This window comes from Lissotriton vulgaris, chromosome 1_1 (assembly GCF_964263255.1).
Source record: "Lissotriton vulgaris chromosome 1_1, aLisVul1.2, whole genome shotgun sequence".
NCBI classification, from domain to species: domain Eukaryota; kingdom Metazoa; phylum Chordata; class Amphibia; order Caudata; family Salamandridae; genus Lissotriton; species Lissotriton vulgaris.
This window is the reverse complement of record NC_141685.1, coordinates 1670269960-1670342048: the sequence shown is the minus strand read 5'-3', so window position 1 is coordinate 1670342048 and position 72089 is coordinate 1670269960. Positions and strand designations below refer to the sequence as shown.

General features: G+C 45.0%; 1 pseudogene; it reads left to right on the top strand.

Moving 5' to 3' along the window:
- Positions 1–33577: 33577 nt before the first annotated feature.
- On the top strand, positions 33578–68578 carry LOC147751037 (uncharacterized; annotated as a pseudogene).
- The last annotated feature ends 3511 nt before the right edge of the window (positions 68579–72089 follow it).

The window sequence follows — 72089 nt, the reverse complement described above, 5'->3', positions numbered from 1 at the left end:
AGAGAGAGATCCAAGAAATGCAGTCACAGTCAGAGAAAAAGACAAAGGATACTGTATCTGTATGTTGTTGTAGTTGTCCTGTTGAATTTGGTAAGTAAGTTGCCTGCAGAAAAAAAATCCTCTTATTAGCGGCACTCCTCCATTGCAGCTGACGCTTCGTCCATCAATGTTGGTGACCAGAAGACACCCTGTCCACTGCCTGCCTGATGCTGAATTGTGGCTCGCTAATGTGAAGCCTGACTCCATCCTTTTTTCCCCATTGCACAGACTGAAACCCGGCCTGTAATTATTCAACGAAAAACAGGAAGTGATATAATATTACAACACCACTGATATATAAATATTAGGTATGTAGGTTGTGGAGTGCAAAAAGTCACACTTTGATTTTCCTAGTAGACAGTACAATATTTTTGAAAGTGCGTACTCTGTCTGAGTCACCTTTTGAAGGATAAATAAGTATGGGCAAATTAATGTAGCGGATCTTTCCCCTCAAGCTAGGTGTCCTGTAAACTGTGTTTTAGAACAAAATTAGATCTTCCCAGCAGTGCTCCCACCCAGACCCTTACTAAAGCCAGTCGCAAAAATGTAGAAGACCCCCAATCAAATCTCAAAAAACGAGGCCTAGCAGAAAACTGGTGACAAAACGTACTTTGAAAGTAAAAGTAGACCCAAGTACCCCCTTACCCACCGTGGATTGCATTCAAACCACTTGCAAGCAACCAAGCAAAAGTATCCATAGCCAGCATCGCTCCAAGACTCGAAAACCCCCCCACCCAAACACATGCAATAGAAATACTGCTAACCCTAACGAATCCTAAGTTAAGAATAGTGGCAAAGGCTTTCTTTAACTATGCCAAATCCCCCCTTTCCCACCATGGATTTTCTTCAAATGACTTGCAACCAAAATTACACATTGTCACGAGTGCTCTAAGACCCCAGAACTCAGTTGCAAAAATCTAGAACACCCCGAAACACATGCAATCCTGCTGCTAGGGCTAACCCTAACGAACCCTAAGTTACAAAAAGTGCCAAAAGGCTTTTCCGCGAGGATTTTGTCCCAACCACTTCTACCCGGTATTAGACCTTCCCAGGAATGCCCCAAGACCCGCCAACCCACCCGCCAAGAAGAATAACACCCCCAAACAGCCCAAAAGCAAAATCTCATACTTGCAATATTTCTCGGCTTTCGGTCCAAACGCGCTGCGTAGCTAGGCCATAGGTCCGGTTTGCCACCACGGATTTCCTGAAAAGCAAATGCAATCAAGATTAGAGTGTCCCAGCAGTGCTCCCAGACCCCGAAACTCACCCACAAACACCAGGAAGCCCCCCAAACAGGCCCCCGAAAACGCTACATTGAGCAAAATGTCAGAAATAGCAAAAAAAAAAATCGCCGTGGATTTTGTCCCAACCACTTTTATCCAGTATTAGAGCTTCCCAGCAATGGCCCCAGAGCCGTCAACCCAGGAGAAAACGAGTAGAAGACCCCCAAACAGCCAAAGAGCAAAAGTACAAAAATGGGGACTTTGTCTTTTTTTTTCCAAATTTCCCAAATCACTCCGCGCGCGCTCTGCAGCTAGGCCCTAACTCCCCTCTGCCACCATGGATTTGCTTCAAACCTCTTTCAAAGTAAAGTATATATAGCCAGCAGTGCGCCCAGACCCCGAAACCCACCCACAAACACCAGGAAGCCCCCCAAACAGGCCCCCGAAAACGCTACATTGAGCAAAATGTCAGAAATAGCAACAACAAAAAATCGGCCTGGATTTTATCCCAACCACTTCTACCCGGTATTAGACCTTCCCAGGAATGCCCCAAGACCCGCCAACCCACCCGCCAAGAAGCATAACACCCCCAAACAGCCCAAAAGCAAAATCTCATACTTGCAATATTTCTCGGCCTTCGGTCCAAACGCGCTGCGTAGCTAGGCCATAGGTCCGGTTGCCACCACGGATTTCCTGAAAAGCAAATGCAATCAAGATTAGAGTGTCCCAGCAGTGCTCCCAGACCCCAAAACTCACCCACAAACACCAGGAAGCCCCCCAAACAGGCCCCCGAAAACGCTACATTGAGCAAAATGTCAGAAATAGCAACAAAAAAAATCGGCGTGGATTTTGTCCCAACCACTTCTACCCGGTATTAGACCTTCCCAGGAATGCCCCAAGACCCGCCAACCCACCCGCCAAAAAGCATAACACCCCCAAACAGGCCAAAACCAACATCTCCTACTTACAATATTTCTCGGCCTTCGGTCCAAACGCGCTGCGTAGCTAGGCCATAAGTCGGGGTTGCCACCACGGATTTCCTGAAAAGCAAATGCAATCAAGATTAGAGTGTCCCAGCAGTGCTGACAGACCCCGAAACTCACCCACAAACAGACGGAACCCCCCCTAAGAGCACCTCAAAGGCAAGCAAGTCAGCAAAAACACTAAAAAATTTGCGCCTCGGATTTGGTCCAAACCACTTTTATCCGGTATTAGAGCTTCCCAACAATGGTCCCAGAGCCGTCAACTCACCTGCAAAGAGGTAGAACAACACCCCCACAAGTGCTGAGTCTTTCTTCATTGGACGTAAACCAGCCCTCTGCTTTGATGGAAATAGGAGTCTGGAGGAGGAGGATAGAGGAGCATGTTCTTCTGAACTTGTGAACCTGAGGAATGCAGACTGCGGCACCTTCAAATCAATTAGCAAACCAGTGAAGACAGTTCTGCTGATGGGCTTGTTTTTGTGATTATCTGATTAAAGTTTGAAATATATTAACTGTGCACAACAAAGAAAGACAGACACACAGGAATAAAAGTGAATAAGGACGAAAAAGAAAGTTATTGATTCGTTGTCTCATTTTCAGGGCTCGGTATCACGGTCCAGGAATAAGAATAAGGCTTCGTCATCATACTCTGCGAATTCAGGCAGGGTGAGCTCAGTGTCACCTGACAGAGTAGAAATTCCCTCATCTATGTTGCTGGCCACCTCGTCTTCATCCGGCGCGCTTTCTCGTACTCTGAAATCTGGTGGTATGAGGTGCTGACTTAGGAAAGTAAGGGGCCCCTGCCTAATCGAATGAACCCTGGCAAGGAAACAGCATAAGGGGGTAAAGTTAGAACAAAAGTGCACCGGGTTATGTGCCTGGTAGAAAAAGGGGAGGAAAACTAAATAACTAATGACTGAAGACACTCTAGTGTTGATTTATTATGATATTTTATTTTTGTAACATCTTTTTTTCTTAGCAATTGTTTTTCTTAATTCATTGTACGTGCAAATTGTTATAGGTAAAAAAGACAAAACATGTGCAAATGGTGTAAGACTGGACAACTTGATTGATTATTAAAAAATACAGAAGTGCATTCCTTTTCAACGCGTTTCGGCGTGAGACTTCTTCAGGAAGTCTGTATTTATGCACCAATATCTGCTGGCGAATAAAGCACAAGCGGATGTAAGTGTACTGTCGATTGATAAAAGAAACAGTCCACCTGCTGGTATGTAGTTGTCTTGAAAGTATTCTATCTGACGGTGGTCTATGGATGCGTGAACGAACGGAGCTTCTATGTTCACTGATTTTATCGGTCGATTTGCTTGGTGTTTGCTCCAATATGTTAACTATATGAAGGTATATGGTACCATTGATCAGAAGACCCTAGTTTAATGCAGGTAACGTGTGCACACTCATGGATCCAGGGAGGACTCCATCTCAAATTATAAGGGTCCGTCCGTATCCCGATCGTCCGTCAGCCAGGTCCGCCTCTCACCTGCATTAAACTAGGATAGAATAGAATATTCTATCCTAGTCAGATAGAATACTTTCAAGACAACTACATACCAGCAGGTGGACTGTTTCTTTTATCAATCGACAGTACACTTACATCCGCTTGTGCTTTATTCGCCAGCAGATATTGGTGCATAAATACAGACTTCCTGAAGAAGGCTCACGCCGAAACGCGTTGAAAAGGAATGCACTTCTGTATTTTTTAATAATCAATCAAGTTGTCCAGTCTTACACCATTTGCACATGTTTTGTCTTTTTTACCTATAACAATTTGCACATACAATGAATTAAGAAAAACAATTGCTAAGAAAAAAAGATGTTACAAAAATAAAATATCATAATAAATCAACACTAGAGTGTCTTCAGTCATTAGTTATTTAGTTTTCCTCCCCTTTTTCTACCAGGCACATAACCCGGTGCACTTTTGTTCTAACTTTACCCCCTTATTTTGGTATGAGGTGCTGATTCATCTTGATCATTGTTAACCTCTCCACATTTTTGGGCGAGAGGCGGCTCCGTTTGGAAGTTACAATGCCACCAGCAGCACTGAAAACACGTTCAGAAGACACGCTTGTGAGTGGGCAAGACAAGTAGTTTAAAGCCAGGTTGGTGAGCTCTGGCCACAATTCTTTTTTCCCATGCCAATACGCCAATGGGTCAGCATTAACATAGACCTCTGTTGAGTCATTCAGATAGTCCTTCACCATCGACTCAAGGTCCTCATCCAAGGTTCCTCCACTTTGCTTATCTGTTGCTGTGCCTCTGCCCTTTTGAGAACCATACCCAAGCCGAGCTAGCCAATCCTCTTCAGCCTCCAATGTTTCTGTTGTGTCTGGTGCAGATGATCCGGTTGCCGGTGTCTTTAACGGCTGAGAGGTCACTTGTGCCACAGCCACAGGTGCAGAAGTGGATTGTTTTGACTGGGGATGGCCTGCTGATGTACTGCCATTTCCTTCAATTTTCTGCCGTTCTCTTTCAAACCTCTTGGCTGACAAGGCTAGCCAACGTTTGTACTTTGGAACATGTTCATCATCAAAAGGAAAGAATGCTTGGCCTGCCAGCGCCTTTTTGTAGCGTGGATCCAGAATAGTAGCACAAATGTAATGCTCTTCTGAGTGGATCATTTTAAGACGTTCATCACCTTGTAGGAGCTCTAATAATTTCTCAGCCAGAACAAAAGAGTCTTGGTTTTTTACATCTTTTTCAAACACAGAACACACCTCCTTCAGTTGGTGCTCCAGCATGTACAACAATGGGATAGCTTTTCCCAAATTACAGTCCTCCTTGCTGACTGCACGCGTGAAGAACTCAAAAGGACGAAGCATGCGTGTCAGGCTTTGAACTATGTTCCATTGCGCCGCACCCATCCTCAGGTCCTCCTGAGCTGTACCCTCTGTAAAGAAATATTGATCGAGTACCGTATACTGCTCATACAGACGCTCAAGCATGTAGAAGGTTGAGTTCCAACGTGTTACCACCTCCTGGATGAGTGCTTTCACTGGCATTTGACGTTGATATAGCAGGCTCCTCAGCTGCTTCCGGGCCTTAAAGGAATGGCTGAAATGGTTGCACATTTTTCGGCAGGTGTCCAATACTCTGTACGCTGCACTGCCTTTATTACCCAAGAATTTTTGGACAACCAGGTTTATACAGTGCGCCAAACACGGCACTCTGAAATAGTAATCCAGCTTCATGGCCTTAACTATATTGGCGCCATTGTCCGTGGAAACATAACCAACCTGGCGTTTTTTTGGGGACAGCCAGTTAAGGACCTTTGTGTTAAAGACATCCAAAATGTTTTCTGCTGTGTGACGTTTCTCCAAACCAAACATGGCTAGTGTTGCATGTTTCCGAGCAGCTTTAAAAACAATGTCCGCGTCAACACCTGCGTTTAGCTTTGCTTTAGCCCCTGAAAAAGAGACCCAGTGTGCAGTGATGCACATGTAATCAGCGCCTGCGCCACTGGTCCACATGTCTGTTGTCAGATGTATAGTGTGAACAGCACTCTTCTGCAAAGCTGCCCCAATCACCTCCAGAACATCTTCATGTAGTGCTGGAACCGCAACTCGGGCAAAATAGAACCGGCTAGGAACCTTCCATTTAGGGCAGAGCGCTGCCACTAATTCTAGAAAACCAACCCCTTCTACAAAATAAAAAGGGAGAAGGTCCAGAGCTAGCATTTTAGCCAGCTTAGTGTTATACAGACGCGTCAGTGGGTGGTTGCGTTCATATTGCGCTTCTGTAAACAACATCTTTTTAATGTTGCCCTGGACCAAGGATTTACGGGATGATGATGATATCTTCGACCCAGTTACACTCGCTGATGAACTTTTCCGCCTTAATGTCTCACTCTCTCCCACACTCTTAGTGTGGCTCACATGGGGTGTGCTGCTGACAGGGGTACTGGGTGTAAGTGAAGTGTTTGAATCGTCTTCTTCCTCCTCGTCATCATCAGATGAAAAATCAACGTTTTCATTACGTTCAATTCGGGCTTCCTTGACCGCCTCTAGGTGCGCAAACCATTGGACAGGGTGCGCTCTCCTAAGATGACCTCTCTGGCCTCCGGTACCATAGTTGGTACCAAACTTACCACGACTAACTCGAAACCTACACATGCTACAAATGGCTACGTTTTCCATTCTTGGGCAAACACTAAAGAAGTCCCAAACTGGAGACTTGAAATGTCTTTGGGGGCCGGAGGAGGCGGCGATACTGGTGGTGGTGGTCCTGCTGCTAATGCCAGATGAAGTGGAGGATGTGGATTGCCGAACTTCAGTACGTTTTGCACTTTCACCACCACTAATTGAGGTCGAGGTGGATGGAAGTCCCTTCTTGCGAGGAAGAAATATGGAAGCTGTAGGTGTTGGTGTACTAGTTAACTCCAAATCCAATGATTGTTGTGTTTCCATTGACTCCTCGTCGACATCATCATCACGCTCAGCAGCTTCTCGGGATAGGGTCAAAATGTCTCTTTGCTGCATGCCCGCTGGGGCTGCAGTGACCATTATGATGACTGGATCGTCGTCGTGAAGGGCTTCATCAGCAGCAGTATGCGTCACTTCTTGTTGAGCCTCATCACACTCCATAGCTATGAGTTTTTCGACGACCTTCCTTTTACGCTTAGGTATCTTTGTCAGATCATGGTGTGCCTCACTCTCAGGCTGCTGTGGTGGTACCCATTCGTCATCCAGATCATCAGTAGGAGGTGAGCTTGAAGAAGATGTAGACACCCCCCTTGATCTTTTCCTTGCTAGTTATGTGGAAGACAATGAATGATCATCAGGAGGAGTGGCTTCCTCAAATGATACCTCGGTCTGATTGTCAATTTCCGGATGTGCCCCTACTTCGGGAGGAACAACTATTGTGGGCACTTGTGACCCTCCATGCACCTCTGCTTGCGCATCTCCTTGCGCTGCCTCTCCTTCCACATGTACTTGGGCTTGTACTACTTGCACATGTTGTTGTTGCGGCTGTGGTTGTTCAACACTTGTCAGATGAGTTACAACAACCTGTGTTGATTCAGGGACATTGCTGCTACTTTCTTGCGATGAGCCAACATCACTGGTCGATGGTGATTGGAGAAGTACACTGACTGCCTCTGAAGCACTCAAGGGCTTTGACTTAAGTTGGCGTGGTGGTGGAGGCACTGAACCCAATGGAGCGGGGGTGCTGCTCCCAGCTTGGTCCCCAGCAGATCCTGCTGCTACAGGCGTACTTTTTTTTTTGCTCCCAAAAAACGTGGCGGTTGGCACACCAGCCTCCTTGGTAACTTGCTTCTTCTGCTCCTTACTAGCAACTTTCTTGCTAGAGGAGCTACGGAGACCTTTTTTTGGGGCCATCTTCTTCAGAGCAGGTCAGACAGCAGGCCGCAGTTGCACGAATTGCAGAGTTGTCTGAGGCCAGACGTGACGTCGCGTGACGTTATGCTGCATACACACACCGCTGCAGGACTTCTTCCTGGCACTGGTGGTTCTCTTGAGTCTTGTGCACCTAAAAACAATGGAAGACAGAGGAACATCAGTTCAGTTATACACCCCAAACAAAATCGAAAAAAAACCCAGAAAAATCAGCACAATCCCATTCCATCCATGCCCTCCATGATGTTTAAGTTCAAGACACCCCACAGAAAGACTAGGCCCATGCAAGACTCAATACCCCTGGTGAAAAGGCCACAAGTACAGCCCCAAAAAACGAAAATCACTGAAAAATCAGCACAATCCCATTCCATCCATGCCCTCCATGATGTTTAAATTCAAGACAACCCACAGAAAGACTAGGCCCATGCAAGACTCACTTACCCTGGGCATAAAGGTTGAGAAGTAGGCAAAATGGTTGCAGGCCTAACAACAATGCCTACATTCAAAATGGCCACTTGCCTCCCAGCACATGGCCAGGGCCTGTAGCAGCACTCAAAATGGCCCCCAGCCACATGGCCTGTCCCTCCCCATGAACACCCCCAAAAATCGAAAAACACTGCAAAATCAGCACAATCCCATTCCATCCATGCCCTCCATGATGTTTAAGTTCAAGACACCCCACAGAAAGACTAGGCTCATGCTAGACTCAATACCCCTGGTGAAAAGGCCACAAGTACAGCCCCAAAAAACGAAAATCACTGAAAAATCTGCACAATCCCATTCCATCCATGCCCTCCATGATGTTTAAATTCAAGACACCCCACAGAAAGACTAGGCCCATGCAAGACTCACTACCCCTGGGCATAAAGGTTGAAAAGTAGGCAAAATGGTTGCAGGCCTAACAACAATGCCTGCATTCAAAATGGCCACTTGCCTCCCAGCACATGGCCAGGGCCTGTAGCAGCACTCAAAATGGCCCCCAGCCACATGGCCTGTCCCTCCCCATGAACACCCCCAAAAATCGAAAAACACTGAAAAATCAGCACAATCCCATTCCATCCATGCCATCCATGATGTTTGAGTTCAAGACACCCCACAAAAAGACTAGGCCCATGCTAGACTCAATTCCCCTGGTGAAAAGGCCACAAGTACAGCCCCAAAAACGAAAATAACTGAAAAATCAGCACAATCCCATTCCATCCATGCCCTCCATGATGTTTAAATGCAAGACACCCCACAGAAAGACTAGGCCCATGCAAGACTCACTACCCCTGGGCATAAAGGTTGAAAAGTAGGCAAAATGGTTGCAGGCCTAACAACAATGCCTGCATTCAAAATGGCCACTTGCCTCCCAGCACATGGCCAGGGCCTGTAGCAGCACTCAAAATGGCCCCCAGCCACATGGCCTGTCCCTCCCCATGAACACCCCCAAAAATCGAAAAACACTGAAAAATCAGCACAATCCCATTCCATCCATGCCCTCCATGATGTTTAAGTTCAAGACACCCCACAAAAAGACTAGGCCCATGCTAGACTCAATACCCCTGGTGAAAAGGCCACAAAGTACAGCCCCAAAAAACGAAAATAACTGAAAAATCAGCACAATCCCATTCCATCCATGCCCTCCATGATGTTTAAGTTCAAGACACCCCACAGAAAGACTAGGCCCATGCAAGACTCAATACCCCTGGTGAAAAGGCCACAAGTACAGCCCCAAAAAACGAAAATCACTGAAAAATCAGCACAATCCCATTCCATCCATGCCCTCCATGATGTTTATATTCAAGACAACCCACAGAAAGACTAGGCCCATGCAAGACTCACTACCCCTGGGCATAAAGGTTGAAAAGTAGGCAAAATGGTTGCAGGCCTAACAACAATGCCTGCATTCAAAATGGCCACTTGCCTCCCAGCACATGGCCAGGGCCTGTAGCAGCACTCAAAATGGCCCCCAGCCACATGGCCTGTCCCTCCCCATGAACACCCCCAAAAATCGAAAAACACTGAAAAATCAGCACAATCCCATTCCATCCATGCCCTCCATGATGTTTAAGTTCAAGACACCCCACAGAAAGACTAGGCCCATGCAAGACTCAATACCCCTGGTGAAAAGGCCACAAGTACAGCCCCAAAAAACTAAAATCACTGAAAAATCAGCACAATCCCATTCCATCCATGCCCTCCATGATGTTTAAGTTCAAGACACCCCACAGAAAGACTAGGCCCATGCAAGACTCAATACCCCTGGTGAAAAGGCCACAAGTACAGCCCCAAAAAACGAAAATCACTGAAAAATCAGCACAATCCCATTCCATCCATGCCCTCCATGATGTTTAAATTCAAGACAACCCACAGAAAGACTAGGCCCATGCAAGACTCACTACCCCTGGGCATAAAGGTTGAAAAGTAGGCAAAATGGTTGCAGGCCTAACAACAATGCCTACATTCAAAATGGCCACTTGCCTCCCAGCACATGGCCAGGGCCTGTAGCAGCACCCAAAATGGACCCCAGACACATGGCCTGTCCCTCCCCATGAACACCCCCAAAAATCGAAAAACACTGCAAAATCAGCACAATCCCATTCCATCCATGCCCTCCATGATGTTTAAGTTCAAGACACCCCACAGAAAGACTAGGCCCATGCAAGACTCAATACCCCTGGTGAAAAGGCCACAAGTACAGCCCCAAAAAACGTAAATCACTGAAAAATCGGCACAATCCCATTCCATCCATGTCCTCCATGATGTTTAAATTCAAGACAACCCACAGAAAGACTAGGCCCATGCAAGACTCACTACCCCTGGGCATGAAGGTTGAAAAGTAGGCAAAATGGTTGCAGGCCTAACAACAATGCCTACATTCAAAATGGCCACTTGCCTCCCAGCACATGGCCAGGGCCTGTAGCAGCACTCAAAATGGCCCCCAGCCACATGGCCTGTCCCTCCCCATGAACACCCCCAAAAATCGAAAAACACTGAAAAATCAGCACAATCCCATTCCATACATGCCCTCCATGATGTTTAAGTTCAAGACACCCCACAAAAAGACTAGGCCCATGCTAGACTCAATACCCCTGGTGAAAAGGCCACAAGTACAGCCCCAAACAACGAAAATAACTGAAAAATCAGCACAATCCCATTCCATCCATGCCCTCCATGATGTTTAAATTCAAGACACCCCACAGAAAGACTAGGCCCATGCAAGACTCACTACCCCTGGGCATAAAGGTTGAAAAGTAGGCAAAATGGTTGCAGGCCTAACAACAATGCCTGCATTCAAAATGGCCACTTGCCTCCCAGCACATGGCCAGGGCCTGTAGCAGCACTCAAAATGGCCCCCAGCCACATGGCCTGTCCCTCCCCATGAACACCCCCAAAAATCGAAAAACACTGAAAAATCAGCACAATCCCATTCCATCCATGCCCTCCATGATGTTTAAGTTCAAGACAACCCACAAAAAGACTAGGCCCATGCAAGACTCAATAACCCTGGTGAAAAGGCCACAAGTACAGCCCCAAAAAACGAAAATAACTGAAAAATCAGCACAATCCCATTCCATCCATGCCCTCCATGATGTTTAAGTTCAAGACACCCCACAGAAAGACTAGGCCCATGCAAGACTCAATACCCCTGGTGAAAAGGCCACAAGTACAGCCCCAAAAAACGTAAATCACTGAAAAATCTGCACAATCCCATTCCATCCACGCCCTCCATGATGTTTAAATTCAAGACAACCCACAGAAAGACTAGGCCCATGCAAGACTCACTACCCCTGGGCATAAAGGTTGAAAAGTAGGCAAAATGGTTGCAGGCCTAAAAACAATGCCTACATTCAAAATGGCCACTTGCCTACCAGCACATGGCCAGGGCCTGTAGCAGCACTCAAAATGGCCCCCAGCCACATGGCCTGTCCCTCCCCATGAACACCCCCAAAAATCAAAAAACACTGCAAAATCAGCACAATCCCATTCCATCCATGCCCTCCATGATGTTTAAGTTCAAGACACCCCACAGAAAGACTAGGCCCATGCAAGACTCAATACCCCTGGTGAAAAGGCCACAAGTACAGCCCCAAAAAACGTAAATCACTGAAAAATCTGCACAATCCCATTCCATCCATGCCCTCCATGATGTTTAAATTCAAGACAACCCACAGAAAGACTAGGCCCATGCAAGACTCACTACCCCTGGGCATAAAGGTTGAAAAGTAGGCAAAATGGTTGCAGGCCTAACAACAATGCCTGCATTCAAAATGGCCACTTGCCTCCCAGCACATGGCCAGGGCCTGTAGCAGCACTCAAAATGGCCCCCAGCCACATTGCCTGTCCCTCCCCATGAACACCCCCAAAAATCGAAAAACACTGAAAAATCAGCACAATCCCATTCCATCCATACCCTCCATGATGTTTAAGTTCAAGACACCCCACAGAAAGACTAGGCCCATGCAAGACTCAATACCCCTGGTGAAAAGGCCACAAGTACAGCCCCAAAAAACGAAAATCACTGAAAAATCAGCACAATCCCATTCCATCCATGGCCTCCATGATGTTTAAGTTCAAGACACCCCACAGAAAGACTCAGTCCACCCACCACTGAGTACCCCTGGGCAAAAGGCCCCAAAAATCGAAAACTCCAAAATTGTAGTTGCAGCAACTGTAATGCCCCAAACAAACTTACTTGTAAAATTTCTAATCCAACAGTGATCCAAAGAAAGTCAAAAAGGCCTCAAATCCAAATATCAAGCAGCATCCACAAAAAGTAATCCTTCCAGCTCCAGATCCAAATGAAAAGTGACCAGGAGATGGACAAAGCACTGGGAGGAGCCTGCTGGACAGGAACAGGAAGTTGAAGACTGTGGGGCACTTCCTTCCTCCCACCCCCCTCCCCCCTCCCCAAAATGGACTCCTCGCTAAAAAAGTGCAGGAAAATGTCAACCTAAGGAGTTATTCAGATAAAAATCATCATTTCAAGAAGGTTTATGCTGCTTGCTGGTGGATTTCTTGTGCGGAATTGCAAATTTTATATTTTCGCTTGTGCGAGATTGTTGCTGCTCGCCGCATCTCAAATCTCGCAATTGCGAAGTACCGCGAGACGTGATCTCGCCGTACTCGCGTTGACAAACTCTCGCTGTGCAAGTTGGCAAGCCGCGATGACGTAATCGCGCTCGCCAAATTCCCGCGGGATCCCGCAGCAAGATCCAAAATGGCGCAGCACTCGCAAAATATAGAGAAAAACAACTCGGCAAACGATGATAAACGCCGCGCGCCGCAAAATTGTATCACCAAGAAAAAAAAAATTGGTGCGTGCGAATTTGCGGATTTTGCGGGAAATTCGCAAATCTCGCGGATTGCGAATTTACCGAAAATCCGCAAAATCCGCGAGCGTAACGGATTTTCCGCCCATACTTACTCCTGACGAACAACTCTGTGGGTTAGACTGCACTCCTAAATGCCATCCAGGGGCATGGCATCCAGATGACAAAGATGATGGCCTTCCTGAAAGGCATTCACTGTGCAATGTCTGGCCTACAAAGGTATTTGCAGGCACTGGCCTCTCCCCTCAAGGCAGCCTTCCACCCATACCAACCTTCCACCCCACCTCCTGCTCCTTCCTCATCCAAATTCCCTATTCTCATGCCTGTCCCAAACAAACTCACACATCCACACGCACACACTTCAGCAGACCCAGGCACTAGACAAAAAACATAATCAGCATAAAAGACACAGGAATGCAGCCACTCACCAGAAACTCCCCTGTTACCACCACCTCCACCCCTAACATACCCCCAGACACTACACCCAAAGATGCATCCTCAACCACCCTCAGATTCCATACCAACACATTCAGACCCATCCCCAACCACCAGCATTCCTGTAGACAGCACACCAACACCCACAGACCCATCCCCAACCACCAGCATTCCTGCAGATACCACACCATCACCCACAGACCCATCCCCAACCAACAGCATTCCTGCAGGCACCACACCAACATCCACAGACCCATCCCCAACCACCAGCATTTCCACAAATACCACATCAACACCCTCAGACCCATCTACAACACCCAGCATACCCAGCACGTCCGCATCACACACACCCAAAAAACGCAAATGCTTGCATTCACCCAAACAACAAACACCTAGAAAACACACAGCAGCTACAGCACACACACCTCTCACTTCCACTCCCTCTACCTCCCAAATCCAACTCCCTCCTGAACACCCTGCCAATTTTACCCATTAAAGTGTATCATTTGCCCTTGACCGTAACCATGTAATATCCAGCCCCACCTCCGAAAGTCAAAAAAAGTCTCCCAAACCCCAACCCATCCCTTCCACATTCAAATCCACCCCTGAAAAACCTGAAATTCACCTCACTAAACCCAGCCATACCCTTAAGAAGTCCAAGAAAACCCCTCCTAAAACCAAACCCACCTCCCAAGTACCATCTCCGAGGTGCCTGCCATGCCTGATGGATGCCCCTTTGTGCGGAGGTTCCCTGGCAGTGTCAGTAAGGACAAGTTTATTGGCATAGCAGTGTGCTGTGGCATAGATTGTACTAAAGGACTGGCCATTTGCCTTTGTTTTACTTGATGTTTTGTTATCTAATCATTAAACGTTTTCTTAGTTTGGAAGACATTAGTCCTGCCATTATGTTTCTAAATATTTAATGTTATTGAATAGTTAGTGATTTGTGAGCACAGTTGTGTTTGTTTCATCTCTGATTCCTGATCCAGTTGAAATGGTTAGTATGATATGACCTTGGTACGAGTGCTGGAGTTACAAAGGACAAAGGGAAATGTTGATTGGATGGATAATTGGGTTTTATATTATCTGGTAAGTATTTCAGCTCAGACTGGCCAATCTCAACATCATTTAGGTTGCACTACTCCCTATGATGTAGGTTGGATGTGTTTCAAGTGTTCAGGTTAGATATTTGTTTATCCACACATGGAGGGTGTTAAATCGTCATACCTTTGTAGACATTTGTATGGACATGCAGCTGTTTTCCTCTGTGTCCCTTACACCTACTTTATTTAAATGTGTGACAAATGCTGTGAGTGCTGTGTTTGCCTTCACAACTTGCACTTACACATTTCCTACACATGCAAAGTGCTTTGTTATACTATTGGTTGTCCCAGATATACTTCAATCCACAGGTCCTGTGTGCTTAGACGTTTTAAGGCACGTGCATAGTGAACAGTGGCCCAGGGCCCCAGCATTTCAGGGTTACCCCTGGTAGAGGCATACCCATTCTGCAGGAAGTGTTTACATTGTGCCCTTTGAATTTGTCTCACACAGATTATTTATAATCCCATTTACTGAAATTACCTTTTGATGTGGGTGATGTGTGAGAGTCCAATACTGAGTTGTGGCAGAGAAGGTGTTTTTGAGTTGTTTCATGACACATCCATACATATATATCTTTGGTATCAAAACAGGACTTTGGATGTGGACAATGTGAGGGTGTCACAGAGATTTATAGGTGTGATATTGATGAGGAGGTGCTGTTGTGTCACATAATTTAATGCACACATCACTCTAACTGATTATGAGATGTAAACAAATGTCTATTTGTGTAGCGTGTGCCTGTGCAGTGTCAGTGACCTGGCCAAATAGGGCATCATAGAGCTGTATTTGGGTCATATGTTGAAAACAATTCCAAACATGGTCCCATAAAATATGTTTCGCCCAGGGACCCTGACCCCCTTTCCAGGTTCATGGTGGGGCATCTATTTGTTGAGGAGCAGATGAAAACAGGTAAGAATATAACTTGCAGTTACATGCGTCCGCAACAGTGTTGGTTTTGGACTTCATCAAGTAGGTACATTAGCAGTAGTATGTAAACGATCAGCTCCATTGTGGCACAGGTGAGTTTAGGGGAGTTTTGGCCTTTTATACCTCCATTTCCGCAGGCTCAGATGTGGTGGTTGCAACTCCAGATTCATGTTGGGTGTAAGGCTCTGGCCTATCTTGTCACCGACGTGGTTGGGATTTCCTGGCGCTGGCAGCAGGACTCCGGTGGCCTTTTATCCATGAACCACATGCGTCCTAATACTATGGCCAGACCGCCATCGGTATGGCGGTAAATATGATGACGCGGCAGTCCCAAATTCGTAATCAGGCCCTGAGTTCTTATTATGTCAATATTAGTTGTCTGTAATTTTTTTGTAGATGTTTTATAGTTTTGGAAATATTTTTAAAGTTTTGTTTTTGAGATTTGTTTTATTTATTATTTGTGGGTTGTTCAGTTTTGTAAATCTGAGGCTAAAATGTGTTATATTTTAAATAAAATATATATGTATATTACATTGGTTATTTAGAGTATTAGTTATGTAACTGTTTTAGTTCATTAATTATTTAAGGTTTGTTTTGCAAATTGGTAATTTTTTTTCTTTTACTTAGATAATTAGGGTATTAATTGCATACATTATTATTGATTAAATGGATTTGTTTTGTTGTAATGTGTTTTGCTTTAGTTTTTATGATATACTATTTTTTACATGTTTCTTATGATTTGTTTGATTTATTTAGTATTATTTTTGCATTCTTTTACTGTACCTTTTATAAGGTTTTGGGTAAATAATGTTTAAAGTGGTAATTTTTTTAATATGTTTATTTTTTAAATACATTTTTAGAGTTTCTGTTTGGCTGTTTATAGAATTTTTTTACATTTAATATTTTAGAGAGTATTTTATTTAATATCATTTTATATACATTTTAATTTTTGTTTAAAAAAAAATACCAATTTATTTTTTTACAACATTTTTTCTACTGTTGCTTAGATTGGTGTGGAAATAGCATATCTGACCCCTCCAAAGACTTACACTTTCCCTACTGTTGCATACATTTGAGTGGGATTAGTAAATCAGACCTCCTTCAAAGTCCAACACTTTACCTACTGTTGTTTAGGTTGTTTTGGCAATAGTAATTCAGATCAATCCAAAGTCTAACACCATACCAATGTTGCTTAGGTTAGTGTTTGAGTTGTGAATATAATCCCTCAAAAATGTCCTGCACTTTCCCTACTGTTGCTTAGGTTGGAGTGGGCATGGTAAATATGACCTCTCCAAAGTCCAACACTTTTCCAACCGTTGCATAGATTGGGGTCTGTTTAGTACTTTTTATGCTTCTAAAGTGAATTTTACTACTGTTGTTTGAGGTAATGTGGGAGTGGAACATTTTATTCCTTCATATATAACTTGTTGACATTATTTTGGTTGTAACCGGAATGTTAATTTTGTATATTTTGTTTTTTTGTTTACTTTATATTTGAATGAAGTTGATATTTATTTCAAATTGTATATGATTATTAATAATGTTTTAAAATATTTTCCTAATTTGTTGGAAATATATCAAATTTTATTAACTGTTGTTTGTACAGTAGTATTTTTGAATTTTTGTTACATTTGTTGTTTATTTTTGTTGTATTGTCATTTTTGATTTTTTATATTTTTATGTGATTTTATTTTAGACCATATATTTACTGTAATTTTACTTTTTTTTATTGTGTGCGCTTCTTGAACAGTGAGGTCTAATAATGTGTTTTATAATGCTGTTTTAATTATTAGTTAATATATTATATATTTAATTCTTTATATTTTTATGACAGCTGTATATCAGATGCACTTTAAACTGTTTAGTTATTCATATTTGTTTTCATTAAAAAACATTTTAATTATATATTGTTTACTATATATATGTTATGGTTTAAAGTAATTTGAAAATATTTTTTAAGTACCTTTATTTTTGATTATATATAGTTATATATGTTAATTAGTTATGTAGTGTTTTAATTTTATATACTTTTAAATATATATACTTTTAAATAAATATACTTGCCTACGCAATCTTGATGTACTACCACAGTATTTTGAAGGCAATATTTTTGTAGTTTACATTGTAAGAATATAACCTCGATATATTGAATCACAATATTTGTGCTGTGCTAATTGTGTATTGCTATATTTTTCACATTGATATTGAGTCATAGAAGCAAAAAAGTCACTCTTGCTAAATGAAGTGGACATCTCTCCTGCGAAATCCAAATGGCTTACACATCATTAAAACTTAATTTTTCTTTTTTTAGCAAATTTGTTTTAGTGCACTTAAAGGACTTAAGATGGCTCAATTATTTTAACTTGAAAACTGTTGCTCATGTATTATCTATATATACAAAAACGAAAGTATGTCTGTCTGTCTGTTTGTCCTTTAGCATTACTACATCATTCATCCGATTGCCATGAAACTTTGGGAAGTTGTTGAGTACACTCCCGCGAAGGTAGCTGTCAAAAATTTTGTTTAAAAATCGCCCCCCCCCCCAGGGCCCTCATAATCTTTCGAATACTGAAATAGACAGTAAATTAGCGAGCATCGTCGACAGTTATGACCCCCAAGCGGAATTCGATTGATCAATCTACATCAGAAGCACAAAAGAAAAAGGCATTACGAGCTTCAGAAACAGACAAGCAAGGGGAAGCAAGATTAGAAGCTGTTCGAATACAAACTGCTCAAGCCCGTAATGGTGTTCGAATACAAACTGCTCAAGCCCGTAATTCTCAAACGAACGAGCAAAGAGAATCAAGATTGGAAGCCGATCGAGTACGCACTGCTCAAACCCGTTCTTCTCAAACGAACAAGCAACGAGAATCAAGATTGGAAACAGATCGATTACGCACTGCTCAAGCCCGCTCGAATGAAACAGGAGAGCAACGAGAATCAAGATTGGAAAACGATCAATTAAGCACTGCTCAAGCCCACTCGAATGAAACAGGAGAGCAACCAGAATCAAGATTGGAAGCCAATTGAGGATGCACTGCTCAAGCCACACTTAGAAATGTTTTCAAAAATAAAATGAATAAGTTTCAATAACAATGACTCAATGTAAATTTAATGTTATCATAACGAGTTTCCTTGAATTTCCTTTCTTTTGAGATTGCAGCAACGCGCGACGGGTAAGCTAGTGTTTTATATTTTTGCCACACATTTTTCCTGAACATAAGGTTGATGTATGTATATATCTACCTATCTATCTATGAGTGGTATTTGTAGAGAACAGGAAGTGTGGGTGTCCTGGGTTACAACTGAGGTTTTCTTCACTGAAGCAAGCTGTATGGTTGGGGCGAATCCTAACAATTGGAAATGAGAGTCTTTCGCTCCTTTGTGAATTGCAGAAGGGCTAGGTTGTCCCAGATCACCAGAGCATAGATGGCGAAGTTTCTCTTCTCTTTATTTTTGCTTTGTGGCAGTTTTTTGTTTCTAGCTCAGAAATGCCCTTGCTTCTGGACTGTCCACTTGAGGTAGTTAATTTCTCTTGCAGGTGCTTAGGGGTGCCATTCCTGGTGGCCTTATATGTTATGAAGCTTATGTTGAAGATGATACTGGCAAAGAGAGGGAACCAGTGTATTATTGTCATGGTCGTAGTGATAAGGCATGGGTGTGGAATTCCTGTAGCAGAATGCCCAGGACATATTGTGTGTGGTCAAGGAGAACAAGTTTTCAAGTTTCTTTGTCCATGGGACAAGTAGGCCCAACCCCCAGCAGTAAAAACCCTCACAGTGCAAATTTCTAGTACCACATTATGGATCAGGGCAGGGAATTGTCTGCAGCTAAGGTAAAATGTGTGCCCATATGTTATTGCTGTTTGAACCTTTATGTATGGTTAAATAATGCCAACCCTTTATTATTACGGTCAGTGCTCAAAGGAAATGTTGTAAGTTCAGACTGTGCTACTGGCACTGGTTCCAGTATAAACAGGTGTAGACATGTTTGCAAAGTTTAACAATGTAAGGCTACATATAATGTTCCCAGAATGCTCTCTAATTAGATGCAAATATTTTCAGAAGCTGGAAAGCAAGATTGATGATTCTTTGATTTCAAAATAAAATGTTCACAAAAAAACGCAACTAGAAAACCTAGAAAAAAAATGTTTTGCTAAACTACTGTGAAATATTAGGTACCATTTCTTTGAAGCATAAGTCAATAAAATGTGTGTTATGAATGCTAGTATTTCTGAAAAATATTAATACTGGAAATCAGTGTACTCAGTTTCAATTAGATTAGAGGAAACATGAAAATAAACAAGCATTGACAAAGCCAATAGGTCTGTCATTGGTGGTCAACCTTTTGGTTTTGTCAATGTGTGTCTTGTTTAGACACAGTTTTTGTAAAACTTTGTTGTTGTGGGAGCTGCCAGGCCCTGACAATTAGAAGCAAGCATTGTTATAAAGCAAAAATGTTTTTGGCATCAAAAAGCTCATAATGCGACGTTAATTCCTGGCACTAAACAAAACTATTTGTATGCTGATATGCTCATTGTGAAAGTGCAGAAAGCGGTCACTCACAGTGAAGCCAGAGAGATAGAATTTTAATTTTGAAAAAGGTCGTGGTTAACGCCAGACCTAATTAGGGTCCCAATTCCTAAAGATATTCTCAAAAGTGCACCCATGGTATATGTCCTTGCATTCGTGCAGATTCACTGCTTTCATGGATTCACAAGTACAGAAGTAGGCCAGAAAATTGTACTCAAACAAAAGATTTGTGAACTGCATTTTAGCACGAGCAAATATGCATGTGTAAATTTGCTCATGCAAAAATCTGTTGAGTGTTTGTTTACACGTTCTCTTTCCCTCCAGCCACTGTTTTCCCAACCCTGGAAATAGTTTTACTTCTTGTCAAGAATACATTTCCAACCTTTTTCAGTATGGGAAAAGATTAGAGCAAATGTGGTGAAAAGTATGTGATCTGTCATCTGAGAGGCTATTATCAGAGCTCTTATATAATGAGGTTGCTGCCATAATGTGTTGCAGCACTACATGCACTAATGGGACAAGGGGATTTTTTACAGGACATGTAGATTTATGAAGCAACCTGTCCCAAGGTCAAGTACACTGTAGGGGGGCTGGGTGGATATAACGACATAGGGCTCAGGGAGCTTCTAAGTGTTGATATTTATTTGTGATACAAAATAAAGAATAAGGCTGATATGAATCTTGGCAGAGATTGATGTTGTCTGTCGGTATGGTATAACTGATGTTTGGTTGTCTTTCTTTTTCTTTAGGTGTCCAACTTCAGGATGGCGCCGTCAGGAGCCGTGAGAAAAAAAACAACAGTAAGTATGCAGGTGGTATGTTGAGGTTAATCTTTCTTACAACATCACCACACCCTTTTTAGTGATCAAATGACGGGAAAAGTAAACCTAGGTTGTATAAAATAACATGGACCTAGATTGTTCTTGAGGAACTCATCCCTTAATGCACTGCTGCCAGGCGAACCAGAAATTCATTTCCTTTCCTTACACAAAGCTTTATTTAATTAGTGCTCCCGTCCTTTCTTCTATGACTCTCATACGCGTGTTTTTCCAAATCCGGTTAGCCCCTCAGTAAACAGGTGCACTCCCACCCTGTTATTGTCACCTAGTTTGAGTATTCAGTCCTGTCTAAAAAGGACCCTTCACTTACTGCCTGGTAATTAAGGCTCTTTGGTGGTTTAAGTAAAAAGTGTAGGTTTCAAACTCCGTCATACTATGTGGCACTGACGCCTTTGAAAGCCCAGTGTGCAACACAAAGAGAATGCCTTCACCGTGCCCTCCCTTTGTTACAAACCCGCTCTGGTGGCAGATCCACCACTCCTTGCTCCAGGTCTCCAGGGTCCCATCAAGGTTGGTGGTGTCGTTAGCTGGCTTCTCTACATCGGATGGTTCACCTGTGAGTCAGCTGTGTATTCTTCCTTCTTGAGGCTTTTCGGCTTCCCACGCAATGCCTCCTTGACATTCTGCAGCGTCGTTTCTCCTCCTTTCAGCCATCGGATTGGTTCTTGCCTTTTTGGGCCCTGCCCACCTGTCCAGAAACATAGTAGTCCCTTGTTTGTGTTATTTGTGGCTGGTGTCTACTCTGCTTAACTCATTCCTTCATTTTTCCATAGGTGTTCCTGGCTTCACGGCGGCCGTCCATGCGAACCAAGGGTTTTTCTTTTGGTAAGTAGGGGGGCTCTGGAATCTCCTCCTTACATCAACATGTTATTAAATTCCACACCCCTGTACACTCAATTGACTTTAGGTTCTCCAGTATTGGGGTGTTTTTCATAGATTCACTTGCCTGAATCATTCCCCGTCGTCGGAGTGGGAGTCCCACAGTACATAAAAAATGCAAAAATGTGCATAAAATAACCAGAAAACCTTGGTAATAACAAACCAGGAAGTAAAGTAGCCCTAAACTACAGGAGCAAAAACTCTCACACTCATGACTATCCTAGTCATTTTGTATAGACCAAATTGCAGCCAAACAGGAGTCAGCACCCACCAGAATGCTCTCCCCAGAGATTCAGGCTCTCAGATTTTCTACCGCACGTCGTGTGAAGGGAGTCTCCCTGAGCTCTGCTCAGTTCTTCACAACTTTATTGTTTTTTTCCTTCTTGAAGATGTCATCTTCTAAATCCCTATTTAGACCTTGTGAATCTTGTGGAAAGCTTAGGCTATTTAAGGAAGATCCCCACAAGAAATGTATTTATTGTCAATATCCAGATCATGAGGTAAAGGAGTGTAAGATCTGCAGAACCTTTCCACAGAAGACCCTCGGAGACAGAGAAGGTTGTCTTCTCCTGTGGCTGCAGAAGATCAAGGACCAGGATAACCATCTTTCTGAGGTAGGGAGTATAGCTTCGGGATCTTCTATGTCCTCTAGAAAGAGGGAAGCTGAGGTTGAGATTACTTCTCCTGGGGCAAAGGTGTTGAGAACAGCCCAATCCTCCAAGGGTTGTGGTGTGCCTTCGGGTTCTTCTTCAAAAAAGGCTTTTCCACCTGCTAAATCTGGTCCTGGAACGCCCCCGAGAAAGTCTGGAAAATCTTCATCTTCCAAAAAACGATCTCAAAAAGATTTACCTCAGAAAATGACTCCGTCGATGGCAGCGTCGACGACGGCTTCTCCATCGACGAGTATCATCGGCGACGCTTATTCTAGTTCGACGATTACCTACTCATCGCCGAAGCCACAGATGGTAATGTCTTCAACCTCTTCTCCGCCGACGCTCTTCTATGTAGCAGTTTGACCCATCTCGTCGACAAAGGTAATGCCAGCGAATGCCGACGCTCCATCATCGGCGAAGATCCTTAAGGTCCCATCGACGAGCGCATCATCGTCAAAGCATATCTCGTCAACGCACATCTCATCAACGAAGGTCAGCCCGTCGATGGAATACTCGTCGACGAAGACCACCCTACCGTCAACGGTCCCATCGTCGATGAAGAGTACATAGTCGTCGACAGCCACATCGTCGACGAAGCCAACATCGTCATTCACGGGCGCATCGTCGACTAAGTCCACCTCTTTGTCGACAAAGACCGCCTCGTCGTCGACGGCCACATCGTCGACGAAGACTACCTTGTCGTCAAGAACATCGTCAACGAAGATTGCTTCGTTGACGAAGACTGCCTCGTTGACGAAGACATCGACAAAAACATCGTCGACAATGAATCTACCTTCAATGAAGGTTACTGTACAATCGACGGCCATTACTGTTCCACCTTCTCCGTCAATGGCACCGCCGACGGTTGTTCCATCGACTCCTCCACTTTCATCATGTAAGGAGTTGCAAGTCTGGTCTGCTGCGTCGTCTGCAGTTACTTTGCCATCACCATCTACGACTGCTTACTTATTAGAAAGACGGGGTTCTTCTTTAACGGTTCTTTCCCCGCTAAAGTGGCCGGAGCAATTGTTAGACTCTGAGGAGGATGAGGAGTCTGAGGAGGATGAGAGATTTCATGCAGCCAGGAGTCCATCTGAGCTGCTTATAAAGTGCAAAGATGAGGACCAAGAAGAGGAAGAAGAACAACAATTCCTTGAACCTCAGGGTAGGGCTCCTAACTCTGGACATACGGCACAGATGCCCTTAGATCTCCTCAACAATTTACAATACATGCTAAATGACTACTATCGCCAATTCCCACCATCTGAATCGGGCGAATCACACCTTTCTACACATATGCCTCAAACTTCTACATCAAGTTTTAGACCTTCAAGACAATCTTCTCCGATACCAACTTCAGAGAAACGACCTACAGTTCCTCCTTCTCCTATACCATCTCAACACACACAAGGGGATGTAACTTCTGATGACGACAGAGAGGAAGGAGAGGTTGATGATAAATCACTATCATCGGAGTGGGACGATTATCTAACACAAACACCTCCTCCAACAGACCCACCTGCTGCGAACTCTCCGCCTGTTGATATCGAAGACTACCTTGTCGTCAAGAACATCGTCGACGAAGATTGCCTCGTTGACAAAGACATCGTCGAAAACATTGTCGACAATGAATGTACCTTCAATGAAGGTTACTGTACCGTCGATGGACATTACTGTTCCACCTTCTCCATCAATGGCAACGCCGACGGTTGTTCCGTCGACTCCTCTACTTTCATCATGTAAGGAGTTGCAAGTCTGGTCTGCTGCGTCGTCGACAGTTTCTTTACCATCACCATCTACGACAGCTTACTTATTAGAAAGACAGGGTTCTTCTTTAACGGTTCTTTCCCCGCTAAAGTGGCTGGAGCAATTGTTAGACTCTGAGGAGGATGAGAGATTTCATGCAGCCAGAAGTCCATCTGAGCTGCTTATAAAGTGCAAAGATGAGGACCAAGAAGAGGAAGAAGAACAACACTTCCTTGAACCTCAGGGTAGGGCTCCTACCTCTGGACATACAGCACAGATGCCCTTAGATCTCCTCAACAATTTACAATACATGCTAAATGACTACTATTGCCGATTCCCACCATCTGAATCGGGTGAATCACACCTTTCTACACCTATGCCTCAAGCTTCTACATCAAGTTTTAGACCTTCAAGGCAATCTTCTCCGATACCAACTTCAGAGAAACGACCTACAGTTCCTCCTTCTCCTATATCATCTCAACACACACAAGGGGATGTCACTTCTGATGACAGAGAGGAAGGAGAGGTTGATGATAAATCAGTATCGTCGGAGTGGGACGATTATCTAACACAAACACCTCCTCCAAAAGACCCACCAGCTGCAGACTCTCCGCCTGTTGATATCGGAGGGTTCCATCTTATAATGGAAAGAGCGACAAAAAGATTCTTAATCACTATGGAAACTAAACAGGATGACTGTTTACTGTATGATTTTAAAGATCAACCACAGAAACAGGTTAAGACACTTCCAATAATTTACTTTATTTGGAAAGAGGGCCTAAAGATAATGTATGCACCGAATTCTCTTCCGGCTGTGCTGCCTCGGGTAGATAAAAAGTATAAGGCACCTCTCACTTCCCCAGCGTGCCTTATAGGACAGTCTAAGTTTGAGTCAGTTGTCGCCCAGGCGGCTCAGAGACGCGCAAGAAATCCATCTTCGCAAATATCTGCTCCACCGGACAGGGATGACAGACGGCTGGATTCCATCGGCAAGAAGGTTTCGACTATAGTAGCAACTACAGTGCATGCTGCCAATTCCCTAGCGTTTTTAGGGAGATACGGCAGGCAGATGTGGTCAGACAGATCGCCATACATCGACAAGCTTCCGGAACCCGAAAGATCTGAGGCAAGGAAGATAATGCACGAAGGAGAATGTACCTCCGCAGAGATCATTGATGCTGCAGTTGATGTAGCAGCTACTGCTTTCAGGCAACTGGCAGGGGCTGCAGTGCTGAGAAGGCAAGGTTGGCTGAAATCGACATCTTTCCGTCAAGAAGTTCAGTCAAAGATCATAGACATGCCTTATGATGGGGAGTTTCTCTTTGGTCAACATGTGGATGAAGCATTACAGACCATAACGAAAGACACGGAGACAGCAAGATCGCTAGGAAGTCTTTAATTTCGTAAGCCGTCCTTTCGTGGCGCAAGAGGACATGGACATTTTACCAACAGAGGGCGTTACTCTCAACAACGTACATATCAAACCTCTCAAAATAATCAAAGATACCAGCCATACAAGCAACAAACGTACGGTCAACGAGGAAACAATTATTCACAGGCGAGAAGGAAGTCTTCTTATCGAGGAAGAGACTCCTCCAAGAATAAATGAGACGGACAGCCTGCCACCATCTCTACCCTTCCTAAAATCGAAAATTGGAGGAAAAATATCCTGTTTCTTATTGAATTGGTCAAAAATTACTACATACAAGTGGGCCCTGGATGTAGTGGCCAGGGGCCAAGCAGGGGAATTTGGCAAATCCGCTCCAAATTCACCTCCAAAGGGTCCACCACCAGCTCATCTAAAGGAGCTGTTCTCCCAAATACATGTAATGATTCGGGAAAGAAGCGATCAAAAAAGTTCCCCAACTTCAAAGAGGAAGAGGGTTTTATTCAAGATTTTTCCTCATATGCAAGAAGTCAGCAGAATGGTGCCCTATCCTCGACCTGCGTGCCCTCAACAAATACCTCAAAAAATTGTCCTTTCAGATGTTAACGCTTCAATAAATCCTCCAGTTTCTCTCAGAAGGAGATCACATGGCAACCCTCGATCTTCAGGATGCATATTTCCATGTGCCCATCCTTCCCAGGCACAGGAAGTTCCTAAGGTTCAGAGTGGCTGGCAGGGACTTTCAATTCAAGGTCCACCCTTTTGGACTTCGCTCAGCTCCCCGAGTTTTCACAAAGGTATTAGCTCCAGTGGCAGCACACCTTCTTTTGGAAGGCATTCACATTTTTCCATATTTGGACGACTGCCTTATAAAGGCCAGTTCTCTGGTAACAGCAAAGGTGCACGTTCAAAGGTGCCTGTCGCTTTTTCAGTCTCTGGGTCTTTCAGTCAACTTCGAGAAATCACGTCTGATTCCGACTCAAAGAAAATCTTTCCTGGGAGCCACTTTAGACACTCAGCTGACTCAGGCTTTCGTTTCAAAAGAAAGGTAACTCAAAATCTACAAGATGGCTTCACTTCTACTGCAAAAAGAGTATGTTTCCGTTCGGCTGTTCAAGTCTTTCCTAGGGATGATCTCCTCGTGCATCCCTCTAATTCCCAACTGCCGTCTCAGAATGAGACCCTTACAGGATGAACTCAGTCTCCAATGGATACAAATTTCAGGGTCATTCGAGGAGAAGACATGATCAGCATAACTCCGCGAACAAAAGAGACTTTCCAATGGTGGATAAACAGAGACAATCTAAGAAAGGGATGTTCATTCCTGACAGATGTACCAAGATTTACCATCACCACAGATGCATCCCTGGAAGGATGGGGCGCACACCTTCAGGGGTTGACGGTCAACTGAAGATGGAGTGTGCAACAGAAGAAGTGGCACATAAATCTGTTAGCACTACGAGACATTTTTCCTTCCTTAAAGTCCTTTCGAGCAGTCATCGAAGAATCCAGAGTTCTGATTCGAACAGACAATACAACAAGTATGCATTACTTAAACAAACAGGGAGGGACAAGACCGGCCCTAATATCTCAGCAGGCGCAGGAGATTTGGGATTGGGCTCTGGATCACAACATCAATCTGTCAGCAGTTCACGTTCCAGGGGTTCCCAACGTGTTAGCAGACTCCCTCAGTCGGTCTGCAATATCCTATCATGAGTGGGAGTTACACCAACCAATCTGGATTGGGTATTTCGGGAGTGGGGTCACCCCGACCTGTTGATATCGAAGACTACCTTGTCGTCAAGAACATTGTCGACGAAGATTGCCTCGTTGACAAAGACATCGTCGAATACATTGTCGACAATGAATGTACCTTCAACGAAATTTACTGTACCGTCGATGGCCATTACTGTTCCACCTTCTCCATCAATGGCACCGCCGACGGTTGTTCCGTCGACTCCTCCACTTTCATCATGTAAGGAGTTGCAAGTCTGGTCTGCTGCGTCGTCGGCAGTTTCTTTGCCATCACCATCTACGACAGCTTACTTATTAGAAAGACGGGGTGCTTCTTTAACGGTTCTTTCCCCGCTAAAGTGGCTGGAGCAATTGTTAGACTCTGAGGAGGATGAGAGATTTCATGCAGCCAGAAGTCCATCTGAGCTGCTTATAAAGTGCAAAGATGAGGACCAAGAAGAGGAAGAACAACACTTCCTTGAACCTCAGGGTAGGGCTCCTACCTCTGGACATACAGCACAGATGCCCTTAGATCTCCTCAACAATTTACAATACATGCTAAATGACTACTATTGCCGATTCCCACCATCTGAATCGGGTGAATCACACCTTTCTACACCTATGCCTCAAGCTTCTACATCAAGTTTTAGACCTTCAAGGCAATCTTCTCCGATACCAACTTTAGAGAAACGACCTACAGTTCCTCCTTCTCCTATATCATCTCAACACACACAAGGGGATGTCACTTCTGATGACAGAGAGGAAGGAGAGGTTGATGATAAATCAGTATCGTCGGAGTGGGACGATTATCTAACACAAACACCTCCTCCAACAGACCCACCTGCTGCAGACTCTCCGCCTGTTGATATCGGAGGGTTCCATCTTATAATGGAAGGAGCGACAAAAAGATTCTTAATCACTATGGAAACTAAACAGGATGACTGTTTACTGTATGATTTTAAAGATCAACCACAGAAACAGGTTAAGACACTTCCAATAATTTACTTTATTTGGAAAGAGGGCCTAAAGATAATGTCTGCACCGAATTCTCTTCCGGCTGTGCTGCCTCGGATAGATAAAAAGTATAAGGCACCTCTCACTTCCCCAGCGTGCCTTATAGGACAGTCGAAGTTTGAGTCAGTTGTCACCCAGGCGGCTCAGAGACGCGCAAGAAATCCATCTTCGCAAATATCTGCTCCACCGGACAGAGATGACAGACGGCTGGATTCCATCGGCAAGAAGGTTTCGACTATAGTAGCAACTACAGTGCGTGCTGCCAATTCCCTAGCGATTTTAGGGAGATACGACAGGCAGATGTGGTCAGACAGATCGCCATACATCGACAAGCTTCGGGAACCCGAAAGATCTGAGGCAAGGAAGATATTGCACGAAGGACAATGTACCTCCGTAGAGATCATTGATGCTGCAGTTGATGTAGCAGCTACTGCTTTCAGGCAACTGGCAGGGGCTGCAGTGCTGAGAAGGCAAGGTTGGCTGAAATCGACATCTTTCCGTCAAGAAGTTCAGTCAAAGATCATAGACATGCCTTATGATGGGGAGTTTCTCTTTGGTCAACATGTGGATGAAGCATTACAGACCATAACGAAAGACACGGAGACAGCAAGATCGCTAGGAAGTTTTCAATTTCGTAAGCCGTCCTTTCGTGGTGCAAGAGGACGTGGACATTTTACCAACAGAGGGCGTTACTCTCAACAACGTACATATCAAACCTCTCAAAATAATCAAAGATACCAGCCATACAAGCAACAAACGTACGGTCAACGAGGAAACAATTATTCACAGGCGAGAAGGAAGTCTTCTTATCGAGGAAGAGACTCCTCCAAGAATAAATGAGACGGACAGCCTGCCACCATCTCTACCCTTCCTAAAATCGAAAATTGGAGGAAAAATATCATGTTTCTTATTGAATTGGTCAAAAATTACTACAGACAAGTGGGACCTGGATGTAGTGGCCAGGGGCCAAGCATTGGAATTTGGCAAATCCGCTCCAAATTCACCTCCAAAGGGTCCACCACCAGCTCATCTAAAGGAGCTGTTCTCCCAAATACATGCAATGATTTGGGAAAGAAGCGATCAAAAAAGTTACCCAACTTCAAAGAGGAAGAGGGTTTTATTCAAGATTTTTCCTCATATGCAAGAAGTCAGCAGAACGGTGCCCTATCCTCGACCTGCGTGCCCTCAACAAATACCTCAAAAAATTGTCCTTTCAGATGTTAACGCTTCAATAAATCCTCCAGTTTCTCTCAGAAGGGGATCACATGGCAACCCTCAATCTTCAGGATGCATATTTCCATGTGCCCATCCTTCCCAAGCACAGGAAGTTCCTAAGGTTCAGTGTGGCTGGCAGGGACTTTCAATTCAAGGTCCACCCTTTTGGACTTCGCTCAGCTCCCCGAGTTTTCACAAAGGTATTAGCTCCAGTGGCAGCACACCTTCTTTTGGAAGGCATTCACATTTTTCCATATTTGGACGACTGCCTTATAAAGGCCAGTTCTCTGGTAACAGCAAAGGTGCACGTTCAAAGGTGCCTGTCGCTTTTTCAGTCTCTGGGTCTTTCAGTCAACTTCGAGAAATCACCTCTGATTCCGACTCAAAGAAAATCTTTCCTGGGAGCCACTTTAGACACTCAGCTGACTCAGGCTTTCGTTTCAAAAGAAAGGTAACTCAAAATCTACAAGATGGCTTCACTTCTACTGCAAAAAGAGTATGTTTCCGTTCGGCTGTTCAAGTCTTTCCTAGGGATGATCTCCTCGTGCATCCCTCTAATTCCCAACTGCCGTCTCAGAATGAGACCCTTACAGGAGGAACTCAGTCTCCAATGGATACAAATTTCAGGGTCATTCGAAGAGAAGACATGATCAGCATAACTCCGCGAACGAAAGAGACTTTCCAATGGTGGATAAACAGAGACAATCTAAGAAAGGGATGTTCATTCCTGACAGATGTACCAAGATTTACCATCACCACAGATGCATCCCTGGAAGGATGGGGCGCACACCTTCAGGGGTTGACGGTCAACTGAAGATGGAGTGTGCAACAGAAGAAGTGGCACATAAATCTGTTAGCACTACAAGACATTTTTCCTTCCTTAAAGTCCTTTCGAGCAGTCATCGAAGAATCCAGAGTTCTGATTCGAACAGACAATACAACAAGTATGCATTACTTAAACAAACAGGGAGGGACAAGACCGGCCCTAATATCTCAGCAGGCGCAGGAGATTTGGGATTGGGCTCTGGATCACAACATCAATCTGTCAGCAGTTCACGTTCCAGGGGTTTCCAACGTGTTAGCAGACTCCCTCAGTCGGTCTGCAATATCCTATCACGAGTGGGAGTTACACCAACCAATCTGGATTGGGTATTTCGGGAGTGGGGTCACCCCGACCTGTTGATATCGAAGACTACCTTGTCGTCAAGAACATCGTCGACGAAGATTGCCTCGTTGACAAAGACATCGTCGAAAACATTGTCGACAATGAATGTACCTTCAACGAAATTTACTGTACCGTCGATGGCCATTACTGTTCCACCTTCTCCATCAATGGCACCGCCGACGGTTGTTCCGTCGACTCCTCCACTTTCATCATGTAAGGAGTTGCAAGTCTGGTCTGCTGCGTCGTCGGCAGTTTCTTTGCCATCACCATCTACGACAGCTTACTTATTAGAAAGACGGGGTTCTTCTTTAACGGTTCTTTCCCCGCTAAAGTGGCTGGAGCAATTGTTAGACTCTGAGGAGGATGAGAGATTTCATGCAGCCAGGAGTCCATCTGAGCTGCTTATAAAGTGCAAAGATGAGGACCAAGAAGAGGAAGAAGAACAACACTTCCTTGAACCTCAGGGTAGGGCTCCTACCTCTGGACATACAGCACAGATGCCCTTAGATCTCCTCAACAATTTTCAATACATGCTAAATGACTACTATTGCCGATTCCCACCATCTGAATCGGGTGAATCACACCTTTCTACACCTATGCCTCAAGCTTCTACATCAAGTTTTAGACCTTCAAGGCAATCTTCTCCGATACCAACTTCAGAGAAACGACCTACAGTTCCTCCTTCTCCTATATCATCTCAACACACACAAGGGGATGTCACTTCTGATGACAGAGAGGAAGGAGAGGTTGATGATAAATCAGTATCGTCGGAGTGGGACGATTATCTAACACAAACACCTCCTCCAACAGACCCACCTGCTGCAGACTCTCCACCTGTTGATATCGGAGGGTTCCATCTTATAATGGAAGGAGCGACAAAAAGATTCTTAATCACTATGGAAACTAAACAGTATGACTGTTTACTGTATGATTTTAAAGATCAACCACAGAAACAGGTTAAGACACTTCCAATAATTTACTTTATTTGGAAAGAGGGCCTAAAGATAATGTCTGCACCGAATTCTCTTCCGGCTGTGCTGCCTCGGATAGATAAAAAGTATAAGGCACCTCTCACTTCCCCAGCGTGCCTTATAGGACAGTCGAAGTTTGAGTCAGTTGTCACCCAGGCGGCTCAGAGACGCGCAAGAAATCCATCTTCGCAAATATCTGCTCCACCGGACAGAGATGACAGACGGCTGGATTCCATCGGCAAGAAGGTTTTGACTATAGTAGCAACTACAGTGCGTGCTGCCAATTCCCTAGCGATTTTAGGGAGATACGACAGGCAGATGTGGTCAGACAGATCGCCATACATCGACAAGCTTCCGGAACCCGAAAGATCTGAGGCAAGGAAGATATTGCACGAAGGACAATGTACCTCCGTAGAGATCATTGATGCTGCAGTTGATGTAGCAGCTACTGCTTTCAGGCAACTGGCAGGGGCTGCAGTGCTGAGAAGGCAAGGTTGGCTGAAATCGACATCTTTCCGTCAAGAAGTTCAGTCAAAGATCATAGACATGCCTTATGATGGGGAGTTTCTCTTTGGTCAACATGTGGATGAAGCATTACAGACCATAACGAAAGACACGGAGACAGCAAGATCGCTAGGAAGTTTTCAATTTCGTAAGCCGTCCTTTCGTGGCGCAAGAGGACGTGGACATTTTACCAACAGAGGGCGTTACTCTCAACAACGTACATATCAAACCTCTCAAAATAATCAAAGATACCAGCCATACAAGCAACAAACGTACGGTCAACGAGGAAACAATTATTCACAGGCGAGAAGGAAGTCTTCTTATCGAGGAAGAGACTCCTCCAAGAATAAATGAGACGGACAGCCTGCCACCATCTCTACCCTTCCTAAAATCGAAAATTGGAGGAAAAATATCATGTTTCTTATTGAATTGGTCAAAAATTACTACAGACAAGTGGGACCTGGATGTAGTGGCCAGGGGCCAAGCATTGGAATTTGGCAAATCCGCTCCAAATTCAACTCCAAAGGGTCCACCACCAGCTCATCTAAAGGAGCTGTTCTCCCAAATACATGCAATGATTTGGGAAAGAAGCGATCAAAAAAGTTCCCCAACTTCAAAGAGGAAGAGGGTTTTATTCAAGATTTTTCCTCATATGCAAGAAGTCAGCAGAATGGCGCCCTATCCTCGACCTGCGTGCCCTCAACAAATACCTCAAAAAATTGTCCTTTCGTATGTTAACGCTTTGATAAATCCTCCAGTTTCTCTCAGAAGGGGATCACATGGCAACCCTCGACCTTCAGGATGCATATTTCCATGTGCCCATCCTTCCCAGGCACAGGAAGTTCCTAAGGTTCAGAGTGGCTGGCAGGGACTTTCAATTCAAGGTCCACCCTTTTGGACTTCGTTCAGCTCCCAGAGTTTTCACAAAGGTATTAGCTCCAGTGGCAGCACACCTTCTTTTGGAAGGCATTCACATTTTTCCATATTTGGATCACTGCCTTATAAAGGCCAGTTCTCTGGGAACAGCAAAGGTGCACGTTCAAAGGTGCCTGTCGCTTTTTCAGTCTCTGGGTCTTTCAGTCAACTTCGAGAAATCACGTTTGATTCCGGCTCGAAGAAAATCTTTCCTGGGAGCCACTTTAGACCTTCAGCTGACTCAGGCTTTCGTTTCAAAAGAAAGGTAACTCAAAATCTACAAGATGGCTTCACTTCTACTGCAAAAAGAGTATGTTTCCGTTCGGCTGTTCAAGTCTTTCCTAGGGATGATCTCCTCGTGCATCCCTCTAACTCCCAACTGCCGTCTCAGAATGAGACCCTTACAGGAGGAACTCAGTCTCCAATGGATACAAATTTCAGGGTCATTCGAAGACATGATCAGCATAACTCTGCGAATGAAAGAGACTTTCCAATGGTGGATAAACAGAGACAATCTAAGTAATGGATGTTCATTCCTGACAGATGTACCAAGATTTACCATCACCACAGATGCATCCCTGGAAGGATGGGGCGCACACCTTCAGGGGTTGACGGTCAACGGAAGATGGAGTGTGCAACAGAGGAAGTGGCACATAAATCTGTTAGCACTACGAGCCATTTTTCCTTCCTTAAAGTCCTTTCGAGCAGTCATCGAAGAATCCAGAGTTCTGATTCGAACAGACAATACAACAAGTATGCATTACTTAAACAAACAGGGAGGGACAAGATCGGCCCTACTATCTCAGCAGGCGCAGGAGATTTGGGATTGGACTCTGGATCACAACATCAATCTGTCAGCAGTTCACGCTCCAGGGGTTTCCAACTTGTTAGCAGACTCTCTCAGTCGGTCTGCAATATCCTATCACGAGTGGGAGTAACACCAACCGATCTGGATTGGGTATTTCGGGAGTGGGGTCACCCCGACCTGGAATTGTTTGCAACGAATCAAAACCGCAAATGCCCACACTTTTCAAGTTGGATTCCCCACAAGAAATCATGCGGGGATGCGCTTTAGAGAAACTGGTCTCAGATATATGCTTACGCCTTTCCTCCAATTCCGTTGGTTCACAAGGTCATCAGAAAGATGAAGAGGCAACCATGCCGCCTGATCCTTATTGCGCCCAGGTGGCCTCGACAGTATTGGTTCACTGAACTTCTCCTCATCTCGGAGTGCAAACCCATTCAGTTGCCACCAATACCGAATCTATTGACGGTACAAGGGGGTCAAATTTGCCACCCGGACACAGCCTCCTTCAAATTAGCAGCATGGCTCCTCAACACATTGAGTTCGCCCATTTAGACATTCCGGCAGATTGTCTAGAGGTTCTAGCCAACGCTAGGGCGCCGGCCACAGTTAAAACTTACAAGCTCAAATGGAAAAGGTTTTGTGCCTGGTGTCAGTTGGCTAATCTTCATCCAATTCAAGCTACACCACAAAAGATCTTACCGTTCTTCCTTCATCTTGCCAGATTGGGGCTTTCTCACTCCACTCTGAAAGTATTTTTGGCTGCCATCTCCAGTTTCCGTCAGGACGGAACTACTTCCCTGTATTCATCAAGAATAATTCAACAATTTTTCAAAGGCTTATTTCGAATGTTTCCTCCTGTTCGACGTCCACCTCCATCCTGGTATTTAAATGTGGTGCTCGCTCAGCTTATGCCTCTCCCCTTTGAGCCTATTCACAAAGTGGATCTCAAGTGCCTTTCATGGAAAGTTTCCTTACTCTTAGCACTAACGTCAGCTAGAAGGGTCAGTGACATTCAAGTATTCACTACTAAATCTCCTTTTTTACAATTTACGTCAAATTCAGTAGTACTGCGTACTAATCCGACCTACATGACAAAGGTTCCCGCTGACTTTCATCTTAATGAACCGGTGATTTTAAAGACATACTTTCAAAATCCACAAACAACGACGGAAAGAGCCTTACATTCGTTAGACATCAGAAGATGTCTCAAATTCTATATCCAACGAACTGCTGCATTAAGAAAGACAGATCAATTATTTGTAGCATACTGAAGACTACGTCAAGGATATGCTGTATCCAAACAAACTATAGCCCGATGGGTGTCTTCAGCAATTAGCCTATGTAACCAACAAGCGGAAAGACCTCTACAAGCTCTGCCAAGAGCCCATTCTACAAGAGCGGTCTCCTCTTCTACTGCTCTCTTTGCTGGTGTGCCTCTCCATCAGATTTGTAGAGCAGCGACTTGGTCCAGCAGGCATACCTTCACCAAACATTACTGTTTAGACACTGCAACTGATGCAGATGCTTTCGTGGGAAGAGCAGTTCTTCGCAATCTTTTCAAATAAGTTGAGCCTCTGTTCTCCCTCCTCCTCTGTGCTCTTTTTAGACGCTTATTTTGACATATTATTCTCTTTTGCTAAGCATACATGTATACTGTGATACAAGGAGCGTCTAATGAGCATGTTGAGTTTGTACTGCTATCTACTCTGATTCAGACATGTGAATCTATGAAAGACACCCCAATACTGGAGAAGAACAATAGTCACTTACCTGTAATCTGTGGTTCTCCAGTATTGGTGTCTTTCATAGATTCACATGCACCCGCCCACCTCCCCTTCAGAGGCTCCTCAGCGAGTATAGTGGTTTAACTCCTGTGCGAGAAAATCTGAGAGCCTGAGCCTCTGGGGAGAGCATTCTGGTGGGTGCTGACACCTGATTGGCTGCAATTTGGTTTATACAAAATGACTAGGATAGTCATGAGTGTGAGAGTTTTTGCTCCTGTAGCTTAGGGCTACTTTACTTCCTGGTTGGTTATTACCAAGGTTTGCTGGTTATTTTTTGCAAATTATTGCTTTTTTATGTACCGTGGGACTCCCACTCCGACGACGGGGAATGATTCAGGCATGTGAATCTATCAAAAAGACACCAATACTGGAATACTACAGATTACAGGTAAGTAAGTATTGTTCTTTTTCAAGACAGTCGGTCATTAGAATGGCGGACGGACTTTTGTCCGTCCGCCATCCAATTGTATTTGGTACCACACGCCTACAAGTCAGCGGTCCCACAGGGCAAATTAGGATGCGACCGTCACCGTGGCGGTCGCAGTGCCCATGTTTTCTATTGCTGCGAGTGCTGCGCTCTGCAGCAGCAGCCGCAAGATAAAAATTACTCTCCACACATATCCCTGCACTATATGGCAGACATTATGCAGTGCCTACCACATGGTGTAGTGATATGTAGTGGGCCCCATAGGTGCCCCCAAGTGCCTATGTCCTAGGCCCAGGAGTTAGGGGGGCCCGCTACAGTCCCCTAAATCCGTTTCCGCCAGCCGTTTTGCTGCGGTTTGACTGCTGCAGAACAACCGGAAGAAAGGGATATTGTAAACCATACGGCAGTGCCTGACAGGCCCCGTTGCCATTCTGGGACAACAGGGAGGTCCGACAGGCGGTCAGATAAAGATCACCTGTCGGGACCATGGCAGTCGATGTTTCTGACTGCCACCCGTCCAGAAGCAATTGTAATTTGGCAGGCGGAGATCCCTGTTACGATGGCCGAGGGACCGCCACCGACAACCTGCCATCGTAATAAGGGCCATAGTACATACTCAGTCATCTTTAGGTCTTTCAAGACAAGGTTTCAGCATGTAAAATTTCATCACAAGGAAAACATTGTGGTGTCAGTGAGACTGCAGAGCAGGGCATTGCCTAGGTCAAAGTGCAAGAAGACTTCAGCTTGAACTAACTTTCTGAAGTCTGTTCGGGGAGGAAGGGATTCACTTTCTGCAGCGGGGAGAGATCGTACGATCCTGTGTATATTTTCTTGCTAATATTTTCATTGAAGCAGAGGTCAGTGTGAAAGTTGAAATCAAGTGATATTACATTCAGTGTCAGATGGAGGATGAATCCGTTCAAGCTCATTTCAGACAGACAGCTTGAATTTGTGATTGTTACTAATGGTGAACTCCAGAAATTCTGTCATGGTCAGGACAAGTTTTAGGAAGACGCTGTACAATCAATTTTTTATGCGATTAGAGTGGTTGTATGACGTTACAACGTGGGCTTTTACCCCGCATGCCTTTACAACGCGGGGCTTACAACAAAAGTCGTTACAACGACTTTCGCTGGAGGGCGCTGGATAGTGGAATAGTTTAATTTTCTATTTTAACTCCAGCCCACGTTGATAGTAGGGAAGGTGTTGGATAGAAAATTAAAACTATTCCCTATCCAACAGCGCCCTCCAGCGAAAGTCGTTGTAACGACTTTCGTTGTAATCCCTGCGTTGTAATGGCATTGTGGGGTAATCCCCGCGTAGTCATGGCTGTTCTCCGATTGGAGTAGCTTTTAACTCACTGTATGTCATAAATGGTGGAGATTTTCAGTTTTTTGCTCCTATTGGTAAGTTTGGGTTCAAGTAGTTACAAGAAGATGTTGAAAATGATGGGGAAGAGGACAAAGCCATGTAGCGTTGTGCAGGAAATTGGTAAGTTCTGGGATATTGAGGATCTGGGCAAACTGGTGGCATTTAGTGAGGTACAAATGTAATTATTGAAGCACCATGTCAGAGAAGCCCCTACCTGTTTGCAGCATGTGAAATAATGCATGCTGGCCGACTATGTCGAAGGCTGCAAAGAGGTCAAATAGGACCACGTGTCAAGAGTCATAGTTGTTCATAATCAAAAGGGCATCTCCAGGGGGGAGGAGCTACGTCAGCAAACAAGATGGCTGCTTAGGCTCCCGGCTCCGCCGACCTCCGTAACCCGCCACAATATCCTGTACATTATCCTGATTTTACGCCTAGTCTCTGTGTGCATGAACTGTTCCGCACTCCGATGGTGAAATCCGGAAACTTTTATCGGCTTGTTTGACGAAGTTCCATCGAGTTGAAGTTTGCGGCCTACTCCAGCGGTGAAACCGGGGCCTCAAGTACTTTCACAGCCGGGCTGCAGTGCAACAACATCGGCCGGGAGACCCAGGCTGGGTCCTGTCAATCGGAGTGGAGGCTTTGTTTAAGCCCGAATTTGGCGGCGATCGTTTCTATTGCTCAGCATCGATGGAGGAGTGATTCTGCTTGCTGTTGGCTGCGGGTGGGGGTCCGCATCCCGCGGACCCGGTATTGGGCCCGCCGGGGTTCGGTGGTTCGGGGTCTCTGGCCTGCGGCCTTAACCGGGTATACCGTGGCTGCGAATAAAGACCGGTCACCCTCCGCATCTGCCCGTTCGTGATCCTTTTTGTCCCCCCCGAGGATGCCAGATTCACCCGGGGAGGTGATTGTGATTGGTGTCGTGCACGAGACTATGGATCGAACGGTGCATGAGCCATCGCTGAGGTCAATACTGGCAGAAATGTGGGCGTTTCGCTCACATGTGGATGTCTTATTGAGCAAATTGGACACGCGCCTATCTAAGATGCTCCTGGTGGAACCGGACCCAGCTTTACTGTTGGAACAGGAATCTGCAGCCATTCAAACCGCGGCCATTTTGACTCTGTGCGAGAACCCCGTGAGGAAACAAGTATTGGAACCATCGGATGGTGCCCTGGGAGACGGTGTTCCCGAGGATGTCATTGTATTGCCGAACCTTCCACCACTATCGACTTTGGAAATATCAAAAGGCATTCCCCTCCCGGAGACTTTTATTTGTGACTTTCCATTCATTTTGGGGTCATCTTCTCCTTTCTTGGTGACTCTACGACTCCTGTGCAGGATACATTGGGACTGTTCATCTAGGAGGGAGAGTTCTTCTGCGTCTGAAGTTCTTGTGGACTCACTGCCTGCGAGTCGCCATGGATTGACTCTTGATGACTCTCTTCTCCTTTATTACTTCCTTGTGTGCCTTTGGGTCTCGCCGGGGGGGGGGTTTGTGTGCTTGTTCGGAAGGGCCAAGGTTAAGATCAACTAGGACTGGAAGGGTTGGAGTGGCTTTTACAAGTGTTCGACCTGCAACTGTTTGATCTAAGAGGCTGGGCGGTGTATCACGGTACCCTCTAATTTCTTCTATAGTGTTGTCATACGTTTGTCTTTTAGTGATAGGGGCTGGCTGTTTCTGGCGGGGGGACTAAAGGGGCTGGGAGCCCATATGGATAAGCCCTCCTCCACTCTTTTTCCTACCTTTAGGGTTTTAGTTATTAGGGGCGGCAGGCACGCTGCTAGTGGGGTCAGGCTGTAGCCATTTGCAGGGGTGCAGGGTGGGGGGCTGGAAAGGGTTTTTTTATTTTGCCTTTTTTTTATTTCTATGGCCTTTCTTTTCCTTCTCTTTCTTTCCTTAAAGGATCAGTATAGCTATGAATCATTTGGATTCTTATCGTGTGCTTGTATTTAGTGCTTATGCTTTTATGATATCCTGATTCCCGGGTGGACAGGCCCTGAGAACTGGCGCAACATTGAATGTATATTGTGTTGTCGTTTGTACTGATTTATATGCTTTGGCGCCAATGCTCCATTATAGCGGTTATTACATGCATATCCTGTCTATTACCCTGTCCCCCGCATTCTTCAGTTTGATTGTATGGCACCTGATCCTCTCTTATATAATATAAAATGGAACCTCTGTCTCATCCTGGAACCCAGTTGTGCATTCTAATACAAGTTTTATCCTGAATCGCTGCCGGACCTCTGGGTTGTCGGCTGATGAGCTGTGTCGTGTTGTGATATTGGCGGTCTAAATTTGTCTAGCGGCCGGCCCCCCGCGGTTGTAGGCCCATGCTTGTATTTTGATTGAACGCTAAAATAAAGGTTTAAAAAAAAAAAAAAAGGGCATCTCCAACTATCTTTAGGGTCGCAGTATGGGTTGTGTGTACTATGGGCTGCAGCAGTATCTGAAGCTAGATTGGTTGCCCTGTAAGAGGTTATTATTGCTGATCTGATCTTGTAATTGAATGAATTATTTTACTAATGATTAGAAGATTGGTGGTGGTGGGGCATATAGATGGAGCCCAAAAATATTTGATTGCTGATACCTATTCTTGAACTAGTGTTACAGAAGCCAAACATTTGGTTATGAACAACAGAGTTAAATTGAAGACCAAATGATAACATGATATCGAGTATACAGTTACTAAAGACCATATTTATAGTTGGGAATAATGGGAGCACAACTATAAATTGGTGCTCTTCTGCATCGCTAATCTCACAGTTTCCCCACACTAGTTACAGTTAGGGAAAGCCCTTTGTTTATACCAGCAAAAGCCAGTTTGGTTCCACTTCTGCTAAGTGGCCTGTCCACGAAGGAGTCTTTATGTCCCAATAACGCACATCCTCCTGCCTATTGAGTGTAGGGAAGCGATCATTCGTTTTTCCTGCCCATGTCAACCATGTGAAGCTTGGCGGATATGGGTAGGGAAAACTTACAATGGCCCTTCATTGCAGTCAGAAAACGTACTACATGACTGGGTCTTTTGACTGCCAAATCCTGCTCCATCCAGGTACCTGCCTCAGGATCTCCTTGCCTACCCACTTCAGACTGGAACTGAAGCACTTGAAAGTCAGAAAATCCTTAAAGGCCCACATTTTCACCATGGCATCTGAATAATGCCATCCTCACTGTAATTGCACGCACATATTCTTTAGTCATTGGTCAGATGCCTAAGACTGGTCCACACTAACACCTAGGCTTGACTTCCTCCCTTAAGGCTTTATCATCTTTGGACTCTTTTGTGACCCTATTATTGGCTTTGATTAATAGTTCCTTTCTACTCTGAGCCTTTTCTGGCTCCACTGCTCTGCTTTTTGTATGCTCGTAAGTGTTTAAACTGGTGCTTAAAAGTGTGTATTAACATTATTATTATAATCGTCATCATCATCATTATTATTATTATTATTATTATTATTATTATTATTATTATTGCTGTAAATGCATATATTTGTTTTAATACAGAGAAGAAGACCTCCTTTTTTGGGCAGTTATTTTCTCAGTCCCCAAAAAAAAGTTTGTTAAGTGTGCACTTTGAGCATGCACCTCCTCACAAACCTTCAGTACTGTGAAGGGAGCTGCTGCAGCAACGGCAGCCTTCACAGCACATACATGCCCTGCGGCAATCGCAAAGGCCTTAATGACCCTGGAATTCCGTTGAAACTCATCCACAGGAACATGGTCAACCTTGGTTCAGCATGTTCAGATGTGGCAATATCCACAATTTCAAACAATAGAGGAGTTTCTGCCACATTTTAGATGGTGCTCTGGAGTGGCTGTAGTAAATAGTAGAATAGCAGACACAATATTATGGGGTAGGCCGAAGTTTATACCAGATATTTCCCAGTACGTACATCTCTATGTGTGTAATGGAAATATGACTTAGGCAAGAATCGCACATGAAATACACCTTGCAGTAATCTACCTCTAACAAGATGTCTTGAATTTAAATAGATGGTCCAAGATGTCTATAGAGACAATATCAAAGGTAGTGCATGGAATGTAAATATTTCTGATCATGTAGTCAGTGTATCCAAATCATTGATTTACATTCATACATCTACCCTCAACAGCCACTCTAGCTTTGTAGGTGACTGTCGGAGAAAAGGTCGTAAACAGAAGCGAGGAGGCCGTGTGGGTTGAATAATGTAGAGTTTTTATTAATAGTAGTCAGTGACCCCTTAATATTAAAGGGTATAAGTAGCTTAACAGAAAATAGACAGTCTTGTTGGTATGTCACAAAATAGTCTTGGATGGTCTTCCAGTGTTCTCTTTCAGGGGTGTCAGGTGGTCAGGTACAAGCAGCTCAGGTGGTTCTTGTCGCTTCCGTTTGGTAGAGCTCTCCCGGAGTACCGAAAGCACTCAAATAAAGAAAAGAAATAGCGGTCACTGACCCTGTCTGGCGTGTAAATCCCAAACAACGTGTGAGGACGAGTAAATAAGTGAAGGGGTTGTAGTTGGGTGCCGAAGAACAGAGACATGCATCTCGGCATTTTAATTGGAATTCTAGGGAAGTTACATAGCTAGATGCAAAATTGGAGGAACAAAGGCGTGTCAGTAAAAACTCAGGGCAGACTACAACAGCGAGGCTACCTCCCCAGATTATCCCACCCCACTCCCTTGTGTTCCCGCGGCACCCGTTACGTACCGTTGTCAGCCACATCTCTCCTGAGTTGTGGTGGCTTGTGCGTATCTTCCAGGCTCCACCACTCCTCGGACCATGTCTCGGGTTCTCCCGGGTCTTCGGTTGAATTTCCCTCGGTGTCTCCTTGTCGCGATGTGGAATCCTCCGTTTCCTCGGCGTCTGCTCCTCTCTCCTTGATTTCCGCAGCGGGCGCGCCACTGGTTTGTACTTCCTGTTTTTTCTGCGTCTCTTGACCTTTGCAGCTGATGTCCCATTGGTCAGGTCGCATAGTCCCGTTACTTCCGGGTCAAGTTTGTCGTGCTGTGGGGCGGGGAAAAGGGTCTTCATTATCTGGCAGCCCGTACCTTTGGCGTCATCTTCATCGTTATACAGACGGTAAAGGGGTCCAGCAGGATGTGGTGACATCAGGTGGGGCTTTGCGACCCTGATCCTCCTCACAGTGACATACTTTAAATCTGTGTCCTAAAGAATAGCAGCACTGGATCTGGAATGGTAACAATTACTAAATATTTTATAAGAATAGTTCTTCACTGTGTAGTGGTGGTGTTATTGTAAATTAATGCAATAGCTGTGAAATGATCTTGGTCGCATGAAAACTGATGGTACACCAACAAGCAGGTTATTGCCTCCAAATAGGAAAGAACTTTAGCTAAAAGGTGATAATCTAGGCTTGACCACCTGTCACTAGAACCCACGAGCCAGCTCTAATTAGAAACAAGCACTGACAATGCCAATAGGTCTCACATTCGGACTCATTGGCTTGACCAATGGTTTTTGGGCATGGTGTACTACGTCAACAATGCTGTGCAGCATGGCTAAAGAAAAACAAACAAAAATAAAATACATTATTGACTGGTGGGAAAGTCATTCTGTAGGCAAGTGCATCCTTTTTTTGTCACTTACAAAGTGGAATCCGTACATGAAAAAAATGAGTAGCGCAAAATACATTTATTTTTTTTAACATGGGTGGGGGATAGCAACATAGAGGGTGCAGGTGAGGGAATCATCATAAAGCATTACAAAGGACGCAGGTGGGTGAAACAATACAGTGTGCGGTGGGGGGGCACAACATGGATGGTGGAAAACAAAATGTAGGGCATGGGTGAGGGTGAAGCAACACAGGGTGGGGGATGTCAGATCGCCTCTCATAGACAGAATACATGACACTGAGAGGCAGTTATAATATATTTCTATGTATTTGATATACCTAATGCCTTGAGCTTGGGCAGCTACCTCTGCGACTGCTCCCCACTTCCAGCCCCCATCTCCTGTTCTTTGCCTGCTTACATTGCCACCAAGGCTCTAGCACCGTGGTGTTAAGGTACAGTTACACCATTACATCTCCCCCCACTTAATTAACGAACCTCATGTTGTTGAAAGTCTCTAGATTTCTTCAAGTAGACGTGTAGGTCTGGGTCAAGATCGCTGTGGCCAACGCAAGGGACTCAATTCCATAAGTTTCGGAAAAACAAGAGGGACACTAAGGGGTACATTACGATGTCGGGCGGATTGCCACCACCATGGTGGCGGTGGCGATCCGCCCGACACTAATGCCCGCCCGCCACCCATTTCCCCCCGCCATATTACTATGGCGGGGGGACCGTGGCGGACGTAAACACCGCAAGGCGACCGGGGCGGAAAATGTTTAATATGGTGGCTGTGTCTATTAGACACCGCCAGCCATGTTAGGATGGTCTTGCAGACATGCCTTTCCGTGGCTGCAATGCCGCCACGGAAAGGCATGTGGAGACCCTCCACGGGGGCCCATTGCGGGCCCTCTTGGACTCCGGGGGGTGGGCAGTGCACATGGGGGGTAACTATGGTACCCCCCGAATTTCAAAGTGCAACATGGCAGGCACCGCGCGGAGCCTGTCATGTTGTGCTTTGAGATGCACAACATGCATTTTTACCGTTGCGGCGGGCGGCGCTTTCAGCCCCACCTACCACAATGGTAAAAATACAGGGGGTGGGCGCATCCTAATTGTCAAGGCGGGACCGCCGCTCCTTTGGCAGGCGGTCCCGTTTTGCACTGGGATGGCGGGCGGGCAAAGTCCGCCCGCCATCCTAATGGGGGCCTAGGTCTTTGACTGCTGGTTGATTCATGATTAGTGTCAAAAACATAATCTTCTGAGATGTCCGCTACTTCTGTGGCTCTGAGATTATACTTCTTGAAATGAGAAATGTTTTGCATCACACTCTTGTTGTCAGAGGCCACAGGGACCAAGGTACCCTTTATATTTGTAACTTGAAGTGGTTGTTTATAGTATGGGCACTCTGACTTCTTCCTTTGCTCTTGTCTGACGAATACCCAGTCTCCTTCCTGAATAGTAGACCTTCTTTACTTTCATTGAGTGTCTGCGTATTTCATCATTTTGGCTTTCTTGTGTTGGTCTCTCTCTGCCAGTTCTTCATACCCTGGAGTTCTGTGGGCACAGTTGGATGTGTTTTCCCAGGTGGGAACTCTTGTGCACACAGTTCGACCCAACTTTAGAGTGTCTGAGCATTTTCCAGTAGTGTTGTGAGATGTGGTCTGATAGGCCCTACCACCTCATTCTGAGCCATCTGGACATCTCACCTTGTTAATTCTGCTTGCTGGATAGTTTTCTGTAGTGTGGCCATGTATCTCTCAAACATCCCATTAGCTTGAGGCCACATGGGAGTGATCTTTCTGTGCTTGAAGTTGAGGTGTGAGACAAATTCAGCAAATTCATGTCCACTGAATGGAGAACCATTGTCTGTTTTAACTACTTTAGGAGTTCCCCACCATTGAACGTTTCATCCAGTATTGGGATGTCACTGGCTGCCTTTGTGGATGACACTTTCTGAGCAAAGGGAATCTCGAATATTCATCCATTATGATGATGTATTTACCGGACTACAGAGGGCCAAAGAATTCAAAGCTACATAATGTCATACACCTTCTGGCAGTTCCAACATTTGCACTGGCGAGGGGGGCTCTTCTCGACCGACTATCTAACACTGAAGACAGTTGTGAACAGTGATTTCAACCATGAGGGGAGGAACCAGACACGCTCCTGTAGCACCCTTTTCATAGCCATTACGCCTCTGTACCCTTTGTATGCCAGGTTGACTACTCCTTGACGCAGTTTCCTATGTATGACAATTCTTTTATCCCTGATCAACAAACCATTGGCAGTGATTGTCAGCTCTTCTTTGACCTGGTGGAAGGATGCCAGTTCTTGGATGTCAACCTTGTGAGCACTTTGATGATCATCTAAGTTCCTCACAAATTTGTTTGGAGGCTATGGGCTACTTCTAGAAGAGTGACATCCACTGCAGTGGCTTCGATGATGGACTCCAGGAGGACAGCAGGTGGTCTTGATTGGTCAATACTGGGCTAGGATAGATCCCAGTCCCACAGGACTGGCATCCACTGTGAGTTTTGTCTTCTTGCTAGGTTTGAAATAGGAGAGATTGATGGTAGACTCTATTGAGTCTTTGGTTTGTTTGAATGCTTGATTGCACCTCTCAGACCACTGAAAGGGTTGACCTTGTTTTTTAAGTGCATGCAATGGATAACTTATGGTAAAAAAATTGATACGCACTACTCACCCGCAAGGGTCTCAAGGCGCTTGTACGAATACCGCTGTGGAACCCGTCCTGGCTTTCCCTGTGAGGTGTCCACTCCTGGGCACCCCCAGGGTGGAGGCCAGGCATCCTTAGCGTTGTGGGGGCCGTTGTGGAGATTAAGCAAGCTATTGCCCAGAGTTGCAGAGTGGGACTCTATGATTAGAATAGGCACCGAGGCGAAAATTATCAGGTCCGTGGAATTTTGAGCCCAAGACCCGCCGAGGCGGGGAATTGAACACTGGTCCCGGGCTAGACCTCTGCATCAGGGTCTGCCGCTCTAACCATTGAGCCACACTTCTCCATGGTGACATAGTCCTTGATATACCGGGCACAATTGCTGGCCATTCCAGGAGTGAGCGGCCATCACTGATATTAGCATGGGCAAGGGAAAAGGGTGTCACTTATGGTGGAGACCTTATCAGGATCAGGCCTCAGACCTTCACTGGAGAAGATGTGTCCGTAGAACTTTAGTGTGGATTTGTGCAATTCACATTTGTCTCTGTTAAGTGTCAAATTAGTTCCAAAAGCGTGTGGAATACTCAATCCAGTGCTTTCTCATGGTCCTGGATGGTGGAACCAAAGATAAGAATAGCATCACTGTAATTCAGTGTGTTAGGAATGTGGCAAATGACTGTGCACTGCCTCTTGAAAATATTTTGCTGCGGGTGAAACACTGAAGCTAAGTTGTTTATACCTGAAGAGGACTTGGTTAGTAGTAAATGTGGTAATATAGCGAGACCTCTTGTGGAGTTCAAGGTGATGATATCCCTTGTTGAGGTTTCATTTTGAGAATTTTTTAGCCCCATTCAGTAACATTATCATATCAATGATGCGGGCCCCTGGTGCCTTTCACGTTCAATTGCAGTGTTTGGTGCTCTCATATCAACACATAAGCGCACCTTGCCTCCTGACCCACGTTTAGGCACAACCACTGGAAACACACCCAGGGGTTGGCCCTGATGATCTCTCAATGATGTCTGCCCTGAGTAGGTCTTGTAGTTCACATTCCACTTCTTTTTGTAGGTGAAATTGCAGTTTTCAGTGATGTTGAGCCACTGGCGTTATTTGCTCATTGATGTGTAAACAAACCTGAAAGTGAGCCATTTTGCCAGGTCCTATGAACAGTTTTGGGACCTTGCTTATGATGTCTGGTTCATCCGCCAGTCGATATAGTATCTCTTCTAGCTTCAGGTGTTCTGCTGTGAGTAGGCTGAGAAGACAATCTGCTGGTGATTGTCCGTCAATGACATGGATTTGAGCTTGTACTGATCTATCTTTGTCAGTGAGGTATGTGTGAAATTGTCCCAAACATCAGTGATTCTTTGGACATCCAGGTGTATACTCGAACAGCAGCTTTGTGTAGCCTGGGTTTTGGATTCATTTTGTTGTATTCCGTATAACCCTGGGTGTAGTTTGTGTAGTAGCACTACGCATAGCTGCCAGAGTGCACTTCGCACGCTACGCTTAGCTAAGCGAACTTCGTAGTGCGGTAGGGAAAATGCTGTTCGCACTGATTGCACAGTGCCGGATGCTTGTTTGCACTGTGCAATCATTGCAAATGGCATCTTGCACAGTGCAAGCCATCGTTTTCTGCCGCTCAGGTAGATTTGTACTCGAGCAGCAGCTTTCTCAACGTGGACTGGTAGTTTCTCATCGCGAGCGGTCGCAAGCCTACACAACCACTCACAATGAGAAACCTGACCTCCCCGCATTGAGAATCTTGCCGGGAGGTTTCTTTTCCATGCTCGCGATCGGCAACTTGATGTTGCTGATCGCGAACGAGGAAAAAGTCTCGCTGGGATGTTGATTTTGCTCCCTAGCGATCGCCTACTTGACGTTGAAGACCGCGAGCAAGCAAAAATGCCCGCTACGCTGCGCGCTTTTGCACTGTGCGACGTGCATTTCGCATAGCCCGTAGTAGCCCAAACTACGCACGCTCCGCAAGCGTAGCGTAGTCCTACGCCCAGGTCCAATTCCTTGACACAGATGTAGTTAAGTGATGCTCAGCTGTCTAGTACGATTTTGTTGGCTGGTTTCCCATTTGTATAGGGAGTCTTGGATAATTCTTTAATCTGTCAGGATCAGGTATTATGCATACATATTCCTCACTGTCTTGGGAAACTGGAGAGAGAGATCTCGACTCACGAGACATGGAAGGGTGAGATTGTAAAGTAGCATGTGACTGTATGCTTAATTGAGACGAGCTGGTGGATCTTTCACCCCTGTCATGAACTGCCTTCCCGTGATGTCATGTTCGTGATTCTCTGACAGATTTGTGAATGTCTTTCTGAGCTGCTCTGCACACTTTTCCAAAGTGATTGTCTTTTCCGCAACACCAATTTCGTTGACCCATAACAAGACACGAACCTACGTGTGGATATTCTTGTCCAAAACAATACCATTCCAGCTGTTGTTCTTGCCTATTTCCACTATGTTTTTGCCCTGTGATGGTGATCTGTGGGTCTGGGAGGCTGTTGGTGTATAGGCGAGCAGTGCTCCTTGCTTTATGTCTGGAGTCGGAATGCCTGTTCTCTTTTTTCTGCTTTTCCCACTTCCATGTTTTTGCATGTTCTTCAGCTTGATCATTGACTCTGGTCAGCTCTTCTATTTCATCAAGAGAGTATATTTTCTTTAAGAGGTGTCGACATAGCGATTTCGAGTGACATCCCTCTATGATCCGCGGGTAAAGAGCATCTTCAGTGGTAAAGATGCCATATTTACATTAGAGAGCAAGACGTCTGAGATCTGTGATGAATTCCCCCATAGATTCATCCTTTTTTTGAGAGGCAAAGTTGAAAGTGTAACATTCGTAGTCAATATTGCGTTTGTGGAGAAACTTTCTATTGAGTGCCTCGCAGACATTTTGATATGATGCTGACACATCCGCCGGTAATTCTTTGATGATCTGTCCTACATCTTTGACTATGAGCTTGTGCAGGGCGATAAGTTGCTGATTTGTGTCCTTGACTTGTGACCCTGTCATGAAATCTTCAAAGTCAGCTGGCCATTCTTGCCAGCGAGGCCCTATGCCACTACCAGATGTGAGAGACAGCGGTTCCAGTGGGCTGGTCGTGGTTAGCTGTTTTGCGGGTTGTTCGGAGGCGTTGACATGGGCTTTGCTGAAGTGAGCAAACACCAATGTATAAGTGGATTTCAGAAGTTGTATGTGATAAAGGCAGTTGCTCTGAGAATAGGAGATATGAATGATGTAAATTAATCCTCCACTTTGTGGATGCATAAAACAGGCATCAGAAGGCTGTGTGAGCACTGTAGATTGTGAAGCAGTGAGGTGCAGCAATAGTGCCTGACTTTAAAATGGCCACCTCCGTTTTTTCGCAGCTCGTTCGCAGAGCTGTCTGATTTTAAGACGAACACCGAGGGGAGCAGACAAATGCATGTAGAATTTAAGCTGCAATCTAGCAAGAAATATATAAGTTCAAGTTCAAGTTCAAAAATTTGTATAGCGCACTACTCACCCAGAGGGTCTCAAGGCGCTTGAGGGAGGGGGGTACTTTACTTATCGAATATCCAAGTTTTTAGTTGCTTTCTGAAGGAGAGGTGGTTCTGTGTAAGGCGGAGGTGGGTGGGGAGAGAATTCCAGGTTTTGGCCGCTATGTAGGAGAAGGATCTTCCCCCCATGGTGGATCTATGGATGCGCCGAATTACGGCAAGGGCTTGATTGGACGATCGTAGTTGTCGGATGGGGGTGTAAAAGGACAGGCGCGTGTTGAGGCATTCGGGTCCTAGGTCGTAGAGGGCTTTGTGTGCGTGGGTGAGGAGACGGAACGTTATTCTCTTGTTTACAGGGAGCCAGTGGAGGTCTTTCAGGTGACGGAAATGTGAGCTTGGCGGGGGATGTCTAGTATGAGTCTGGCTGAGGCGTTTTGGATGCGTTGGAGTTTTTTCTGTTGTTTGTCTGTGGTTCCGGCGTAAAGGGTGTTTCCGTAATCCAGTCGGCTTGTGACCAGTGCGTGGGTGACCGTCTTTCTTGCTTCGGTGGGGATCCAACTGAAGATTTTTTTGAGCATGCGTAGGATATTGAAGCAAGATGATGAGACGGCGTTGACTTGTCTGGTCATCGAGAGGGAGGAGTCCAGGATGAAGCCCAGGTTACGTGCGTGGTCCGTAGGTATGGGTGCAGTTCCCCGGGCCGGTGGCCACCATGAGTCGTCCCAAGCAGAGGGGGATGAACCTAAGATGAGGACTTCCGTTTTGTCCAAGTTCAGTTTTAAACGGATGTTCTTCATCCACTCGGCTACTTCTTTCATTCCTTCGTGTAAGTTGGTTTTGGCGGTGTTTGGGTCTTTGGTGAGGGAGAGGATCAGCTGGGTGTCGTCTGCGTAGGAGATGATGTTGAGGTTGTGTTGGTGCGCGATGGATGCGAGGGGACTCATGTATACATTGAAGAGGGTGGGACTGAGTGAAGATCCTTGTGGTACGCCGCAGATGACTTCGGTGGCCTCTGATCTAAAAGGGGGGAGGCTGACTCTCTGGGTTCTTCCAGCGAGGAACGAGATGATCCAGTCCAATGCTTTTCCTTGTATTCCGACGTTGCTGAGGCGTTGTATGAGGGTGCAATGACAGACTGCGTCGAAGGTGCCCAGCTTACCCCAGGAGCTATGGGGAAATTATGTGGTTTGAGGCTGCAGTCAAAATAGGAACGGCACTTGACAGGGGTGGGCTCCCAATGGCACAAGACACTTGCTGTGGGCAGAGCGAGGTAGGCACTCACAGTCACATAGTGCTGTACTCTGCTCAGACACAGGAAATCTGTGATGCGGTGAACTGATTGCAAGCATCCGCATGACACTGGGTAGGTGAGGAGGAGAACAAGGTGGGCTCCCACAGTCACGTTCCTCCTGGCAGTAGTTACAGTAGTCGCTTGACGCCCACCCTCGTCACCAGATCACTTCTCATGGATAGAATAGCCAACACTGAGAGGCAGTTATAATGTATTGCTATTTATTTGAAATAATTAATGCCTTAATCTAGGACAACTACAGCTGCGCCCTGAATCTCTCTGATTCTTCCCCCGCCTCCGCTAGTCCTCTCCATTTCCGGTCCCTATATCCTGTTCTTTGCTTGCTTACATTGTCACTGGAGTCCTGGCACCCTGGTGTTAAGGTACAGTTACGACATTACAGGGGATGGAAGCAACACAGTTTGCAGAGGTTGTGGGAAGCGGCAACTGGCAAAGGAGAGAAATATGGAGGAGGTGGGAGAGAAGCACATGGGTTACAGAGTGCAATGAAGCATGCGGCCAGGGGAGAGACGTACATAAGGGAGACAGCTGGAAAAATCATGAGCTCTAATGGACTGCTTAACCCAAATGAAAAAAGGTGTGTTTAAAAAGCAAGCAGTACAAGGGCACAAGTAATGCGTACAGGTGGGACAAGCACAAGAAAAGGAAGTAAAGCCATCACAAGTTAACAAATGAAAAGCAAACAAATGAGAGTGACAGTAAAGTCAACCAATGGTAAGTAATAGGCAGGCTGTAAGCCCACATTAAGCTGACAATTGGTCTTTTGCCAGCAGACAGTCTGTGCTGTCTGATACGCAAGACCTAAAAAGTGCTTTATAAGATTGAATGCAATACTCTGAACCTTTACCAGTCTTCTCAGTGTACAGCAGTAGCGGCTGCTACCCAAAAGATGGGGTGGAGTGCGGGGACCAAGGGGGAGATTAAAATAATTACCACTTACCTTTATACTGCCAACTGCCGCCTCTCTTCCGCCTTCTCTGGAGTAGCATGGAACCAGGGAGAGAAGCATGCAGCCTTTCAGAATCCCCTGGCCAATAACAATGCAGCCTTAGCAGCGTTGTGATTGGACTGAGAGCTGTGGTTCATGCTCAGACAGTGACTGGCAGGCTGGGCATGTTCTTCACCCAGGCTGTAGTAGTGCAGCCTGGGTGGAGAACATTCACAGTGCAAGATGCTTTGGCTGGCCCTAGACAGCTGTCCAAAGCCTCATGTGCACTTTTGGTGCTGCCACCACTCCTCCTCCCTGTGAAGTGCGGGGAGCCCCGCCACACCCGCCCCTTCAACTGCAAGCCGAATAAATTATTATAATTTTGTTTTTTGTATTCAGCTTGCAGCTGAAGCTGTGAAGCTGTTGCAGCTCTGCCTTAGCAGAGGAGCCGCCACAGGTAGCAAACTCAAGCAGGATGGAGGAACAGTTTAAGTGAATTGTTCTTGCAAAGCAGCGTGTAACCTTTGCATACGAAGCATACCTTTGGAACACTGTGTCTTTTCAGCTTGTGTGCGTTCAACTTCCTCTGCTGATGTACATCATTCATAAGCTTTAAACGAATGCCCTACTGCAGATAGCCGGCTGCGTAGTAAACAAACCTCCACGTCTATGTTGCATCACATTTCTGGTATCGGTATGTGCTGAACAGGTTGACCGTGCCGCTCTGCCACGATCTACGCACTTACGCAGCGCGTTACTTCCTGCTGATTGCTTGTTCCTCTGCACCTGCACTTGACATCTCCCGGAAGCAGACATACGCATGCGGCCTCTCAGACACACTCAAACGTCTACACAGATAAGACCTACCAATCATCCTCTGCAATCGCAGGTCTTTGGAAACCAGGGTATTAGCTGACAGGTAAGCACACCCCCTGGCATTTCATCTGATCCTAAAGAGGTGTAACACCGCACAGCCTGTTCATGAGCCTCAAAATAAATGTCTCTTCCACGAAACAAAGAGCGTGTCTGTCTCGCTGTGCTCTTTTACTGTCACTCGGTCCCCTGACAATCTGCGGGCCTGTTTTAAGCAGGGCTTCGACCTTCGCGCCCCCTTTTGCCTGAGCTGATCAGTCTCTAGGCATTTTAAGAAATGAAATTAATTAAATTAGACCCAGGCTTAGGCTAATTTATGTTATGATTTTCTATATTCATTCTGCTACAATTTAGTGGCTCGATTCACAAAACATGTAAGCCTAGTCCCACATTGGCACACGACAAAGGAAGTTTACTGTTTCCCGATCCCTTCCCGTGTGCCTGTCTCCCAAACCCCTATCAGTAGAGCTTATCTGCACTCACCGAATTGTTTGTGAAATCGAACATGTTTCTTTGGTGTTGCTATTTTATTCCCATGAGAAACAAGTTTACATGTAAAGACAGCCCATGCCCCATGTGCCTATGAAAAGAGGGGGCGCTCTGCTCATTTCCCCACTAGTCAAGCTTCACGTTTGGTATAGCAACAAAACAAGCCCTCTAATCACCACCAGCTCTAATGGATTTCCTCATAGACTTCTGATAGTTTACTTAGGGCCCCATGTAGGTAAATCTGATTTACCGACTCTAGAATACCGAATTTTACCGATTCGGTATTCTAGGGGCCAGATATAGGGCCAGATGCATCAAGCGAAATGCGCTCGCAAAAGGGCCAGATTCTCAGAATCTGGCCCTTTGCGAGTGCAATTTTTGCATTTGGGATGCATCATCCCAAATGCAAAAATCGCAAATAGAGAATTCGCTAAATTGCGATTGTTTGCATTTAAGGAATCTCAAATTGAGATTCCTTAAATGCAATGCATGAAAGTATCAAAAATAGCGAATTCGCTAATAGGGCACGCAAATTACCACGAAGTACAACTTCATGCTAATTTGCAAAAACTTTGAAAAATGCACAAAAGTGCATTTTTCAAAGTTTCATGTTGCGCACACACATACCCTAAGGGCATGTGTGTGCGCAACATATGTGCACAGATCACATTCAGGGGTGGAACAGGGTGTCCTTTGGACACCCCTGCACCCTTGAACTCGCAATCTCAATTTGCGAATCGCTAATTGCGATTCGCAAATTGAGATTGTCTTCCCATTCATTCCTATGGGCCTCTAGGCCCATAGGAATTAATGGGGAGGTATTCATTAATTGTGACTCGCAATTTGCGAGTCGCAATTAAGGAATTCTAAGGAATCGCTAATTTTATAGTGATTGCTTGATGCATTCCATTTTGCTATTCCTTATTAGCAATTCCTTATTTTTCGCTAATAAGGAATCGCAAAATGGATGCTTGATGCATCTGGCCCATAGTTCGGCAAATACCGGTCGGATAACGGCCAATTTCGGCCGTTACCGACCGGTATTTGCTAATGGAGATGTAGGGTCCTTAAAACATACAGAACCGGTATATCTACCGATTCGGTAAATTTACCGATTCTGTAAAATGCCGAATCGGTACATTTACAGAATCGGTAAATACAGATGTAGGTGGCACTGGAAATAGTTATTTACCATGTAATACTATTACATGGTAAATAACGAATTCCAGTGTACATGCACATCTGTGCATGTACACCTTTGCCATGTGGCACACAGACATGCCCTAAGGGCATGTGTGTGTGTCACATGGCACACAAGCCAGTAACAGGGGGTGCAACAGGGTGTCAAAGTGACACCCTGTCCCCCTTGTAAAATCGGTAATTTTACAGATTCGGTAATTACCGAATCGGTATTTGCTATTGAATCCTATGGGCTTCAAGGCCCATAGGAATCAATGGCAAATACCGATTCGGTAATTACCGAATCAGTAATTACCGAATCTTACCGATTCGGTATTTTTACCAAATTTTTTACCTACATAGCAATTACCGAATAGTAAATACCGAATCGGTAAAATTCGGTATTTACCATTCGGTAATTTGCTATTACCTACATCTAGGCCTAGATTCGGTAAATTAGATATAGGTAAAAAATCTGTAATTTTTACAGAATCTGTATGATTCGGTAATTACCGAATCAGTGTTTACCAATTCGTTAATTGCCATTGAGGAATCAATGTCAATTACCGAATCGGTAAATACCGATTCGGTAAAATTACCGATTTTGCAAGGGGGACAGAGTGTCACTTTGACACCCTGTTGCACCCCTGATTCAGGCTTGTGTGCCATGTGACACACAGACATGCCCTTAGGGCATGTCTGTGTGTCACATGGCACAGGTGTACATGCACAGATGTGCATGTACACAGGTATTCGTTATTTACCACCAAATAGTATTTGGTGGTAAATAACGAATCGGTAAGGGCTGTGGCACTGTTTAAAGTGCCACCTACATCTGTATTTACAGATTTGGTAAATTTACCGATTCAGTATTTTACAGAATCTGTAAATTTACCAAATCGGTAAATATACAGATTCTGTCATTATAAGGCCCCCTACATGTCAAACAGCAAATACCGGTCGGTAATGGCCGAAATCGGCCGTTACCGACCGGTATTTGCCGTCCTACATCTGGCCCCATATCTCCAACTTGGTCCTCTTCCACGAGGTCTACGGTGCGGGACTATTCTCGGACCTTCTCCTCCACTCCTCCGTCAAGAGTCTCACCTATTGATGACATCGCAACCTTCACAGATGTGCTGGGCAGGGGAGCAAAGAAGCTGAACATCTCTCTGCATACTCCTGTGGTCCCTACTTCTATAATTTTCGACACACTTCATCACCGGACAGTGCCTAGACCTCTGCTGCCTCTGGTGCCCAGCTTCCTTGAACCGGCGATGGCTACCTTCCTCACGCCTGCAGTGGTAGATTCTGTTCCATCAAGGCTTGCCAAGAAGTACAAGGCGCCCGCAGAGGATCCCTTGTTCCTAAGATCAGATCCTCTCGCTGATTCAGTTTTCGTGGCGGCTGCCATGAAGTCTCATTCAGCCTCTACCTCATCTTCGGTACCCCCAGAGAAGGACAGCAAACTAATGGATTCGTTTGGCAGGAAGGTATGCAGCACCTGTGCTTCATATATGAAGGTGGCCAGTGCTTCTGCTCTACTTGGGAGGTACGATAGGTCCCTCTGGGACTCCTTTACTCGCTTCACAGAGAAGCTTCCGAAAGAAGACCGACAGGATTTTGTCAAAATCCTACAGGAGGGAGGACTCGTAGCCAACCAGGTCATTAGTGCCGCGGCAGACGCCTCTGACCTCGGGGCCCATGGCTACTCCCATGGAATATGTTCACGGCGTTCGATGTGGCTCCGCCTCACGGACCTCAAACCGGATGCTCAAAAGAAAATCTTGAACCTCCCCTTTAATGGTTCTTCTCTCTTTGGTTAACACACTGACGATGAAATGACCAAAATGAAATCCGAAATGGACACTGTGAAGGCTGTGGGTTTGGAAAAGCGTAAGGAATTTAAAAAGCGCTTCCGTCAAGGGGATAAGCGTCCTTACCAGCAGAGGGTTCAAACCCCTCAATGGTTTTCCCAAACTCAACAGAAAACCCAATTCTAGCAGAGACGTCCTGGCAGAGGCAGAGGCAACAATAACAAGCAGCAGTCTGCCTCCAAACAGCCTCCAAAACCCTCAGCTGTTGCTTCCTCCACAACTGTTCGCCACTCTGGTGGGAGGGAGTGTTTCTCATCATCTGGAAGAGTGGAGATCCATAACAAAGGACAGATGGGTGCTGAATATTGTGCAGCATGGTTACTTTCTGAGGTTCAAGTTCCCTCCTCCACAGGTTTTTCCTCAAGTAAAGCTACTTCCCTGTTTCCACAGTCAGCTGCTGCAGGACGAAGTCTCTGCCCTCCTCAAGAAGAAGGCTATAGAGGAGGTTCCTTCCATGCAGAGGAATCAAGGAGTCTACTCCCGCTATTTTCTTGTCCAAAAAAGAGACGCTGTCAAAGAATACGGGCCCATTCTAGACCTACGGCTACTAAACAGATTCATCCGGAAAGAACAATTCCGCAGGCTAGCCCTGCATCAGATCTTTCCCCATCTCCATCAGGGGGACTGGATGTGTGCCATCGACATGCAGGATGCTTACTTTCACATACCTGTCTCAGTGAGGCACCGAACGTTTCTCAGGTTTCAGATCGGGCACCAGCACTACCAGTATCGAGTGCTTCCGTTTGGCCTCAAATCCGCGCCACGGACATTCTCAAGTGCATGGTGGTGGTGGCTGGTTTTCTCCGCAGGCGGAAGATCTTTGTCTATCCTTATCTAGACGATTGGCTGCTGAAAAGCTCCACTCCGGCTCTGCTTCAAGACCATCTTTCGTTTGTCTCAGCCTGATGAACTCATTGGGGTTACAGGCCAACTTCAAGAAATCAGTACTGAATCCTTCCCAACGGATTAATTGCCTGGGCGCCTCCCTGGACTCCGTTCAAGCAAGCGTGTGTCCTTCGAAGGAGAGATTGTCATCCATGCTTCTGAAGTATCATCTTCTACTGGACAATCACAGTTCCACAGCCAGACAAGTGTCCTCTCTCCTGTGATCAATGGCCTCGTGCATCTACATTGTGCCCAATGCATTCCTTCACATAAGGCCTCTGCAGCAGGCTCTCGAGGACCAATGGTCTCAGAGGTCAGGTCACTGGGAGGACCTTGTCTCTCTTCCACAAGGTGCCAAAGACTCAATCAAATGGTGGATGAAACGCTCCAACCTTCTCCAGGGAGTTCCATTCCATCGCCCTCCTCCATCGCAGTCAGTGATCATGGATGCCTCTCTTCAAGGGTGGGGTGGTCATATGGGCCAGCTTCAGGTTGAAGGCCTCTGGTCCGAAGTAGAGCGAGGCTACCACATCAACTTCCTCGAGCTTCGAGCCGTTCATCTGGCGCTCAAATCTCTTTACCCATCTCTGCGCACCAATTACATCCAAGTTCAGACGGACAACACAACAACCATGTTTTATCTGAACAAGCAGGGACGCACCAGGTCAAGAGTACTATCCCTGGAAGCGCAAGCCATCTGGCACTGGCTCCTGTCAAGAGGTCATCTACCTTGAATACAAAATGTCCAAGCGGACTGCCTAAGCAGAGACTTCGTAGAAGCGCACGATTGGGTGCTCAATGAAGAAGTTGCGCAGGAGGTCTTTCATCTATGGGGCGTACCAGACATAGACTTGTTCGCAGACGCCGCAAATGCAAAATGCCCCGTCTTCGCGTCCAGGTTCCCCAACAGGGCTCACGGGGAACGCACTTTTGATCAGCTGGTCGCAGACATTGCTGTCTCTATGTAAACCTTTTTGCTCGTCCGCGAGACTTTGGGTATAAGCTTGCTAATCTATTCATAGATTATGACTATTGATGAGTATCCCCTGGATGAGAAGAATTAGTTACTTACCTGTAATCCTAGTTCTCATCCAGGGGTATACTCATCAAAGTCATAAACTCCCGCCCACCTCCCCGGACGAGCATGTTCATAAAGTTATGAGATGTTACTGTGGATCTACTCAGGTGTTATGCACCTCCAAAAAGAACTGACCCAACTGCCACCTGTGGTGCACCATGGGAGCAGGGGGTCACCTTCAGATCTTGAAGGCACGGTACCCCTACTCTAATGCCTTAAAGGCAAGGTGTCAGTTTTCTTTGTTTTCTTTACACTATACTGCAGCCTACTGGCAAATGCCTGCATTTACAGGTTTTTTCCTATGGCAATAATTATTTATTTATTAATTTATTCAATTTATAAAGCGCGCTATCACCTAGCAGGCATCCTGGCGATGGAAACGTAACTCAAGGGGGGAGCGGGTGCAAGAACCGGGAGAGGCTACTACGACCTGGGAAGCAGCCAGGTTTTTACCCTTTCTCTAAAGGGAATAATCTCTCTGAGTTGCCTAATTTCCAAAGGGAGACTATTCCACAGTTTTGCAGCTGCCACCACAAATGATCTGCCCCCCAATCTGACCTTACGAAACCTTGGAACCATGACTAGTCTAGCCGAAGAGGAGCGCAGTGTTCTTGTCGGAGTGTACCAGTTGAATTTTTGCGCATACGCACAGGTCCTAGCCCATGAAGGGCTTTAAAAACAAGGCAGAGAGACTTAAAGTTAACTCTCTGTCTCAAGGGGAGCCAGAGAAGTTCAGCTAAGGCTGCAGATGCCGAGGAGCTTCTAGGCAAGCCTAACACTAGTTTGGCCGCTGTTGACTGTATTCTTTGCAATCTGTCCAGCAGGAAGTTAGGGGAGTCCAGTAGGAGAGCATTGCAGTAGTCGAGCCTACTGAGAATTGTGCATCTGGTCACTTGTGCACGCACCTGAGAGGGAAGTAGTGGGAAGATTTTTCTGAGAGATCTGATGATCGCAAAGCAGGAGGCACTAGTCTTTTTAACCTGACTTTCCAGAGTAAGCTTGTCTTCAAATATAATGCCCAGTTTGCGTACTCTGGCAGCCGGCTGAATTGAGGACACAGTACTCGAAGGCCAAAAGTTGCTAGGAAAGCGAGGAGAAATCCTGTTAGCCGCACAGAAGATCACCTCAGTCTTTCCTGCGTTGAATTGTAACGAGTTATCCTGCAGCCAGCGGGCCGTGTCCAGCAAACAGTTGTGAAAAGCTTCCACTGTAGTTGACTCCTCTCCCTCAAATGACAAGATCAACTGAGTATCGTCTGCATAATTTACGATATCGATATTATATGCCTTGATAACAGCAATCAGAGGTTTTAGGTAAAGCATTGTTGTATGCAAATGTTTACTGCTCTCGCTCTCTCTTCCTTAGGGGTTGGGAGAGTACTACTACTGTGTGTATGCTAATTCATGTAATTTTGCGGCAGATTTGCCAGTTGGGAAATGTTTTAGGCTGAAAATATATGTTTTCACATATATATATATATATATATATATATATATATATATATATATATATATATATATATATATATTTATATGTATTTTCTATATGCTTCGGGATCCCGCACATAGGCGGGGATTATTCATAGCTTATGACTCTGATGAGTATACCCCTGGATGAGAACTAGGATTATAGGTAAGTAACTAATCCATCTGTGCAACTTCATCCCTAAAATTACTGATACCCCTGTGGGGATCAAATAGAAAAAGGCTCCTTGAGGAATTATTTGTTCAAATCTCATTTACTCACTATTAAGTCTTATATAAGTACTTTGCTCAAGAAGAGGACATGAGAAGCATGGTATCTTTCAAAAAACTTTTTATATACTATTTAGAACACGATCTCTTTAGTTTTTTACCTAAGGTTAACGAAGTACAAATGATGGGCAACATAAACAACATTACAAATTCAATCTGTTTCATGTAGTGTAACACATCGTTGGTACAATATGTGATATACAAATATATACATAGAGTGCTCCTGTACATGTAGTCGGCTAATCCATAGATTTAATATATACAAATCCTTGTTTGGACAGGTATAAACCAAACGGTGTATATGCGTCGACGTTTCGGTCTCTATTGTATTTATTTCACCAAGACCATCCTCAGGACTAAGCGTTGCACACGAAATCTACAAAAACATATACAATATATACAGTCAATATAACAGAACCAGCTCCTAATGTCCAATATTTGATCGTCTGCTTACACTAAAAAACCATCACCACACCCATAGTGACCAAGAACCTTACAGGGTATATATACATATCTACAACCCTTCACTCCTTAGCACCTCATGTCAAAAAGCCTCTGTACTCACTAGACAGGAAGTCTTCCAAAGTCTTAATCCACTATTGCTTCTTTAGGTAAATGAAACCACTCCTGGATAGACAATGCATAAATTCCAAATGTAAAAGAATGCATAAATTCCAAATGTAAAAGAAGTCCTAGCCATGACACCTTCAAATAACACAGTGTGCTCAGTAAAGACACTCTAATATAGCTTACCTCCACAATAATTCCCCTTGACAATCGGGAGTAAGTTTAAATGATCAGGTGTACCGGGACACACCTCGGTTTTCTGACCGTCTGCCAGACCATATAAACTATAAAAGATAAAAGCAAATAAACTCGAATCACTAAACCGTTCTATAACTTCTATAACTTCTGGTCCAATTCTCTAGTTTAGGACGGTGTCTAGAGCAGGGAACTTACTTAGTCGGCTTCCAAGACGCGACCGTAACAATCAGGTCTCCGTCGGTGTCAGGAGAACGGCTCGAGAGCGTCAATAATGAGCTCTCGCGTTTACGCGCATGCGCACAATATAACAACAACTACATTGAGCATGGCGGCCATCTTAACAGGGAGTAACAAGTATAATGCAACCCCGGTATAAAGGAATAGACTCATCCTAAATTGTGAAATATATAACGTTATGTGCAGGAAATATACAGCTCAAAGTCCGGGAACAATGTCAGAAAATGTAAAACAGTTTAAAATTAACAAGGTGAATATCAAGACCAGGTCCGGTCTAAGAATACCCACTACTCGCTCAAATCTCAGTGTTTCTTCAATTTACAACAGATATAATCAACTGAACAGACATCAAAACCTTAAAGGGTTGCCAAATTATGCCACTCTACACATTGGTTCAAACCAGATTCCACTGTCTTTCCAATCCAAATCCATTTGTTCTCTTTTAGTGTAAGTAGACGATCCACATTGGTCCTCCTTTTAGAACCTTTGACCACCTCAATTACAAACCATTGCATGTCTTTGGGACCATGGGACTGTTGTATGTAATGTTCTACCAATGGGGCTGTTACTACTTTACACCTAATGCGGGATTGATGTTGGATTATTCTTTTCCTCACTTCTTGGGTAGTCTTGCCTATGTACAGCAGTTTGCATGGGCATTCTATACCGTAGATGACGTTTTTTGTGAGGCAATTGGAATGGTGTTTGAATACGATTTGTTTTCCATTTACTACACATAGTTTAGTAGGTGTGGTGGTATCACATGCGGCACATTGTCCGCATGGATAGTGTCCCACAACAGGTGGAAGCCCCCATTGATTATATAGAGTGACAGGTTTGGGCTCCCTGTAGGTCTTAACCAAATGGTCCCGGAGGTTTCTTGCTCGTTTAAACGCAAACCTAGGAGGATTTAATTGGGGCTCAACTTTTTGTATCAGATGCCAATTTTTCAAAATAATTCTCTTTATCTGATTAGATTCTGTGCCAAAAGTGGTGACACAAGCAATGGTGTTATCAGTTTCCTCCTTCCTCTTATTTTCCTCAAGTAATGCCGTACGGTCATAATACCACGCACGTTTAAGTGCTCGTTTGACTAGTCTATATGGATACTGTCTCGCACTCAATTTCTGTTGGAGAATCTTGGCTTCCCTGAAATAATCCTCCCTTCTGGTACAATTGCGTTTAATTCGCAAGAATTGTCCAAAAGGGAGGTTATCTCTCAGATTTCTCGGGTGGTAGCTTGAATATTTAAGCAAGGTGTTACGTGCTGTAGGCTTAGTGTATAGATCTACTATCAAGAAACCATTGTCATGTTTGATATTAAGATCCAAAAAGTTTATGGATTGATTATTGTATTCAATTGTGAAACGTAGGTTTGGATTCTGTTCATTGAGCCATGCATGAAAAGATAAGAGATGATCTTCTGGGCCTTCCCAGATTAAACAAACATCGTCTATATATCTTAGATATTTTTTAACTTGTTTGTCAAAAGGGTTGTTATTAAAAATTACTTTCTCTTCAAAATCTGCTACGTATAGATTTGCTATATCAGGGGCGAAAATCGCCCCCATAGCCACCCCTTTACGTTGACCATAGAAATCTTCATTGAATATGAAGTAATTCCTTTCTAATGCTATCTTAGCACACTTGGTCACAAATTCCACTGGTACCTGCATGGGACGGGCTTGATTCTGCAGTACTTTATCAATGATATGTAAGGCTTCGTTTTGTGGTATATTGGAGTATAAACTCTCAATATCCATTGTCACTAAGATGTTATTATTCGGGTCAAACATTTCTCCTTCCAACGCATTAATCACACTAATGCTATCTTTAGTGTATGATTTGGTTTGTGCCACAAAGGGTTTTATGAAATAGTCTACATACTCCACAAGGGGTTGCAATATAGATCCACAACCCGCCACAATAGGTCTCCCCGGGGGTTGTTCTGCACTCTTATGTATCTTTGGGAGTGTATAAAATGCTGGGATGGTATAGTCCTTTTTATTCAGGTAGTCGAATTCTTTTTGACTTAACCACATACCATCCAGACCCTCTTTGGTGGTAGTCAATATTTCTGTTCTTATTCTTTCAGTGGGGTCACCCCTCAGTTTGGTGTAGTATAGGGTATTATTCAGTTGTGACAAGGCTTCTCTGTCATAATCCAGTTTATCCTGCACTATTATACTCCCTCCCTTATCGGCAGGTTTGATGTAGATGTCGTCACGTTTGGCTAGGGTATCAAGTGTTAAATGTTGCTCTCTAGTGAAGTTATATTTCACGTATTTGTGAAGGCGCTCTTAGGGGGCTAAAAGGCCAGCACTGGGCACTCATTAAAGAGGTCATAGCTGTCACTTTCAACTCCGGAAAAATTAGAATAGCTCGCAGAACTTCTGCACTCACAAATGGCATTCAAGCACGCAGAACTATGTCAACTCTGCCTTTGTGAATCTGGAACAGATTTGAGTCCCGAGCTTTGGACTTTTTTTTGGTAATGCTGACTCACGAATGAGAAAATATTGGTTAATGGAGCCTAATTTATGGAAGGTTATCAATCGAAATGCAAAACTATTAAGATGGTCTTCAGAGTACACTGGGAACCTTCCTTTGGTGTTGCCATTTTGTGGAATACGCTCCTTTCTGAAGAAAAGTACACAATCAGAAAAACATAGGAAATTTAGATAAACTTCTACCCTGTAGTCCCATATTCGTCAAGGGTTACCACCCATGATTCACTTATTCTGTTCCTCAAGCTCTGCATGTTGAATACAAGTGTGACTACACTATCTGCCATCCTCATCAGACTCAATAGGGGCCTAATTATGTAATGTAATGTAATGTATGTATACTTGTAAAGCGCACCGTTACCTCGTTACGTGGCGTCCTGGCGCTGTATACCGCTGGGGAACCCGTCCTGGCTTTCCCTGTGAGAGGGCACCCCCAAGGTGAAGCCAGGCATCCCCGGCGCAGCTAGGGCCGTTGTGGAGATTAAGCAAGCTATTTCCCAGAGTTACAGAGTGGGACCCATGGTTAGCGTAGGCACCTAGGCGAGAATTATCGAGTCCGCAGACATTGACCCAAGACCCTGCCACGTCGGGAATTGAACCCTGGTCCCGGGCCGACCTCTGCTTAAGGGTCTGCCGCTTCTAACCAGTGAGCCACACTTCCCCACTTTAGGAAACAATACAAATTTTTATAATATGAGGAAGTTCCTCATATGGGTTGGTATCAGGGCACATGTCCTAAAAAACAAAAAGTGGTGGACTAACCTAGTTAGGTAGTATGCAAGTGACATCATGGCGCGCGACATCACTGCGCATGACATCACCGCGCAGAACATCACAGCGCATGATATCACACATGCCATCACAGGAATTGACATCATAGAGAGTGGCATCACAAGCCACGACTTTACAGGAAGTGGCATCACAAGAAGTGACATCATATCTAAAACCTTCACATATATGTTTAGGTCTATCATGTGTACGTTTGAACGCATTGCGAGGATAATAGCACTGTGGCAGAACCCTAACTCCAGGTGACGCCTCTAGCTGTGCTGTGCTGTTACTCCACCAATTGCGCATACTTTTAAACTTTGTTGTTTCACCGTGTAAATACTTTCACGGATCCTCTACTGCTGATGCTTTTAAAAACTTGTATTTTTGCACAAATCTTACCTGCATTAAGATAACTTCCACGCCACGGTCCGACGCGGCAAGTGCAGTTGAGCGGAGGGCTTTTCGGGAGTCTCAGTAAGGGCAGGCACTTCCGGTAGTGGTCAGCGCGCTAGTCTTCCGCGCCTCACCACTATTTAGGTCGATGCTTGAGCGCAGCGCAGCGGACGCGGCAGAACCCTAACTCCAGGTGACGCTGCTAGCTGTACTGTGCTGTTACTCCACCAATAGCGCATACTTTTAAACTTTGTTGTTTCACCGTGTAAATACTGGCACGGATTCTCTACTGCTGATGCTTTTAAAAACTTGTATTTTTGCACAAATCTTACCTGCATTAAGATAACTCCCACGGCCTGGCAAGTACCGTATTAAAAGCCTCCCCCCCTTGTGAACAGGGCTCTCTATGCAATCAGGCAACAAGCGTCAAGCATTGGCTATAACCAGCCAGCAACATCGTCGCACCTTTGAAATGAACCAAACTTAAACGTACCCACGATGCTCAACGCTGGTTCTCCGACGAGGTCAAAACAAAGAAATTAGCACTTAGGCAAGTCGATCGCAGTTGGAGACGAGATTATGCACTGGAAAAAAAAGCCACCTACATCATTCCGTTAAAAGACTATAAAAACTCCATCCTCCAGACAAAGACATCATACTTCTCCCTGAAAATGACAAATTCAGCTACTAAGACCAAAGACATCTTTTCCATAGTCGATGAACTTTCGCAACCGGACAGAGTGATAGCTAAACCTGTCCCCTCACAAACACTATGTGATTCCCTAAATTCGTATTTCATGGAGAAAATTGTCACCATCAAAAGCAGCATTCCCCCTCCCACCCTTTCAACAACCTCTTTGTTTAAAAATTCCCAGATGCTAGATCAAATACCTTTGATCGCTAGAGAGGAGTTCTTTGTCCTACTAAAAAAGTTAGATCAGGCTCCCCTACAGATTGCTGCCCCCACACATCTTACGAGAAGCTTTTTCCACCTGCCCAGACCCCCCACTTACACTTCTCAACAATTCTCTCAGACAAGGCATTGTCCCAGGTACTTTTAAACTCACCTAAATTGTCCCCATCCTGAAGAAACCCAACGCCGACCCCTTGATACTGAGCAACTTCCACCCTATCTCGCTACTCCCCTACCGTAGTAAGACTTTGGAAGCTCATGTAGCTAACTGCCCCAGCTCTTTTATGGAACATTCACAATTCCTTGATCCCCAGCAAGCAGGATTCAGACCAGCACACTCTACGGAGTTAGTCATACTAGCAGTCATGGACGACCTCAGGAAGGGGGTTCAGTCAAAACATCACCCAGGCCCTGGTACTCCTGGATTTGTCAGCTGACTTTGACATGGTCGATCATGATCTCCTCATCGACCGTGTCAACAATGCTGGCATCCAGGGACTGACTCCGAGGTGGATCTCCTCCCTTCTGGGCAATCGATTCCAGGCAGTCCGCCTCGCCAACTTCTCGGCAGAGAAGGTTAGGCTAACCTGCGCGGTTCCCCAGGGGTCCTCTCTTTCACCCCTTCTCTTTAATTTATTCATGTCAACTCTGATCCGGTCCTTAAGCAACAGTAAAGTTGACGCATTTAACTACGCTGATGACCTTCAGCTGGTGTTCGATATTGACTCTTCTACCACCTCAGTTTCCAACTTTTAAGCCACCATGATCCTCATTAGCGACTCTCAACCCTGACAAGATTGAGCTGATCCTGATCGGAGGCACCTCCAATCCTTAGAACTCTAACTTCTGGCCTCCTCTCCTAGGCAATCCTCCATGCCCAGCTGAATCCGTAAAAAGGCTAGGGGTTATAATAAGCAAAGATCTGTCTATGAAATACCATATTAGTGCAGTGGTATCACCCTGCTTCTTCCACCTACGAAGAATCTAGAACATTTGCAGATTCCTAACCACCGAGACTTTAACTCTAGTCCTTCTGGCCCTGGTCATCTCCCGCATTGTTTATGCCAACTCACTTTATGTTGGCATCCCAGCGTACCAGCTCCATCACCTACAACTGGTGCAAAACCAAGCAGCTAGGCTCATTTTCCATCAACCCAGACACCAACACATCCGCCCCTTGATGAAGCCCCTCACTGGCTCCCTGTGGCCAAACGCTGTGCATTTAAATTGGGTTGTACCATTTTCAAAGCCCTGGCCGGTCACGGCCCGGCATTTATCTCCTCCTTGATACATCGTTATACCCCTTCTCGTGAACTTTGCTCCTTCCACCTGAACGTGCTCACCAGCCCCACCTTCAAACGGAAAAAACATGGTGGTCTTAGATTCTCTCTCCTGGCCCCTCAATTCTGGAATTCCCTCCCCACGGAATTCAGATAAGTAATTTCTTAGACCCAGTTCAGAACTCTCCTTAAAACCCTTCTGTTCTCTCAGACATACGAGTAAGCTTCTGTCATTATTTTACTGCCACATCCCGTCCACAGCGCCATGAAACCGCTTGGTATAAGTGCGCTCTACAAATGATTTTAACATAACATAATATAACTGTGACCTATGGAAGATGATATGCAATTTCTACACCTTGCAGTCACCCAGTTTTATGTAACACAACCTGTACAATAATTTACAAACGTTTATAATTTATTGTACATGTAATATGCGCATGTTGATGTAAAGCACTCTGACACTCTGCATTGGGATGAGTAGGCTATACAAGAACAAATATTGGTACTTAAATTATTTCAACGCCTCCTCAGGGTATGTAAGCTCTATATCAATGCAATTTGCTTTCTGTAAATACTGGGAAAGACCAACACATTTGATATTCTTACAGCGCATGCATATCTCCTAAATAGGGACTGAACAAAGTGAAAAGCTGCCTCTCTTAAGTATGTGTGAAGTGCTAACAAGGTGTGAGCCTTTGTTTCCCCTCCGCTTCATTTGCATCACGTGTGAGGCTTCTGGCTGCTCCCAGCCAAGAGACTTGAAAAAAGGAGGCCTGATGACCCCTCAAATTCGGCCTTTTTAGGGTCCAGACGGAGACTTAAATAAGAAAGTCCTGTCCCCTCCTGCATGTTGTCGCTTATTGGAGATGGAAAGCAGACAACGTGCTGACGTTGCTGAAAGTGTCCGGGTGTTTGGAAGTTACACCGGGACGAGTTCGCAAATTATTCAGTGGGGCCCAAATTCTTAGCAGAGTGGACGGCGTACACCCTGTAAAACCAGTGGGTGGACGCCGTACACCTGTGTGTACCCCTGACTGGTGCCCTGGTTTGTATGTAATTTATGCTTGAAAAAAAATACATGCATGGAGTATTGCCTGGCACAAAGAGTGCAGCAACACTAACCTGCACACAAATAGTTGCATGTAAAGGTGTTTAGGGTTTCAGTCCTAATGAATATTAATTAACCATTTCAGGCATTGAAACATTGCTAAAACATGCAGGCCTCAGAGATGTCACCCAAGTGTTGAATGGGGGTCTATCATTGGCAATTCGATTGAAGCATTTGGGACTTGCTATACATGACGTCGCAATATATAGGTTCTTCCCTCTATCTATTGGAGCCCTTTAACCTAGGAAAGCAACAGGGAGCTGTCATCAATTATATTTAAAGAATAACATTTCAAAAAAGACCGAGAGCGAAATTCTCTCAAGGTAGGGGAGGGAAAAACGAGGATGCGCTGGGATGATCTAGACTCCCGAATGAAAGCTAGGGGGTCATTGGGGGCTAAGAGGGTAGGTCATCTGTCTTATGTGGGCTGTTCCGGGTATTCCAGTTTTTGGCCCCTAGAGTATGGTTCATGGGAATCCTCAAACAACTGCAAGCCCCGAAGTATGGGGGGAACCAACTGGGAATGCCTGGTCATGGTGAAATAGTGTATGAGAGGCTGCTAAAGGCGGGTGAATCTTGTATCTGTATGATTGATGCGGGCGGTAAGCAGTTCGAGGGCTAAAACCTTTCACAAGTGAAGAAACCAGGTGGCTATGGGGGGGGAAGGGTGGAGGGGATGCAGCTTCTTCCAAAATAAGGCTATTGACTGCCTAGCGGCTCCTTGCAAATGGAGAATCAATCGCCAATCTGCGTATGTCATAGCATTTAGCATTGAGGGTTTAATGCCTAAAAGCGTGACTGACGGGGAGGAAGGAAATGGAAATCCCACTACCTCTTTGATGTGGCTAAGGACCTCCTTCCAAAACATTGTGAGACTCGGGCATGACCACCGAATGTGAATAAAGTCACCTCTATCTCCCTGGCACCTCCAACAGGTTGGTGGGGAGTTTGGGAACATTTGGTGCAAGCGGGTAGGGGTGTAATACCACTGCATCATTAACTTATATGCTGACTCATGTTGCAGCATGCTCTGGTATATCTTTGGGATATTCCGTCATAGTCGAGCCCACCTTCTGGCGTTATATCCTCTTCCAGGTCTCAAGGCCACCGCATCTGATATCCATGGGATGTGGGCCGCTGAGAATGCTGTAAGACAGTATATGTATTAGAAATCAGACAGAAAGTTGCCATCATGGAATATCTGGTACACCAACAGGGGGGACACTACTGATTTGACCCGTTGGGAGGCATTAAAAAGTACAATTAGAGGGGTCATTATTAAAATTAAATCAGCCATGAACAAAAACCACACCAAGAAGCTAGAAGACCTTGAGAGAGAAATAGCTTCGTTAGAGGCCAGACATCTGCATGATAGGAAAGAAGAGACACTCAATAAGGTAGCCAACAAAAAGTATGAGTACAATAAGATAGTGAGCGAGAGAGCAGGGGTGTGGCTAAACAAGAGAAAACGGTTTAAATTATGTGAATTGAATAAAGCTGGGAAAAGTTTAGCAGCCTATCTTAAATTCAAAGTGCAGAAAAACACGATAAACGCTATCGTAGACCAGTTGGGAGTAGCTCACTCCGACCCTATCAAAACTGCGTATATATTTAAAGATTTTTACGAACGCCTGTACGCCAAGAACACGGAAGTCGAAGGTAACAAGATCAAACACTATCTAGGAGAATGCAAGCTACCTTCTCTCTCCTCAGAAGAACAAGCAGTCATCAATGGCCCAATTACGAGCTTGGAAATTGAGAAGGCCATAAAATCGCTAAAAAGTGGAAAGGCTCCCGGACCCGACGGGTTCACTGCCAGATTCTATAAATGCTTCTCTTCTGTAGTGAAACAACCACTCCTACACATGTTCCAGGAGATCAATGAGACAGGAGAAACAAAAGGTACATTATCAGAGGCCATTATCGTGGTTTTACCTAAGGAGGGGAAGGATCCAACACTGCCCAAGAACTACAGGACCATATCGCTTATTTATCTAAACTGTAAGCTCTTAGCCTCGATTCTAGCCGACCGCCTTCAGGGAGTCTTATCCAAACTCAAAAATCCGTCTCAGGCAGGGTTTTTGAAGTACAGGCTTTCCAGTGACAACACCAGAACTCTAGCACATGTGCTTGAGAAAGCGAAGTTACTAACCACCCCTACTGCAGCAATCACACTCGATGCCGAAAAGGCATTTTATAAGGTAGAGTGGACGTACCTGGAGGCAGTACTAAATAAATTCAACCTGGGTGCATCATTTATAAAGATGATCATATCTCTATACTTTTGTCCATCTGCTAGAGTTAGAACGGGGGGTCGTTATCGTCATCGTTCCGTCTACATCAGGGAACCAAGCAGGGTTGCCCCCTCTCCCCCTCATTATTTCTATTGGCTATTGAAAAGTTTACACATCATAGAAGGTCCAATAAAGACATATCAGGAATTCCCTTTAAAGATTGCACAATAAAAATAACGGCCTATGCGGATGCCGTTTTAGTTGTCTCAGAGAAGGCGGATGAGGCTATACCAGCTCTCCTCTATACTAAAGAGGAGTTCTCGAAGGTGTCGGGCTACAAATTAAACAAAGAGAAAACTGAAATCAAATTACTAAACAATCTAGGTAATAAGGAGATTCTAGGGGATTCTGGCCTAACCTGGCAACCGGGATGTTTCAAATACTTGGGGTTGGACTTTGATAAAGATCTAATATCTACGCTAAGAATCAATGAAAACATACTCCTAAAGAAAATTTCCAAATTACTCGACGGTTAGTCTCCTAAATATTTATCCTGGTGCAGTAGGGCGGAAACCCTTAAGATGATGGTAACCCCTTTGGTAAATTACTTAGCAAGCATGTTACCAATGACCTTCTCACATGATTTCTTACATAGGATAGATAAGCTATTTGGTACTTTCCTATGGCAAGGGAAGAAGCCTTGGATATCAATGAAAAAGCTACAACTAGCTAAAGAAAAAGGCCGCCTGGGCCTCCTAAACCTCAGACATTACCAAACTGCGTTCCTATGTAAACAGGGTGCCCAATGGTTAAGTGTTGAGCCGTCCTACACCCCACTATGGATGGATGTTGAATGAGCCATCATTGATAATATTCCCCTCCCTGCCCTACTCACCATGGACCTTACACATCTGCCACATTCGAAATATATCCTGCTGCACACAAGACGGGCCCTTCTGAGATTTGAACATTCCCAACACACGGGCGTAAAATTAAAAAAATCAACATCCATATCCCTATGGTATAATCCTGCACTGAAAATCAATGGAGAGCTTCTCCGATGGGAACACTGGTCTACCAAAGGCATCAACCTGGTGAACGATCTCTATGAAGGATGCAATCCATTACCGTTCTCTTCCCTCCAAACCAAGCATCGCCTCGCGCCGATAGACTTTTACGACTTTCTGAAAGTAAAGACACTCCTGTCTACTGGTTCCTTGACACCCTCTGTACCATGGCTCTGGAGCAACATTACTCGCATCAGAGCGGCGGGACATTTTGTCTCGAAGGTTTATAAACTTCTCCTCCCCCTACCTCAAAAAGTGCACAGATGGAATGAGACGAGATGGGAAACAGAATCCAACACAACGGGTCTGACTTTTGATTGGGACATAATTCATACCACTGCCTTCAGAAATAAGGTCTCCCCTATACTGTCACAGACTAAATACACGCTAATTAACAGGACATATTGGACACCAGATAAGCTCTATAAACTTCACCTAAGAGACAGCCCTAAATGTTGGAACTGCGATTCAGGAGTAGGAGACCGGGCCCACATGCTTTTTAATTGCCCTTACTTGGGAAAGTACTGGGAAAGAATCTTTGGCTGCATAGAACACATTTTTAATATTAAGCCTTCGAAGGAATTTGTGTATGTCCTACTACGAGTACTAGATCCAAGAGTGACCAACGATAAGAACCGCCAGCTCCTTGATCTATTACTAGCTCTAGCATGCAAGGTTGTCTAAATGTAAGTCAAAGAACGCCTCTGAAGTATCGTTCAGAATGTGGCAGGAATGGTTGTCCTTTTTAAGAGGGGCGGATAATCCTGCTCTACATGCCTCCCCATGGCGTGCCTCTCTTAAAAAATTATGGAAAGCACTAGATGCCTCCTCCTTTTCATTTGAACCACCATAGGTAACTTAGGTAATTCTATATGATTCCCTGTGAAACGCATTTACAGATATACATGTTATTACCTCTGAAGATCTCCTGAACTGTGAGACATATATGAGTGCCACTGTTACGAATTCCTTAACAGGCACATTGCTTATGCAACTGTAAATACATACACTGACTGTGCAGCTTTTATTGATTTGTATTACGTCTGTTTTGTTGGACTCAAGTATGTATGTAACTTTGCTACAATATGTAAGTAACTCATGGTACTTTATTATGCGACTCAATGTATTTACATGCTTTATTTTTTCTTTTGCTTTCTTGTCTTGTTTTCCTTTTATTTCCTTTTCCAAATAAAAATGATTTGAAATAAAAAAAAAGAAATCATACCCTTCGATCCCTCAAATTTGCGAACCAAGGATTCAAAGGCGATAAGTTGTCTGGTGGCTCCCTGGATGTAGGTCTGAGAGCGAAGCCAGTGACGTATCTGATAATATTGCATACGTGTCCCCCATGTGAGATGAAAA